Raw genomic sequence first — 72,089 nt, forward strand, 5'->3', positions numbered from 1 at the left:
TTGTATATCCCTTGCTGAAGCTGGAAATGGCACTGGTGTGCTGCTGAAAGGGCAGGTGCTACACATGGAGGTTATACCATCCTGGGAGCATGCTGGGGGCTTTGCTGAGTTGAGAATTGAGCATCACCTACCCTGGCAAGCAGGAGGATTGTGGGTTGGGGATGATGGGGCAGCAGAGGCAGGGACAAAAGCTCGATAGGGGTAGACTTTAACAGTCAATTTGGAAAACACTTGTGATATTGAGAGCGTATTCTGCTGGACTGGACATCTTACGAGAATGTTCCCTCATGCTCCTCTGGTTATTGGCCTGTGTTTTCAAGTGAATTTAGTGCTACACAGCTGGTCCTTTTAAAAGTCCCTCTTTTGCAGAAGGATGGTGATGCAAACTGTACCTTCTGGAGAAGCACACGTTAAAATGCCTCATCCTGGGAAGGATCGTGGTGACCACTCCTTCAGCTTTTAACTTCCCTGTTGAAACTGAGAATGGACAGTATGATTCAGACCCACGCTGACTGCATCACTTCATTTCCTTTAAGTCGTGAGACTACCACCAAAATGCAAGGAATGGTGGTCAGTGACTAGGATGAGAGGGTAAACCACAGGAAAAATTGTATTCCCTTGCTCTCCCTGCAGTGATGTGGCATTCAAGGAAGGGCTATTAAGGAACACCCTTAACAGGGTACAAGAACTTTGATGTAGGTTGTATTTGTAGCATAAATGCTTGATAACCAAAAGTATAGAAAAGCTCTAGGCCATGTTTGGGTAATTACATAATCAATTTTATGTTACACAAAAAATAATGTGTGAAAAAGTAAGATGTCTTTGGTTTAATTAGAAGACATAAGAATGGATTTCAGAATTCTGTCATTTTGAAGTCTTAATATTTATGTTAAATCAAATATTTTAATCCTTAACCAACAAAATAAAATAATGCAGATTGTTGCTAATGGTAATGACCTAAAAGACCCATTTTTATGATGTATCATATAGACTCACACAAAAAGTGTTTGATAAAGGGCAAGATCTCAGGATTGTAAACTGATCTGGGGCTGGAATAGTCCCCCCTGCTTACGAATGCCATTGTAATTGTGCATTTTTGCTTTAAATTCCCTTTGCTAGATGGCTAAAACTACAGGGTTTGAGTATGCAGCATGGGGAAATCAGGACTGGGGAACTACTGAAACCTGAATGCCTTCTGAATGCCTTTTCCGGGCTACATGTTAACTCACATTTTGATGTTATCTGTTAATAATGTGAAGAAAGCTGAATGGCCACAGGCCGCATGAAATGAAGTCAGGGGCTGTACATTCCCCAGGTGTATGCAAAGGAAATGACTGATAAAAATAATTTTTCTAGCTGACCTCCGGCTTACCTTTGTCTGACAAAGAATTTCTGACTAATTCCCCTCTAAAACTTTTTTTTCAGCTACAGCCTGTTCTGAGAATCTTGTGTGTCAAAAAATATGGACCCCATCTGAGCCCATTTATTGCTCACTTTAGATAAAGAATAAATGAAAGTTTGGTATATATAGATATACCTATAGGTATATATACCTATATTTATATATATAGAGGTATATATAAATATACCTATTTATATATAGGTATATAAATACAGTTCCTTAAAAGAAATTAAATTGCTGTATTGCTGTGAAAGGATAGAACAGCATCTGGCATTTGGATGACTCATTATTACAGAAACTATTTTGTCTTGTAAAACTGTATAGAGGTACTTTGGGACAGATTGTGAGGGGCTCTGGGGTGCTCACTTTTGCAGCAGCAAGTATTTGAATATTGAGCAGCCTAATGGCATTCAGAAACCCAAGCCTGCTGCTTAGGCTTAATGTGTGGGAGGAATCTGACCCCTAAGAAATAGATTCAGAAAGCTGGAAAGCTGAGTGAGAGAGTTTAGCTACTAAGACAGAGGGAAACTATGAGGAGGGACAGGACTTAAACCAGCATCCTTCAATGAGATTAGAAGCCCAATACTTGGCTGAAGGGCTTAAATGGATTAGGAGTCATGTTCACGTTCCTCTTTCCCATTGTTTTACAATTAAGAAAAATAGTAGTCCTGCTGCACTCTTGCTGTCCTTGATTATAACATAAAAGATTAAGTTTCAAAGCAGGACAAGGCTGCTTCTGTGTGCCAGCCTATTGCTTTGACCAACCAGACAAAGCCTAAAATCTGTTCCCTCTTTAGCCCAAGATGAAGGGAAGCCTGCATTCACTTTTAGGCTGTTTTGCTTGGGACTGTCTCCTGCCCCAAGAAGCTGTGACACTGCACAGAAGACCTCAATGTTCGATGAGCCAGAAAACAAGAGGTGCAAGCCTGGGTGTTCTGTTGATAAGCCACTCAGCTAAGCTGCAACCAGCTGGGTTCTGGTGGTCTTCCCCAAAAAGGAAGAACATTTCTTTTTCTGTGTTTTGCTTTGTTTCTGTGTTATACCTATTTACCCAAAGTTAGCCACTCTCCTGGCAGATACGAGATGTATTTCTACTCTTCCAAGATAATAAGGAACTTATTTTCCAACACTGTACAGGTTATGCACAAGAAGTTCCAAGGCTGAAATGTGTGTTATACCCAGTATCTGAAAGAAGGTGGAAACTGCTTGCCTTTAGGCAGGATCCTGGGTGGCACAGACCCCATTGGCCCCTCCTGTAGCTCCACAGATCTGAAGGTAAGTGGGATTTCAGGTACTCCTCTCTTTTCTGTGTTTCTACTGGGAGGGTTACACAAGCTTTCATGTCTGTTGACCTGCACACTGGCAGTATGCAATCTAGTCAAAATCAGCGTCTAATCATGGATTTCTTTTTTTTGTAAATCTCATTGTTTTTTAAATGCTTGATTTAGCTAGCTGAAGTAGGAAAAATACTGCAATTACTTAAATACAGGCTGATGGGAGCTGCAAATGCCTAGTGCCCCTCTGCCAAAATGATTTTTTCCTAAAATTAAGGGGAACACACAAGTCTGTTTCCATAGTTTATTAGTACAAACAATGCATACACAAGACTGTATATTGTTTGAAGACTGCAATAGATTTCTAATTTAACAACTCTGTAACAAAATTTAACTAAATTTGACATTTATGAAAATATAAATCTCTGATTGGATAGGTTTTCCAAACAATACAAAGTTTACATAAAAACATTCAATGTGATCTATTAGTTGCAAACAAGTTAGGAAAAATCATTCAAGTCACTTAATATACTATATTGGCTTGTACATTAAACATTCACACACTACATTAAGTTCTAGTTTAGCATTCATTTCTTGGAAATTTGTGGCATGGAGTTCTGATTTTAAAAATAAAATTGTTTTGTTCAAATAATTTGAAAATATTTTCACAAATGTGCCATCTTTAAGACATGAAAGGATGGAAAAGTCTTATTATTATTTCAGATGTTGTCCAGTGTTTGTTGTTGTTTTTTTTTAACTTGGGCAAAATGTATTTTTTTAAAGCCTTTGCAATTATTACACAATTTCTGCCTTGAAACTGGTAAAACTGTACAAAAGGCTCAGAACAGTTTTAAAGCAGGAAGTGAAGCTTGTATGTACGTGGAAATAAGAAAAACCCATTACAAATTGGACCTTTGGACAGTCTTTACATTTAGTGGAGTATTGCAGCACATATACAAGCAGTCCCAGAGTGTTTGGTCATCTGATCTGTATTTATCATGGGAAAGAAAAGAAATGATAGTAAGGCAAATGTTATCAACATTAATACATGGCATGTCTGAAAACTTTGTATTACGATTACTTTGGGGACATAGGAGAAGCTTTAGACTTAGTTAAAACAAAATGGATAGCAACCTTTGAACATAAAGCAATTCATGTGTTTAACTGCTCATCTGTAAGGCCCTTTTCTCTTTGTAAAAGTTTTCATTACGACCTGTTACTAATCCACACTGTGAATATGAAAAAATTCCCCAAACCAAAAATAAAACCCCAAACTATATTCCTTTTACGATCTAGGTTTTTATCATTTTTATCACAATACAGAAACCTGAAATCCCTGCATGCAATTAAAAAAAAAAATCTTTCAGTCCATTCATTGAAATGAACAAATACTTACCACATCACATGTTAACATGTTTGCAGCTGACTGGTGCCTACTCTTTTCAACCCAAAGATGAACCCCAATTTAAAAAAAAAAAAAAAAAGTTATTTTTTAAGTGATGATGGAATGTATCAAGTGTTCCAGGTTGGCAGGTGACATCTTGTCATTGCACCATCAAGCAGAAAAACACATTTTTGCAAGTGGGTATAAAGTTGGTTGTTAGCTATAGACCCATCTAGGCGACTTGGTATATAAAATAGTGGTCTGCCTCTTCTCGTCGAACATGTGGAACTTTAGATCTAATTAAAACAGTTTGTCAGTAAGATTACCTAACTTCTGCAATAGCATAACAATTTTGATAGTATTGCTAGAAATTTTTAATCAAGGCCCTGGTGAAATCCTGGACTGAACCTTGTATTCTGAAATTTAAAAAACCCTGCAGCCCATTTGCTTTATGTTTTCTTTTTTGTTTAAATAAATGTAAGAACATCTGCTGAGGAAAAACCAGCTGGTCTGCCCTCTGCTGTTTCTCTCTGTCTTCCAAAAATGCTCTGATTTTTATGTGAATTCAGAAGTCAAATCTACGCAAGTATACTATTATTCAGATAAGCTAGTCCAGATAGTTACTCAGTTGTCAGCAGCAAAACTGTGTCCTCTGCAATCTATGGCTGAGCACACTTTCTCATAGCAATAATTATGTTTTTTGGTTGGTGTTGCTTCACTCACCTCAGGCTCTACAACTGTAATGGGGCTATCCCTTGCAAATACTTCTGTTGATTCTCTCCAAATGCAGTCTGCAGTCACTTTGAAGCTATAATTATGACATTTTGGCCTAATCACTTGTGTTGTGTTATTGAAAATCTGGCGGCTGTTTGAAGTAGCAATTTTGATTTTCAGTGCAGCGTCAACTCGATCCACTACAGTGTAAGTACCTATACTTCCATCATCAAATCCAATAATAATATTTAAATGTCTTTGTGAGAGTGCGAGAAAAGTGGGAGTTTTATAAAGAGAACAGGCACCGATGTTTTTGCCATCTGCTAGCCTCATTACTATTAAACTAGAGACTGCACCATTGTCATCATCTTCTTCACCACGAAAACAAATGTACACAAGATAGCGGCCATCCCGAGACAGCCTCTGCCTCCAGATGACACCTGGAGTGTGAACCACACGAAGTTTTCCACTGTATAAATCCAGCACATTGATATTCTCATCACCACGAGTTATAATTCCTAGCTTCCCATTTGGGGATATTTCAAAGTCTTCCAAATTTTTTAAGAAATTGGTAGGCAATTGTACACGTCTGCAAATTACTTCCTCTGTTAGGCTCCAGATGTTTACGGTTTCAGTAGATGTTATAAATACTATAATATCTGGGCAGTCTGGTATTAGCTTAATATCCACAATGTTTGCGCCATCATCACAGCAAAACTTCTTCGTTATACTGCCTGTCCAGAGACTCACTGCCAGCACTTTATTCTTTGCCATTCCAACTACAAATGTATTTGCAGTTGTTATAAATGCATTCTGTAAGGCAACTAAAATATTGCAAACCCTATGTCCCGTAGCCAGTCGCCAGACTCTGGATGCATTTTGCTCACAGAGAGATACTACAAATTGATCATTATGAGTAATCATTAGCTCTGAGATTTTTTGTCCATTAATGCGGAAGATATTTTCACCACTAACAGTGTGCCAGACGTACTGGCTGCATTTATCATCTGATGTAACCATTATGTCTCCAGAAGAGGTCAGCACACAATTTTCAACAATACCTTCATGCTTGAACACAGCTTCTATAAACCCAGTGCTGAAGTTCCACTTATGGACAGAATCTGATCCATCCAACGTGTATATTAATTCACCTCTGGCTGGCAACACTAGTCTTTGGATAGGCTTGCCAGATTTGTCAATATTGGACATAGCAGTTATGATGTCTATATCCCAAACAGAAAGGACACCACTGGTGGATAAGGATAGCAGCATGTTATGATGATTTGATTTAATTAGCCTGACTATAGTTCCTGAGATTTCCTGTAAGCTTGCCATACACTGTCCTGTATCTCTTCTCCAGACAAAGATGGCTGAGGTATTTTCCATTGAAGCAATTATACAGTTGCCATTTTTCGAAAGCACGGCAGATATAAAGCGCTCATTGTGTTTAGCTCTAAACTTTTCAGCCACCTTCCACACACGAGTGTCAAGAAGTTCAATGCTGAGAGCCTTACAAATTAAAATTGCACTTTGGTCTTCAGAAAGCTCTACGCTGACAACTTCACTGTCTTCTCTCCTGCAGTCAAAGTCATCTGTAAGCTGGGGATTCGCAATTTCCTCTGTATTCCAAACAGAGAGGCTACCCTCACTGTCCACCATCACCATTTCTTGGGCTGTGTCCAGAATGAGAAGGAATTTCACAAATCCACCAGAAAATTCAGAGGTCACTGTGGCCAACTTCTCTCCACTGCCCAAGTGAAAAATGGTTGCGGTGTTCAAATACTGTCCGCAGAATGCATAAACTCCATCTGGAGAACACTGCACGCAGGTCACTTCATACCAGCAGTGGAAGTGATAGAGAGGCCAACCGTAGAGCAGATCTATTACAGTGACGTCTTTGCTGGCCTCCAGCCAAGCAAGTGCATGGTTGACTGATAACGTAAATCCATTTATAAAACTGGAGCCCCCTGCAATTCCGCAATGTTTTGACCCCTTAATTTCCACCTCAGACAGAAGACAGGAATTTATGTTATCATATATCAAGAGAGTATTTTTTGTTGTAGCCACTACAAGATACTTCTCATCGCTAGTAAGCTTCATCCCTAAGATAACAGACGGAGCTGTTGTAATCTGCCTTAGTAACTGGCGGGTCTCTACATCCCAAGTGCTGATGGAGCCATTTTCTAAAGCAGCGATAATTGTGCTGGGATTGAAAGTAGGCAAAATCTCAGTGACGTGCATGCAGCTGGATGACAGCGGCAGACGCTCAGGGCTGTAAGTTACATCCATGGAGGAATGCAAAGGGACTATAGAGCAGTATTTGGGCCCATCCTTGTCACATTCTAAGAGGAGATGTCTGAGTTTGGGCAATGAACTTACTACTGGGAGAAGCCTTTGCTGCAATTCAGCAGAGAGTGAACCTGGGTATTTTACTACTTTGAACTTTATACTGCGCAGGGTACTGGCCAGAAATTTCAGCTCTTTTTCTTGCGAGTAGGTGTAAGCCAATTCTATGTCAGAAAGTGCTTTATCAAATTGCCCTATTCTAATCATGGTGTACAGCCAGCTGAAGTTCATAATGACTCCGTACAGAAGATCATCTGTTCTTCCACACCTTGTCAAGTGATGAATAAGCTCTGTCATTTTTCTGTGATTGATAAAAAAAATATCAGGTTCTAATGGATTACACTGAAAGACCCATGGCTGATCAGGTGCCTGCCTGTCAAAAGCAATCTGATCCATGCAGTGCTTTTCTTCCTTGCTCAGGCCTCTACTGTCATGGTCAGGACAACCATTCAAATATTGGTCATTGCTGTAAAAAGGTTTCCTCCGTCCACCTGACCAAACACCAAGGAAATACTCTGCCATGACTGTGTGCATTTCACGCAAGTCTTCTTCATTGTGTAAGTACAGTTTCTGGGCAATTAGTTGCAAATGCCTATTTGCCCAAAGAAGCAGTGTTACATTTTTCACTTGACGCTCTATTAAGTACCCCTGTAAGCCCTCCTTAAGCCTTGCAATATATATATATGGAATTCTCAGTGGGTTACTTTCTCTGACACTCTCACTAAGTTCATACATAACACTGTTGTCAAGGGCTAAGATGTCTTCCAGTTCCATTTCACTCAGGCCAGATTTGGACATAGTGATGTAGCCAAGTGCTCTTGACAATAGTCTTGATCCACACGTGTTTTCCAGTGACCAAAATAACTGCTCTATGCTTTCGTGGACAGTGACACAGAGGGAGGACTCATCCACATCTTTGTGAGATCTCCAGTTCTTGACCTCTCTAAAGGTTAAGTTTACAAACATAGGCAGTGTGCACTTGGAGAATGCTTCATTGACGTAGATTTGTTGTCCTGATGTTACTTTTCTTTTAACTCGCAGCAGCTGATGTTTCAGTATTTGGCTACACATCTTTCTGTCTCTTGCAGTCAACTCAATGTAGTTGTCTTCTTCATGAATAAGGCACCTCAGTTTTTGTAGGATCCCATGCTTGTTTGGCAGTGTTGACAAAATTATCCGTACTGAACGGGGAAGATGAATGGGAAGCCACCAGAGCTTCCTACCATCATCACCATCTGTTAGTTGTTCTAGAGCATCGAATATTATCACCAGTGGCCTGTGGAATGAAGATTCATTCAAGAGATTGATGAACAAGTCCCGAAGATCATGAATCTTTTTTGGGTAACTTTGTACAAGGCAACGATAGTTAACTGCTAATTGTTCACAAATGCTTTGAAGTATATTCCTCAGATCTGTACTAGTTTCAGTGGATCCCAAAAATCTTACAACTACCACAGGGTCAGAATCTGGTCCCATCTCTTCTTGCAGCCAGGAATAGGCCTAGAATGTAGAGCACAATTTAGTTAATATCTAAATGAAGCACCGTAACAGCATTTATAAATAGTGACTACTTATATATAAATAAACATTTTAAAATGTTAGTGGTTGAATGGAAATATTTTCACTGGCAGAGTTAAAATGCTGTTTTGATTTATGTGCACTGGATGAAATATATATGTGCACTGCCGGAAATTTACACCATATGTTATCTTCATTTAACACAGGTAACAACCTAAAACACTAAGACCCATAAGTCTAAGGAGACACATGTAGAACGTAGTCCATAATCCCAGGGTACTCTTTGCAAAATCTGTGTCACATTTCTGAAAGTTAGTAGAGACATTCTCCTTTTAATAAACTTAGACACAATGTTTAACATTGATTCCCAGCTGAGAGCATGTCCTGATGATTTTGGAGGACAAGGATGAGAGTACAGAACTGCCCTTTACTAGCCGGTTACCTTAGTTCCTACACCATGGAAGTACACTCTGTCTTGGTGTGCATGTGACTCACACGCTGCCACAAGGGATAAAAAGCATCTCATTTGGTTTTATTTGGGTTTCTTTTTTTGGTTTTGTTTTTTTTTTTTTTTTCCTTTTAGCATACTCTAAAGAAGTGAGGAATGTTGCTTTAAATACTCTCAGTCTGTGCAGGCTAATACACTCACTTGTCTTGATTGCTAAGTCTTTTCATCTCACTTTAAGTTGTTACAGAATATTTAAAAAAAAAGTATAACTGAAGTCTCTAGCTTAACTTATATACTCGGATTCTGAAATGATATCTCCAGTGGTAAATCTCAGTTTCATGTAGGCAACTAATGTGAATCTATAGGAAGTCACATTTGGGAAAGATACGAGATTTTAAATATTACTGTACCCTCCTCCATTTCCTTCTGATACGGCTGTTTCCCAGCCCACTGTGCTAAATTCCCTGAGCACCCCACAGGGAACTCAATGTTGTGAATCCTAGCTGGAGAATTAGGCTTAAGAGATGCCAGCTCACTCTTTTTCTCCATCTGGTTCTGCCTTGCACAAAGTGTTTCACTCGTGTCCCTGTAGTAAGTACTAAGCTCAGTGACTTAAACAGCATATGTGAGATAAATAAATACATGTATTTTTACAGGTTATTAAAGACAGTTTTATAGCAAGTGTAGTTGTAGCAACCATATCAGCCTAATTCCACAGTAACTTCTGCTAATATAAGATGACGTGACTTGGAAAGACATGTTGTATTTGTGAATAAGACTAAAACCAGCATATGATGTTTAGACCGTTCCAGATTCTTAGGACCTCAGTGGAACAAGAGGGAAAGAGATATTTCTAAATTACATGATAATTCCAAAATATAGATACCTAACAGTTTTTTAAGTGCTCCAATAAACTATTTTTGTTTTGGCTATGCATGTGATACACACACATGATTATTGAAAGATAAGTCTTTTTCTGAATATGTGGATAATAATATGCAAAATACACTTTTGATTTTTATTTTATATGTTGAAGGCTGACATCAGATCTGTTGACAAAAGGAAGAATAGAAAGTAATTTGGCCCTTACACAGTAATGCTCCTAACATCACCATATTATGTAAGGTATTTATTTACCTTCTTCGCCACTTCAGCTAATAAAAGAGTCTTCCCTGTGCATGGTCCTCCATATATGATAAGAGGGTTAATGTGTCCTACTTTGCTAGGTAGAATGTACCTGTGAACTATGTTTAATGCCTCACATCTATATTCATAAAAAGTGGAGTATGTTTTACACAGGGATGAGTGTTGAAGAACTTCATCATACAGCAAGTCTGTCTCGGTGTCAAAATTCTGCTGCACTGTTGCTTGGATTATGTCAATCATGTCTTCGTAGAACTGTTTACCAAGTCCTTCAATATAATGGTTCTCCACTTCTTGGGAGTAACCCAATTTCATGTCACAGTGAGTGACGGACGTGTATACTCTCAGATTGGACGATGCGACAATGGTAGGAATGAATTCATCCCTGAGCTTTATCAGTTTCTCATGGGCTTCAGGATCTCGTAGAAACTTCCCAGCTGCATGTACCACATCCATGTATTTTCCCATCTCTGGAATTTTAACAAAACGCTCAATGTTGGCGATTTTCCTAATGTAGCAAACACACTTCTTTAGGAAAGCTGGTGTTTGTTTACCCAAGGCAAAATCGAGTTCATCTTCAATAGCTGAGGATGAAAAGAGAACACAAGAGACTGTTATCTTTTGTTTATAAACAGTTCAAGAACATCCCCCACCCCAAATGTGCAGACTCTTAAATGATTGCATCTTTTTTCTGTAAAAAACAGAAAAATCACTGAGTCCTTTCATATGGGCTTTGGTCTTAAGCAAGCTCAATGCACATTTTTTTCTCTTCAGTTATATGAAAAATGCCAACAAAATATATTTTCATGTTTGTGGAAAAATTGATTGAAAAGATAATACAGATATTGAATATATTGAAATAGTCTGATCTTTACCAGAGGAAAGATATCTCTTCGCTTGGCTGTGCTTCATTTTTCCTTTCTCATACAGCAATTTCACAGCAGTCTTAAAAATCTTCTTAATCTCTTCTGATATATCTTGCCATTTATTCTCATTCACAGAGTTTGAAGGAGATTCCATCTTTTAAAAATATCCATAGTTAAACAGTAGCTGTAATACATAAATCTACAACTTCAGAAAGTAAAAGCCTAATATTCAAGTTCATAAATACATGGAAACAGAGAAACACATGCATGAAAAACGAATAAATGAGAGTTCAACTCTTTATGCTGCAGGCAATCATAATTTATTCGATTTTAGAATTCTGAGTCAGCTACTTTTTTTTTCTGAATTTCTACTGTACGCAGCTAGTGCAATATTTTTCTATGAAGGTGATATTGGTCTTTTTCTTGGAAGAGGGTTTTGAAAACCAAACATGAAATAGTGACAATAAAGCAGTAGTAATACTGCTCCTTTAATAAGAAGTAATAATAATAATAATGATTTAGACTTGAATCTCAAACCTGAAAATTAGGTTCCTGGTACCTGTAATTAAGTACCTCGCATTAGCTACCATCATATTTGAAAAATATGAGATTATATCTGACATTATTTTAGTTCATCCATTGCTACAGTAACAGTAATCTTACTGTCATCAGAAAGGGACTCTAATATAAATTCACTAATCCTTTCAGATGATATTTTGCAGATGCCACGATGGAGGTTTCGCTAAGGCAGCTAGTAGTCACTGCTGCGTTACTTACTGCAAGTGAAGTGTTTAAGTGCTTTCCAGTTTTCCTGGAGGGTGTAATAGGAAAAAGAACAGCCTCCAGGATAAGCTCCCTAACAACTCCTTCTTGACATGTTCAGAGCTGTGTATCTTCTGTTACGTTCTTTAAGTTTACGAGATGTAACTATGTTAGCTTTAAGTTATGAACATCTTTTTGCTTACTCCTGTGTATCAGTAGCTGTATTCAAAGGGATACTGTGGGCATTAACAAAACAATGCAGAATGTTATGAAACTTGTATCCTCCTTTGCGATCAATACTTCAGAATTAGCCATATTATACTGTCTTCAACTCATTAAAACTGCTTTGTGTGTCAGTGGGTTTTGTGTTTTTGACCTTTTTCATGCAACAGAGAAAAAATTCTGCTAGATGGTAAGTGAATGTGGTACAATGATTTAATTTTCTTGTATAATACAGCAAGCATTCAAAATGTTAAGTTCATTTTTTCTACGCTGAAACCTGTCCCTGGTTATATAGGACGTGTAGGAGGGTAGAACTAAGCCCACGGTAATGCAGTTTTTATTCTCATCAATTAAAGACAAATGCATGATTTAAAAATAATTCAGTGTTCAAAAAACTTCTGTTAGAATACAACTAATAAGTTAAAAGTATGAGATCTGATTCTGGATAGCACTAAGCAGTTGTTTGCTGTTAAAGAGCTTTCTTGTGTGGGGATAGAAGGGAAGATGTGTATTTCTTCCCCAAATCCTTTTCATTGAAAGCTAGTGAAAGCACAGTACCAGGCAAGGACCAGAAGAGCCTGAGCACTCTCTATTCCAACATCAGGGAAGGGAAAAGAAGTCTGTATAACTGTCCCACTAGCTGCAGCAGTTCATGAATGACTGCAATCCATGTGTTCTAGCTGAATCAGGGAGTGCATCGAAACAGGAGTTGCAACCCATCATGTTCCTTGGTGTTTCACAGCTGTTCCCTTCACCGTGGTTGGGAATGGAGCATCATAGCATCAAGTTGCTCAGGCGTGCACAGGGCTGTAGAAGATAATTCAGAGACAGCAGGTGTCTGGTCCTGGTAACTGTCTGCCACTGTTAACTGACAGAGAATAATTTTGTAAGGAGATAACTGTGACTTACTGTGTTCTGGTAGCTCTTCAGCATTTCAGATTTTGGTCTGAGGTAATAGGCTGGTGGCACTGCGTTCTCATCCCTGCAGTACCACTCTTCTAAAATCCTTGTCTCTAGCTTGGCCTCTACAGCAGCATCCAGGATCATTTCAAATTCTGCTGACTCAACTTCCCCTGGTATTCGGATATTCCCATACTTCTCTCCCAGTAGGCCCTGTGTATTTGCAGGAAAAGTAGGAATTAAATTTTTCTTTCTAGTGATGTGAAAATCCTCCTCAGGATCTTAATGTCATAAAAATCTGTGAGATAGTAGTTTAAGAAGGGAAACAGATACAGCGTAAAATGAATTACAGTTAAGGGTACCGTATTGAGCTGCATCTTACTATGGTGACCTAGTAAAATTTCAAGTAGATTAATTGTCTTTCATAATATTAACTGGTAATAAAAATACAAAGGCATTCAAAAAAAGTAATTAACCCAGTATAGCACAGTATTGATTGATTGATTCCCATTAGTCACAGATGGGATTAATCTCACATGCAAAAGCAAAGGTGGAAATCCGTTTCTCTGGACTCAGAATAAGGATGCATCTCTGGACTCTTTACCTCTTGGCTTCATTCTTAGTTTCCACAGTAATGGAACCTAAGATTTTTATGTTGTGTTTGATGAAAATTCACATGATGTTATGTACAGCTCATACTCGTATTATTAAAGATGTGGCTTATACCAGCAATACCAAAGATCAACGTTGCAGAACCACAAGCTGCTTTGCTTGCTTATATTTCCTTGCTGCAAAAAATGTTATATGTCTTTTTTCCCCCAGTTGCTATGCATTCAATGAATAGTGGGGCAAGGGAAACCAGTTTTGACCAAGCATGAAGTAGGAATGGATCAAACCCCATTTTAGTCCTTAAATGCATTATTTTTCATAAAAAGGTAAAGGTTTGTGGAAGTCAGTTCTTAAACTGTGGCACCTTCAAAAATGAGGACTAAAATATTGGTTGTGATGCTCTAAATACACTTTTTTTGGATTTCTTTCTGTAGTTTGTTGTCCAAAAATAATAAATATACTATTGTAATGTCTTACAAATTCATAGAAGATAGAGTTGCAGGACATTATTGTATCATTTTAACAGATTTTATGCAATTTGTGATCATCAGATAAATTCTACATACAAATCTTCATCCACAGAAGTCAGTGAGAACTCTTACTTAACTTAAAATAAGATTTTTAAACTTCTTTCCTCATTTAAATGTATTCAGTGAAAATTTTGAGTTAATGAGGAGTACTTAATGTGGAGAGCAACCAAGAGTATCGGCATCTTGATTTGAATCAGAAGGATCTCTCAGTAAAGTAATGCTAATGCAAATACAGTTGTACCCTAAAAATGTAAATGACCTTATTTGTAAATAGTAAAAAATCTAAATATTCATTATTTTTAAACCACTCAGCATAATGAGAAGCTGTTTTAAACTCTTCCAGCTGTAACTAAACCCTAAAAATCAATAACTGACGATGATGACACCTGTTTCACTGATTATAAAAGCGTGAAGCCACAGACCACTTTTCTTAATCCAGTTGTGTTGGCAGAAGGGAATGAATGGTTCATCATGCTAGATGCTGTAGCCTCAGAGCAGAGACATCAGAGCAGTGCATGCAAATACTCCTAACCTCTTCTGAGGAAAACCACCTAGGTTAGCTCAGCCCACAGCCCACAGTGTGTAAATTAACCTGGCTGATTTTTGCCTGGAGCAGATTAGGAAGCACTCAAATTAACTACAGCGCTGGCTGTGATGGTGACTGGTTAGCATCCTCCAATAGAGGGGTAGTGACAAAGAGCTGGTGGACAGGAACAAGTCAGTGTCTGCCCACTGCTTAGGAGAAATGAAGGAATGTAGGAACTGTGACAGTTCATACAGTCCAGGTTCCAGCTTCTGACAAGTCCAAAGGAGAGGCATTAGGGAAAAGATGAGTTTGCCTGTCTGCCCACTCAGATCTCAGAGTAGCTTTATTCAGGGTGCACATCAAGAAGTCAGGAGAAAGGAAGAAATGCATTTAGCAACTAAAATTAAATAATAATAACTTTAATGAAATGGATCCAGTATTTTTATTACATGAATTTATTTTTTCTATGTGATCACTTGTAACTAGCATCTCCCCTCAGAGACAGAGCCATGTTGCTTCACATAGAGAAGTAACTGGGGATAATTTTTACTGTTCTGATCTGTTCATAGAGCCCTATAATTTTGGAATTCTGAGGCTGCAGAGGTTAAACAAAATATAACATTATTTTCCTTCTTTATTCAAGTGAGGTTAGTTACTCCTATCGTGCTGAATTGCAATCCTTTGCACATTCATATTGATGTAGAAATCTCATAAATTTCTCTCAGAGGAGCTTTGCCATGCAAATTTTGCAATTACTTTGTATAGCAATTATTAATTGAAATTCATTAGGCTACGCTTTCTCTGAATTTAAGTGCAGTGGATTCAATAGACAGTTGCCCAAGCAAAGATCAATAGCTGGGCCCTTCATTAACAATATTAAAATGTCAACATTAAAATGTCTGGTTTTAATGTACTGCATTTAATCAACTAAATTTGGCTTGGAAATATTCTGTGTACTTTTCTGCCTCTCTGGTGCAGTTTGTGCTGTTCTTTCTCCACTGTACTGTAGATAAATAACAAATGGCAGTACTTTAAAATGAAAAAGATGGATTCTTTTTTTCTTGTATCTTAACTGACATTGTAACAGACAAAATGTAAATAATCCTGTATTCGGGATCATCCTCTTGGTTACTTGAGCAAAATGCTATAGAAAGGAACTAGACGTGATGAGAATACTAGAATCATTGTGGATGATGGTATAACGAGCTTTTAAACAAAAGAGGCCTATGTAAATATTATTTGAAAGCCTTCACGTTTTTTTAAATCAAGTGTTAAGCACTACAGGACACAAATTTATCATGGTGCATGTTTGTGCTACAGAGGACATTGCTATTATTTTGCTAGAGGTCTAATATTAGTTGAGGGAAGAACAGACACACATAGAAGAAAAGTCACAGGTAGAAGAGTGTCCTCCATTTCATAGAATCATAGAATCACCAGGTTGGAAGAGACCCACCAGATCATCAAGTCCAACCATTCCTATCAATCACTAAACCATGCTCCTCAGCACCTCGTCCACTCGTGCTTTAAACACCTCCAGGGAAGGTGAATCAACCACCTCCCTGGGCAGCCTGTGCTAGTGCCCAATGACCCTTTCTGTGAAAAATTTTTTCCTCATGTTCAGCCTAAACCTCCCCTGGGGGAGCTTGAGGCCATTCCCTCTTGTCCTGTCCCCTGTCACTTGGGAGAAAAGGCCAGCACCCTCCTCTCCACAATCTCCTTTCAGGTAGTTATAGAGAGCAATGAGATCTCCCCTCAGCCTCCTCTTCCGTAAAACTTAATAATCACTAAAATAAGCCCTGTATCATTTTGCTTTGAGGTATTTCTCCTCTTCTTGTTTGGCTGTGGTTTGTGGAAAAGTTTTAAGGTTAATCTTAAAAGATAACACATGCATAGCGCTAGGAAGAAAAGGATTGGGGAAGTGTGGAGGAAAGAGAAGTCTGAGCAAATGTAAGTTACACTGCAAGGTGAAAACTGAGTCTAGCTTGTAATTTTTGACATCTAGTGTTTAGGAAAGCCTGAAGCTAACAGCTGTACCAAGAAAGGAACACATCAGTTGAACATTATGTAAGAATCTAAATGTGCTAAAACATTCAGTTTCACTACTTAAGAAATGGACCATGGCACAAAGGAAGCTGCAGAGGCCATGGCAACACCCCACTGCCACTTATTTTTTCCCTGAGAACTGGCCAGGGAAGAGCAGGCAGCACAGTGCTGACCAGCCTTCTGCAACTGCCCACCAGAAAACTAGCGTAGGGATTTTGGTGGAAGTCCTTCATACAAGCTGCACGAGTTGGCCAGGCTCAGAGCACACCTCTGAAATTTGCATTACGCTTACACGGCCAGCATGAATAAGGACTCCATGTTTTAGACAAAATGTAGGCATTTCTGCAATTAAAGCAAAGTTAAGGAGCAGTTGAACAGAGGTTCTGAGTACACCTGTGGCATCTACTTGGTGAACATGTGCACTTAGAAAGGCAATCAAATGAGTTAGTGTCTTTGATGTTCTAATACAGCAGAATGACAAGTAAGCAAAGAGAAATAGAAATATGAGCAGGATAGGAAATAAAAAGAACAGCACTGGAATGAAGGGAATTGATTACACAAATAGAACCAGCAAATCATAAATACTGTGCTGAGCAGGTTTACCATTTAAAGCGGGGCAATTCCAGGCACTGCACTGCAGCTGTATTCCTCTTAGCGCTTCAAGAGAAGTTTGCTGAGGTTCTGGTATTAGCACGCAAGTCTGTAACCATTTGAAAATTATCCTGGAAAAAAATTTATGTGGTAGAAAACTCTCCATGGAGTCATTCCTGTGCTTTCTGATAACTCCAGGCTACCCTTGATCTACAGCCCAGTTTGACTGATGATTTAACTGAGGTATTGAAACACAACCGCTTTTCACTTTTCTGGAGGACAAAAGTAACTGACACTTTTTTCTAAAAGGCTCTGATATCACACCCAATGCTTGAAGCAAGAGGCATGCTGAGTAAATGCAGCTATTTTCTACTGAAAGGCTGATGCTTGAATAACTTTACAGGTTCTTGAGGAACAGTTCTTTACCTAACGTGTTTTTCAGTAACAGTTGTGGCTAGTTTTTTTTTTTTAAAAAAAGGCCTATAAACAGACAATATGTCTTTGCTAGAATCTTAATAAACTATTTGTTTGCAAGGCTACATGACAGCCTTAGGATGGGTATATTGGCACATATAGCCTGTGAAAACTAAATCTTCCCATGCTTAGACACAAAGGTAAGGCTTGAAAGTACTTCCTTCTAGCTGGTACCAAGGAATAGCCACCTCCCCTCCAGTCTTTTGGTGCCATTATGGTTAAATTTATATCTGGCTTTATAAGTGTAGTCTATCAGGGTACCACAAAACACTCAAGCCTTTAGAGGTCTAAATGAGAAGCTCTGAATCGCACTTTTCCTCTTAGGGGCTTCAGTGTCTGACCTGCATTCATAGCAGAGACTCAAAGCAGCCTCTGGAGGTATCTGCCCCCTCTGCATATTCCCCATACAGTCAAGTAAACGCAAATTTCTTGATAGAAAAATGAAGCAACAGAACTGAAACAAATTATAATTCATGTTTCATGCATTTATGAAAAATATCATACCACTCTCCAGTAGTAACCTAAAACTTCAATTTGTAATAACAACACTGGAGCATTTTGATGATTATAGGAAGTTATTTTTAAAGGGAACAGTAATATCTACACTATGTTCAGTACCAAAAGACAGTTTTACATGCAGACCTGTAAATCAAAATCTCCCACCCGATGAGTCATTTTCCTTTAGCAGTAAAACAACAAATTAAAGATTCATTAGATTGAAGGTGATTGAGCTGTTTAAAGATACCAGGCTGGCAAATGTGTATGAAACCCTCAGCAACCATTTGTATCTATCAAAGCTATAGAATTAACACACAGCAAGCTCAGCAGGAGTCTTGTTAGCTTTCAGCCTGAGGCTGCAGTTACTCTTAAATGAAGATTAAAAACTTACTGTTTGGATCCAGATTACAAATATTTTTTGTCACTGACCTTGTTGGTGTGGTAAGATATTAAAATTATAGGGACAGTCACAATAATGACCAAAAAGAGGAAACTAACCAGAGCTGGATTTGATCTTGATATGATGGACTTATAGTGCATCTTATGTAATTAGATCAGACATGATCATTAAGATTGTTCATGAATCCTACTACCATAACTTATATTTAGTTTCAACTAAGATATTTAGAAGTAGTTTTAATATAAAACAAGTGGACAAGTAACAGGAAGTTATATTCATTACTGATTGATTATATTTATTTGTTGTTTTTTTTTTAAATGTTAACATCTGCAAACCAAGTCATTAGAAAAGTCAGATTTGTATGGTTTCATGATTCCAGATACTCATCAACCTAAGAACAATTTTTTTGCTGTTTAAAAAGCTTCAGATTAATTGAAAATACAGTTTTGCAGTAAGCGAATGATCTGATCCCACGATCTTTTGCTGGGCTTCACTCCTACCACTTTCAATTCTTGGCCTTTGTGAAGTTCCACATGTGACACTGCAGTGTGTCTACATGTCCTCTCTGCCTCTCCTCAGAGCAGGCCTGGACTGCCAACTTTTTGAAGAATAAGCATTTAAAAAATCATCTTTGAAGGAATTAAATCTAACCACAGTTAACTTTTTAACCTAAGAACCTCTGTGTGTCTAGATCTAAGCGCCTTTTAAGCAATTTGGTTTTGCACGATCCATGAGGGATTAGGAGGTATAATTATCCCCATTCGACACAGGATTTAGGTTCAGGGAATTAAACCCGGGCAGGGATTCAGAGATGTGACAGGTATGCAGTGGCTTGCTACAACTGGGTAGAGGAAGCTGTTGTTCCTAATTCTCGGCCCTATCCTTTGTACAGAAACTGTTCAGTTCTAAAGGAGAAAAGCCTTGCTCACTCAGGAATTAGGTCCCGAGTGACTCATATTTCAGCCTGCTAAATTAATGTAAGCTTGAACTGAGATAACTTATTCAAAGTAGAACAGATCCATTAGGAGAAGGTAAGTATTTCACATTAATGAAGATGCAGTGAATGCTTCATGCTCTGGGCTGAAAATTGCCTGAAGGCATCCAACATCAGCTCCCAGGTGCCACTGAGATCCACCAAGTGTTTCTTCACCAGCTGCTTGACTTGTAGGGACTTAAGTGCTCTTAAAAGGCCCTGAGAGGTGATGTTGTTCATCTGTTGCCAAGGGTTGGGAAATGCTGCTCCCACTGATGTCCTGGAGATATCCTTCTACCAATCTCAAGGGAACTGTAGATTGCAGTCTGGTAGAAACTCACACCGCACCTCACCAGCAGGCCTTGGGCAGAAAACCTTGAGAAGCAGCTTGTGCTAGTGGGTCATAATCTAAAGCAAGGCAGGTAATGAGGGAGCTCACTCGTGGAGCCAAAGGCCTGTTTTGAAATCTTTCCTGAACTGGAGAAAGACAAGTCTGTGGTCACCAGGTATGTACCTTACGCATCAAGCTTCTGGGGATCGATGATGGGGTAATGGTAGGGTGTCAAAGCTCCTCCTAGCGCAGCTTCCTCTCTGCATATGAAATCACATAACTTTGTATAAGCAACTCAATGTTAATTATAGCAGGAACATGAACCCTTTCTTTCCACAGTCTGCATGAGTGCCCTAACCAAGGGCTACAAAGTTAGTCCTTGGGATCCCTGTCTCTCCTCTGGTCACTTGCTCTTCGCTGCCTTCTGTGAATCCTGGGGTTAGAGACCTAACTCCTTGTTTCCTCATCCTGCTCTTCTAGGCTTTCCTCTTCTTGTAGTTAAATCCTTCTTATGAAATAAATAGGTGTTTTCCTCTTTAAAGCCATACATTTCAGTCAAATAGCCACTTTACTCAGCGAAATATGTTTACCATGATGTTAATAAATGTATCTATTAGCTGAAAAAAAGCATTGCTCAGTGATACATGAGATTGCTATAGACAAGAGAGACATAAAGAAAAACAGGTGAAAGACTGACATAACTTCAGTTTTAAAAGACCTCAAATTTCTTAGAAATGTTTTGTCTAAAAGGCATACTTATAATCAGATGCTAATACCGATCAATTTCTTTAAATTTATATATATGTATGTTTGAATGAAAGACAGAATCACTTCAGCATAACTACTAGAAATTGCTCCATTATTTTCAAACCTTACTTTTTTATATGTACACTGGCTACAATCTATGTCCTGTCTTTCATATTGAATTTGGACCTGCCTAGGAACAAAGGCAGGGAACATATGCAGAATCTGTAACACATATTTACCCTCTGCAGAAATGTGGGCTTAACTGAAATAACCAATAATACAAGCAAATCATGTCTTCAAAATCCAGAACAAACAATTACTATACCAATTTTTAAGGGGCTTTTATTTAATAACCTATTCAAAGAAATTTAGTAGAAATATAGGCCGCTTTGTTGCCTGTAGGTTGTAGCTCTATTGTTACAGTATCCAATAGAAAGGACTTATGCCATATGAGATGTTCAGCCACAGCCAGATATTTTGGGGAAAAAACCCAAAACAACGAAGGAACAAAATAACAGGATAAGCTGGAACCTTGTTTCTAAGAAATAAAGATGATCTGAATTGAAATTAAAAATTTAGTGCCAGAAAAAAAGGAAGAATAATGTCCTTTTAAAAAAAAAATATTTAAAGCAAAACCAGCTAATTATTCTCAAACTCAAAGCAAAAATGCTAATGGCTAAATGACAGTGAATCATCTGAACAGAAACCAGGAAAGTATATTTACTTAAATTTATTTTCAATGCACTAATAATTTCAGTAAGAAGAAAAACAAATATATGAATTAATTGAAAATCTTAATGGAGCACATATGTTAACTGCTTGTTAGGTGTAAACTCCACACCGTTAAGCTGAAGGGAACAGCTGAAACCAAGATGGAGAAAGCTGTAGTATGGCTTTTCATCTAAACCAAATTTAAGGAAGCTGGAGTTCCAAAATAGCTGGTGCCCAAGAGATGTCCTGAAAATAGCTGGTTTTACCCCTCCTTTTTCCTTCCAGCTGCAATGTGGAACTGTGTGAGAGCCCTCTGATACATACACAGAGAATACTCTGGTTCAACAGCTTTTCTTGCCTATTCATGGTAGTTATCAAAGGACAAAAGTTATGTTAAACTGGAATTATGTCTCCCCCCAAAAAACTTCCATTACAAATATAAAATATGAAAAAAGGCCAAAAAGGAACTTGTGATTTCTAGGATGCACAGGTCAAAGTGCCTTCAGAACAGCATTTTTCTTCTACTGCCAACAGCTGTAAGGCAGTGCAACTTAGCAGACAGAACATCAGAGCTGCTGCAGAGCTCTTAAATCTTCTTTCCACTTTTGCTTCATCTTGGTATGGAAACTGTTTACTTCCTGATGCTTTTGCCGCTGCCTCAGATTAGCTATCTATGAAATGAGGCTCATGATAGTTTACAAAACAAGCATTTCTATTTTAAGTGTTGACATGCAAAGGATCTCGTGGAATTATGTATCAGCAGTGATAGGACTGTTGCTTTACCTTTTTTGCCCTGTTTAGTTTCTAAGGGAAAAAATCATACCATAGAGCAGTATCAAACATTTTAATTTGATATTTCTCCCTACCTAGGTGATGATAATACTGTCCACACCTCAATACTGTAGTTGAAGATTATAGGTAAAAAGATTTAGTTTTAGAACTTTACTGACTGTACAAAACATAAAATAAGAAATACAATTTTTAATTGAATTTACTAAAGTGGATAGAAAACTGATGGCATATTAAAGACACTTCTGTGCTAAGAAACAGATATTTTTTTCCACCTGCCTGGATATGCGTTTATGTTCCTTGGTTAGAGAAATATTGCTGTGTGTTGTTTCACAGAGCCACGCTTTAATTCCACTCTTCCTTTTTTCCCTAGAGGCACTGCAGAAGTACACTGTGGGGGCTATATGCATTTCGGAAACTTGAGATGGGTATTGCTTTCAATTCCACGAAAACCAAAAAAGTTTTGTTCAACTACTTTGTAAGAAAACTGCCTGGAATTGAGACTGGAAGGATGAGGTGCAAGTGCTGAAGTTTTTGCTGTGAGTAACGTTCCTGACATAAGAAGTAAGAAGAAAATTATGGTAAAGTTACCTGATGCTTAACCTATCTCTCAGAAGATTAAAGAGAGCAGCCAAATCCAACTGTAAATGAATCAACCCCCTCAACTCTGAACTTCACCCACAGTGCAATATTTTTAAATGTCAAAGATTTTCCATAGTGGTAGGGAGATAATGAAATAATGATAAGTAGTTTCTCAGGACACAGTAGGTAGGAGCTAACAGCCCATCATGTAGAGTGAATGTCCTTCCTCAGAAGAACCTCATAACCTACTTCCCTGATACACTTTGCTTTGTCAGAACACTCCTTCTTCCTGACTGTGAAAGTATCAGTGTCTTCCACTACACTCCTTCTGTCTTCTACATGATTGTGAAGCACCAGTTTTGTTAATTTTGTTGCTTTCACTTCATTGTTTTTCATTGCTGGGTCTTTGATTTCCCTGAATGTGGGTACAGGTGAGAAAATCAGTCAAAAAGAATAAAATTAGGAAAAACAGAGGTAGGGTAGAGGAAGGACTGGAGAAGATTTTGCCTACCTTTACCTATGAATTTGATCTGCTCCCTCACTCTGATTTCTACTCAAAACAAATTTTATCATTTTCACTTTGCTCTTTATCTTCAAAACTGGGCAAGAGATTTCTTGACAGGCATGTACATTTTTTCCTGAGGAGGGATTTTTAGAACTGCAAAACCTACTCAAATCCTACTGCAAGCACATACACACACTCTTAATTGGAAACAGACCTTATATACTCATGCTTTTCTTTAACGTAATTAATCTATGTTTCTCAGTAACATATATAGCCACTATAAAGGTATTAGAGTGTGTTACTTAAAGAGTCTTATTAGAGGCAGAGATCACTCATGATATAACAGAATTTTTAACACCCCTCCCAATTTTAGGAGTCCTAAAGCTAGTTGTAACATGATACGACATTTCACCGCAAATTTCTTTTTGCTGTTTTTTTTCCCTTTTATTAGAGCTAAATAGATTTGCATCGTTGAGTCTACAAATGAAAACCTAATTTTGTAATTAAATGTCAAGAAAATTATTTCACAACTTGCATAGCATAGCAACACAGTCACTATGAGCCCGATATGACCCATGACTGTGTAGTGAAGCACCTAAAACACTGATAAGAAATGTGTTTTGTAGGGATATGAAATAAATGAAGGCTCAAGGTAAATTTTTAGTATAAGGTACATTAGGTCCAGCAGATTATAATGCCATCTCTCTATAGCACCCAGAATTTAAAATTTATCACAGTATGCAAAACTAGTAGCACAATGTAACATCAAATCTGCTTTTCAAGTACATATGGAATGGGCTATATTATTTTGACCAATTCCTGGATTTTGACGACTTTTATTGATGATTTTTGTATCCTTATGTGCCAATTGTAACAAAACACTCTTTTTTCCAAGCCAGCTGGCATTGGTTTTATAGCTTGTTATGTGGGACAGTTGGTGGCTGGTACTCTCTGAACATATACTTCATCAATTTTGTTTTTCAAGGATGAAAAGAAATTATTAGCTAATTCCTTACACAAGAAGAGTATAATTTTCTCTCCCCAACAATGCTGGCAGTATGATGGCCCAGCAAACTTAAGACTGATGCAGAAGTTTCAGTCCCTTCTGTATGTTCTTAAATTATTTACATGCATTCCCTACTTGTCACATGCTTGGAGGGAAAGAAGCAGTTTTTCTATTTATTAAATTGCTATAAATTTGAAGGAGGCCAGGAAGGACAGCAGCATAGTTGCACAATGAAAGGAACTCATTCCTATGAGAAGAAACTAATAATCTAAACTGTAATAACATTAAGGACAGAAAGCAAAAATGTGGAAGGGATCTTCACAGAAGCTGGACGGAAGGAAAAAGACTAAGGCAAGCACTGTGATGACAGAGATTAAAGCTTCCCTTGGCTTCACAAACCACATCCCTATGCACTTGACAAAGCTTATGAAGCAAAGCGTTACCTAAAGTATTCATGGTACCAATAATTGTTGCAGCCAATTCACATCACCAAATATTACCATGAGAATGGTAATCCTAGTAATTTATTTTATATTAAAAATATATCCAGCTTCTCCTAAAGCCACCTTCACATTTCAAAAGCTGTTGTCCTCCAAAACCTACCTATTATTAGTTTTCCATTTCTAATACAGATGACAAAAATCACCTTTATGAATCCTGTTAGCTTTCACTCGACATACTTCAAGAATGGAATAGACCAAAATAAAACCTTACCTATGTTAACTTTCCATTGGGATATCTTTATGCCTTTTCTAACACTGATCTTTAAAAGGTAACCAGACTTAAAATTAATGGTAAGTGTACAAGCGATAAACACTGCCAGCAGGTAATAGGTCAAGTCGTTAGCCAAATGTTTAAAAATTCTCTAGTAAATCTCCATGGAAATGAATGACATATAGAAAAGATCATCAGGTCTTAACACTTCTCTCAATAAAAAAACTGTTGTGCCTATGCCATGCAGTGGCATGACTGAGAGGCAGAACTTTGGCTCTGCAAAAATACGTGGCCAGGCAATAAGCACTTTTTCCAGCCATGAGTAGCATTACAATTCCAAATTATCTTTAAGTGGTCTAAAGCATTACAATAATTTCCATACTATGCAAAAAAGTTAACAAGAAAAGAACATGTAGTTTCCTCATGCTAATTACAGTTTCCATAGCATTCTAAGTAAGTACTCTTTGGTTCATTTTTTCAGGGTGGAATGGAATAAAAAATTACCGTGTGAGGTTTTCCAGTTATGAGAGAAAGCAGCATATGATGATTAGTTGCCACATTGCATGCTAACAAAACAGTATCTCCTAAAAAAGAAGCACCTTGCAGTGAAAACAAATATTTTAAGAGAAAAGAGGCAACACCTTGTAGATGCATACCAGTATTACTATGAACACTGATACTTCTAGCCAAATTTGACAGTAACCAGACTGAAATTTGAACTACTTACTTTGTGGGTAAATGTTTGTTTCTGGGTGTGTTATTGATAAACTAGAGAATCCCTGAAGTGAATCTTTGTATTTGAGAAAAGTTATATATGCTAGGTGCAAGCAACAGCATTAAGATCCATCTTTGAACTTAACAACTGCCTGCTAAATACTCTAAAGTGTGCTGTTTCTTTATGCAGAATTAGCATTGCAAGATTTAGGATTTCCAGCCCCTCTCACTTCTGTGCAATAGCTGATGTTGGCTTTCTGATCTACAGTTTCATTTGTAGAGCAGACCATCACATCTAGCTCATTACAATACCACCTCAGAAGATGGTTTGGTAAAGCTTTTCAGGGTCAAGGGAAAATAAATCTCGTAAATCTTATGCTGCCTATTTCCTCCTCTACAAGTTACATAAAAAGATGGAAATTTGAGTTCATGCTAATCTTGTTTTCGCTAATATGGTCATTTGTATTAAATATAATATTTAAACTTTCTGGAAGGCAGCACAAAAAAATCTATTTATGTCAAGAAATACAGTGCTTTAGCAGAAAATATGTCGTTTTCTTACCGTAGGCTGAAAATGCAAGCTATTTTAAGACCACATAAAAAATCATGCAGTTTCTGCGTTCCAGGGAAAAGCTGCCTGATGAATATTGTGGCTATTTTCAATGGGATATGTTTAAAAAATGGATAAGCATTTTTAGACCCTAGATTTTACATTTAGAGAATCAGAGATGATTCACAGGAAAATATATTCCCAGCACTAAAGCAGATCAAGGAACTCACTCACAATAGCTTCATCATATTATATCACCCTGTGCTTGATTCCACTCTGTGTGAACATGTGTTGTTCAGAGACAAACAACACAGAAAGAGATATATACCCTTTGCTTATTAGTCTGGAGGCTGTGAAAGAAGACCAAGGGTTTCTGAGGAGAAAGTTGTATGCTATGTCTTTAAAATTTAATCCCTTTATCTGTTTTGAAGGGTTTCAAAGAATATACAAAGCTCTACTTTGACATTCATGGAAAAATCTTTCCTGCTGGTAATCTAAAACAGGATTAGCTTCTGCAGACATATACTTTAATTCAGTTTAATGCCAACAAGTCCTATGGAGCCATTCCTGACATGTGTGACCCCAAATCCATTTAAGGTAGAGGGACTTCGCATTTGGATGCTTTTTGAATTAGATGTGGGGCAAGAAGAAAATTAATAATTTGGTATTTGTTTCTTGGAATATACTGGGAGAGGTGAGCTGTTGTGCCCTGTTTGGTTTCAGCTATTTCTCCTAATTCACTTAAAAACTATACATAGAGCTGCTTCCTTAAGGAAAATTAAACTCTGAAATGGACCAAGCTGCATGCTTTTCACAGCATAAATATAAACTGGCTGTTTATATTGTTTGACTGACTTTAGCCTCCCTAACTTAAAATGCATGTCAATTTTCCCAGAAGAGTAAAACCAAAATGTAGCTCAGGTGTTCCAGAACCTACATATATTTGGTTTTCACATTAGGAATAAACCCTAAAGTAACACCAGAACTGAAATGGGAGTTGAGGAGATTCAGCAGAGCTGGAATAATGGAATTTGGAATTTTGTCTGAGCTGGAATGCACTCAGAATTAACTATCAACTATTTGTACTAAGCAAAGAGAACCAAGTAGCAGTGAACTTCATGAAATGATTAAAGCATTTTACTGTAGAACCAGAAGGATCCAAAGATATAAAAAACACTTCACTTCTCAATTTACCGTATTTCATCTTCGATTTGAGGGTGATTTAAAGACATGTCAAGTACTGTACATTCCTAATATTCTTTTAAAATCCTACCGGAATCCCAATTTTATAATGTTAGGTCTTTTTTAATGGTTCATTAGTGCTGAAATTAACAACAAGAGAGGAATAATGTAAATTACAGTGGGTCTTCAGAGTAGGTAGAAAATTGTACTATTAGGTACTACTAGGTACTATTCTTTGGATCACCTAATATGAATGATGGGTGGAGAGAATCTCTTAGGTTTGTACAAAAACCTATCATTGAGCAAATCACTACAAGCAACAAACTATTTAATTTCCATTTCATTTCAGGGCCAGGTTGGATGGGGCCTTGAACTGCCTGATCTAGTGGGAGGTGTCCCTGCCCGTGGCAGGGGGGTTGGAATTAGATGAACTTTAAGGTCCCTTCCAACTCAAACTATTCTATGATTCTCTGATCTTACTGTTTTCCAGGATGTAGTCATGCAAGAACAGCAGTTCAGGCAGAGACTGTGTGGTGCTGCACAAATGGAAGAGAGCATCCATGTGTTATAGCTCGCCGGGTGTGTTCTAAGAGAAATGCAGAGAAGCCTGTCAGTTCTCTCATCTGTACTAAGGTGTAATCCACAGCAGGTTAGTACTGGAGTATTAGTTAGGGAACCCCAATAAAAGGGCAGTGAACTTATTCTGCAAATAATCCCAATAGACTAATGACGACCTAGATAGGTCAAGGCCTTAACTGATGTCAAGCACTGTGCTTGGGTTCCTAAATTAGCAGTCTAACTCCCTAGCGTGTCCTTGCTGTTAATGGAGAAATGGTCATCCAGAAGATGACTCGGATATTAGTGGAGGTACCTATCCTTTTTTTACTAGCCTTTTAAAAGCGTCAAGACTAGATCTGTAACAGACGAACCCTCTTCACGATCAGTACTAGCTGAGGGATGATTAAATAACCTTTACCATCACTCTACCATCCTGTTTGTATTGCCATCTCTTATGAATTTACTAGGAAACATAACCCAACAAAACGTAAAGGTTCCAGTGATCCACTGAATATGTTTTGTCTTTGGTATTGATATGCAATTCAGACTTTAAGTAGTTCGCAATTTAATAAATATACCTCATTTCAATTTCTCCATGTAGGTTCCAGAGACAATCAGTATGATTTCTACATAAAATTTCTATGGAAAATATTTTTCCCCACAGAAATAGTACTTTTCCCCTCATAAATAAATCTTGATAAATTATTCTATAGATGAAAAATAGCATAATATGTATTTCCCTACAGAAAAGGCCATGAGTTTTTAAATGATCGCATATAGTAAGCTCTGATTTTACACAGCAAAACCCCAGCCAAACAAAAACCATAACCTAACCAAAAACCAAACAACTCCCCTCTCTCTTAACTGGATCAAGTGTTGGTAGAGCTCAGGCAGCTGGTAAGAGGGGGACTGTACATTCCAAAAATGTCACAGGAAATCAATTAACCATTTTTTTCCAGAACTGCTTCCTCCTTTGAGTTTATGAATATGTGTTCATTCGCTTTTGTTGTTCCGTATCTGACTTCCAACTCAGGCACTGCATTTCATTTTCTCTCCATCCAACATCACAATGCAGGAAACAAAGTGCCACAAAGAAACACTTTCTAAAATCAATCTATACTTGCTAGTTAATTCTGAATAGTCTGATTTAATCCCGGATCTGTGTCTGAATTAAAAAGCAGTAACTGAAAAGTAGAAAAATACCCAGATGAGCGGAAGTGTCACATTTTATAGAACTTTCTCAAGAAATGGGAAGTTGCCCAAAGCCTGCAGTGCCAAACTCATTTTTTAATTATGTTACTATAAATTAGAACTAATTATGCTTGTTGGAGTAGAATCATCCTAAATTTGTATTGTAAATGAAATAACTACCATCCCACTAAGGTACAACAAAGAAGAGATTTCTGTAATTTTGCCAGTCTAGTTTTCAGGAGAGCTATTACTCTGGCCCATACTTGGAAAACCTGAAATAAATACTGAAGCTGTTGGCTCAATGCAACCTTTTTGCTAACTGTTTTGTTCTGGCTAATATTTATGATTTCACTTTAGTTCTTTCTTTCGTAACAATATCAGGCAGGCAGTTCTTAACAGCTTCAAAATTCTTTATGAACCACTGTAGAAGTGTTTCAGGCTCTCTTTTAGGCCTAATAAGAAAAACCAGTGAAGATGTATGTTCTTTCCCAGCTTTACTGGACTCCTGAAAAATCCTAAAAGCAAAGCTTGTTCTGACCACAGTAAAGAGATGGCAAGACTAGGAAAAAAACAAAGAATCAGAACTCCCTCAAATTGTCACTGACCTCTGGTCTTTTCACACTCTCATACAAGGCATCCTAAATTGTCCTGGGTTTATGACATGGAACAGCAAAACACAGATCAGAGAAGACAATTCCTGACTGCTGCTGTGCTTTTGTATGTAAGCCCTTCTAGGCCAGTCAATAATGCATGTAAGGAGTGCCAAGAGTTAATTAACGGTGGCCTCCTTAAACAAGCAGACCATACTTCTGTTGCGATAGCAGTACTATCACACCTTGTGGCTTCTAAACCCATCTTGCTGTGGGGACTGGTCATGAAAGATCCTTCTTTCCTCTCCACTAATACTTAATAATCACTGTTGAACTACAGTGCTGTGCAAGGAAACATTTGAATGCAGTACAGCAAATTTACAGTAAGAAATGTCAGATATTTTAGAAGTAAGAAAATAATACATTTGTTACTGAATCATGCATGTTAGGATAGCTAACATTATATTTTGTTGTAAAGTAAAACATTATCTTTATACCCACAACAAAACATGGACCTGCAGAACTTTTCAAGCAATCTTCTAAGAGCTTCATACGAGTCTTTTGCAGCTCAGGACTGTCCCATTCATCTGCTTCAACTCCCCAGTACAAGTCTATGACCTGGAAAATAGTATGCAATATTGTTACTTTATCATACGCCCTTTTTACCTATCAAATTAAAAATTTGCTTTGATAACACTTTGTGTACTGCTAAGCATTGTTCTGCAGTACAGTAAAAGGCAATGGGGTCTATATCCAGTCCTTAAACCAACTGGCAGGGTTTCCTTAGGTAAATGACAATTCAAGCCTCTTATTTTCCCTCCCAGATAGTCCCTCCTGGGACAGTCTTTGATTTCACATTCATATTTTTGAGCAGAGATTAGCATGACAAGATCTTGATTTGATGTCATCTTTTTTTTTTTTTTTTGCTACTGGATTGCGTATAATGGTTAGGTAAGAATAATGACAAAAGCATTGACAAAATCCTGGCTCCATGGAAATTAATGGGAGTTTTGCTGTGATTCACAGTCAAGACACCTTGTGTCACTTGTATTCACAGGATATAAACTCATCCTGTGCACATGGCTCAAAAGAAACAATATGTGCAGTTCTGTAATATCGTACTTCCTTTGCTAGCTGGTCTTTGTTACTTTGGAAGCAGAGATTGTATAGATATGCAGTGGCAGACAGCTTGCTGTTCAGCCTTTCATCTGTACCTACAGCCTCAGCTTTGTGATGGTAATCAGTTGCAAACAAACTCCTGGAAGAAACTGGAATATGGATGTTAAATTTACTTGAAGAAATTAAGTGATGAACTGTGATTTCACTAAATATTTTAACTAAAAGGCTGAATTCTTACTGTGGGAAATTAAATTTCAAACAATAAGGATCATATATATGCATTTATTTTGGAATAAAACATGGTACATTCTGCTACTCTCTCATTTAAGCTACTCTTGATTGTTAACATCATGTAACTTGAACAAAAAAGTCCAAATGGATAAAAAAAATTGTTTATTGTAATATTATTTGTACTGTGGAAGCACTCTGCTGTGACCCCAAGAAACAAAATCACAGAACTAGCTGTTGTCCAAACGGATCATAAAATCAGCCTGAAGACCTATTATAAGAACTAATAACATGTTGACGCAAAAGAAAAATTTACCAGTTTACAGCTGATTAATCTCCTTGGGAAATGTATCATAACAATAAATGTCACAGTTTAAGACCTTATCCTACAAAAATTTATGCCCATGTTTAATTTTACTACCCACCATCTTGTTGGTTGTTTCTGCCAGAAAAGTTTGGGACATGTGTCAGTGTTTGCTGGAGTAGGCATATTGTTGCCAAACACAAGAGGTAAGATACCTTCTGCCTGGCGATTAGTGAAATAGCCCAATGTATATAATGCATAGTAGCTCACACTGCCAAGAAAATACACTTAGAATTATTTTTCACAGAAACTCTGTTTAAAATTTTGCTAGAATATGCAGCTTCTGCTTTACAAAACTGCACCTCAAACAGCCTACGTTATTTCCCTCATTTGCACTGATTTTTCTCCGTCCTTTTCTCTTTTAGTCTCATCAGGAAAAGTGTTCCCTCCTTCCTCTCTCCCTTCTGTTATTTATCTATATGACTTCATTACTGACCTTCATATTGTATTCAGCTGTCTCATTACTTGAATGATGTATGACAAAGTATTCTAGTCATAAAATTTGAGGATCTTAGCATACAGACAAAAATATTTGAATTACGAGTTGAATGAATTTATTGTGCTGCTCAAGTTCATTTGAAACATAAAAGCAATTTCTATTTTAATTAACTGTTCAGAAATCACATTTACTCTGTAAATGCAGCTCAGCAGCTGCCTTCTGTGTGTTATAACATTACAATTATTTTTATTGGGTAACATCATTTTGGCACACAGTATCTTAATGTGTTATAATTTTGTCCTGCAAAAGGAAATATTTTAGCCATCAAACCTCTGAAGACACCAGGAATTTCAAAATGAGGGGCTTATTTTTTTTGCTATCTAAAATAAATGGGATTTAGAAAATTAAAGAAATGGAACAGGAAGATAACTGTGTCTATGTTGAAGTATGTTTTTACTGATACTTGGAAAAACTGTGTGACAAAACACCCACTTGAGCTTTCAGTAAAGCTGCCACGGTGAGATGACAACCAGTGCTCTGTGCAAGAAATACTTATACGTGGTGGACTGATACCAGCCTAGGTTCAGTGCCACACCAGTCATCTAACGAGATTTTTCATTCATAATTCAGTGTTTCCTTTTGCTTATTTTAGCTTTTGTCTTACCAATCTTACAGCTTCACACAATTTCCTAAGTAAATGAAATTACCTTATCTTTGTCACTTCTAGCTGCTTAACAAATGTGAAAAAAAAACTCATTCTCACAAAGTTCCACTTTCCTTCTAGCAAAAATCATATGCTGAAAATTATTTGAAACAGTTAATTGTTCCCCAGAGAAAAAGAGTATGCTGCTAATTAACTGTGGTTAGTTATCTTCCAAAAATTTTCTATGAAGACTATGTTCTTTTCTGCCCTCCCCTAAATAAATACTGTATTTCACGTACAAAACACCATGCACTCTGGAATTCTTTTTCTCAGCTTATTTGCTTTCTGTTTTCACCAATGCCTGGTTTTCAGAAATATTTTGTGTTTCAATGGAAAAGGAAGTCCATTGAGCAAACAAATTCATACAGTGATTGAGTATATTCAGTTCTGCTTCCACACACGTAGTGGTTATGTTCCCTAACAGCTCCTACCAAATTTAGGATGCCTGAGGGATCTCAAGCTTTGCAACAACTGAAACACTTGGTAGGGCAGCCAGATGACCTAGCAGAAGCTGTAGCAATGAGTGTATTCAAATGCATTTCATTTGGGTCATGATTTATCAGGAAGAGAGCATGTATAAGACACCCTATGTTACAGCACATTTGTGGTAGTCACATAAAAGGTATTTCGTCTTTGACTAGTAGATTATGTATCAGGATAAAATGTTGTATGTGCTGCTCTGTACAGGGAAATATAAATTTATCCCTGTGTCTGAAAAGTGTTCTTTTTTGATACCACTACACTAAAAACTGTAGTCTTGATTTTGCATGCTAACCTAAAAACCTCAATGTATCAAGAATGGAAAAGGCGAAAAAAAATGTTTTGATAAAGTCTACCTCAGAGCCTCCTCCAAAATGCTTTACTACTTTCCCTTGGTACTTTTTTTGTACAAGTTTTCCTACTTTTCTTCCACAGTAATGAAACAGCTTTCTAGCTGTTTTCAGAAATGTATCAGTGGAGCTGTCTCTTAGACCTCATATCACATAAGGATGCTCCTAGTTTTGAAACTATGTAATAAAATAATTTGCTTCCATGAATATCAACTAGAATAAACTTAATTATTCCTCCCCTAGTGACTACATTACAATCCATTTGAAGACAGATGCATTTCCTCTTACAAAGAATTCAGTGGACTATGATCTACTTGGAGGAGACATTTCCCACCTGTCACTGAGATGCCTCCTCAAAGATGACTGAGAAATAAAGAGTTTATATTTGTCATTATTATCACATGGTAGTAACAGGAGAAAATTGCTTTATTATTTTAATATCTTTTGCTCTTCCTTGCATGTACCACTGCAGCTGGGATTTCCCAATCAGCTGATGAGCTAGGACTTTCAGATGAAATTCTTTAACAGCCATAATCAAAAATCACTCTGGAGCTTACCACCATGCAGATTCAGCAATTCCACTGTGACTCAGGGAATCAAAACCAAATATCCTAATTTAAGAACTTGTTATTTTGATTAAAAACCAGCTGCATGAGCACCAAGAATAATACACTGGGAGAAACAGGATATTCCCTAAAAAGCATTAGCTGTTTCCAAGCAAACTATACTCTGGAGAGCTGAGTTTTTGGGGTCACTAAGACAGGAGAACTAATTGAGGCTTTAGAACCAGAATGAAGAGACTGAGAGCAGCCCAGTAGAGAAGGACCCGAGAGGTCTGGTGGATGTGAAGTTGGACATGAGCCAGCAATGTGCGCTTGCAGCCCAGGCAGCCAATCGTGTCCCGGGCTACATCAAAAGAAGTATTGCCAGCAGGTCAAAGTAGGTGATTCTGGCCCTGTAGTCTGCACTGGTGAGACTACACCTGAAATACTACATTCAGCTTTGGAGACCTCAGCACAGTAAAGACATGGACCTGTAGGACTGGGTCCAGAGGAGGGTCACCAAAAGGATCAAAGGCCGGGAACACCTCCCCTGTGAAGAGAGGCTGAGAGAGTTGGGGTTGTTCAGCCTGGAGAACACTTCGATGAGACCTAATTACAGCCTTTCAGTACTTAAAGGAGACTTGGGGGAAACTTTTAGCAAGGCCTGGAGCAACAGGACAAGGGGTAATGGTTTTAAACTACAAGAGGAGAGGTTTAGACTAGGAAGAAATTTTTTTTGCTCAGGGTGGTGAAACATTGGAACAGGTTGACCAGAGAGGTGGTGGATGCCTCATCCCTGTAACAGTCAAAGTCAGGTTGGATGGGGCTCTGAGCAACCTGATCAGGTTGAAGATATTCCTGCTTACTGCAGGGGAATTGGACTAGATGACCTTTAAAGGTCCCTTCGAATCCAAACCATTCTATGATTCCATGACAAACCCATAGTTAGAGATAACCATTATGTGAATATACAGATGGTGCTACCTCAATGATGATTACAAGAAATTAAAAATAGAAGTAGAACACATTAGTTCAGATGTAACATTATTTCCTCTTAATACTCTGAATAACTAAAATACAGGTGATTTCATAAAGTTTCTGATGTGAAAGTTGCCATCGTGTTCCCATACTGCCTTTACCACCAGTGCAAGGTTGCATTGTAAAGCAATGTTGTATTTTCATCTATTCAGAAAAATCTGTCTGTCAAACCATTTAAATACATCAATTCAGTACAATTAACAAATGAAATCCAATTTTTTCAATGTTCTATTTTACCAATGATATTGAAAAATGTCACCTGCCCTAAATAGTGTTAATTTCAACAAAAAGTAAGACAAGATTCAAAACAACAAAACCTACCTGAAATTCCAGCCCATAGTTTTCTCTGCAGAATTCTCTCAGCTTAGGATACACATGTTCTCTTAGGGCGCTCCTTTCTGCTATTGTATCTGTGTTGGAGAAAAGATGTTATTAACAATATTTATATGAACTCTGCTCTTTTAGTCAGAGACACAGATTTATCACATAAAGAAGAGAGAATCCCCACCACCCCTACCCCCCACTGAAAATCAAGTGCTGGGATTTAATCTCCAAACTCTGTGTGGAACATTAAGCTTCATACACAACTTAATATTGCAGCATATTGTAATACAGTGCAGCTGAATTAATTTTGTAATTGAGCAGTCAGAATTTCTTTATCAGTTTGACTTCTCTTTAATTTTCAGGAACTTGCATTTTATGAATTAGAAACACCATGGAACAAAGAGATACACCTAAGATGAAAGAGATCTCTATAATTAGAAATAAATCAATAACATGAATTAATGACATCGTGTCAAACATTATAACTTTCTTCACATCTTTCTATGACAAAGTGACTCGGCTGCTGGATGAGGGAAAGGCTGTGAATGTGGTCTTCCTGGACTTCAGTAAAGCCTTTGACACAGCTTCTCACAGCATTCTGCTTCAGAAACTGTCAGCCTCTGGCCTGGACAGGGGCACACTCTCCTGGGTGGAAAACTGGTTGGATGGCCGGGCCCAGAGAGTGGGGGGAAATGGTGTGAAATCCAGCTGGAGGCCAGTGACAAGTGGGGTTCCCCAGGGCTCAGGGCTGGGTCCAGCCCTGTTCAATGTCTTTATCAATGACCTGGATGAAGGCATCAAGTGCACCCTTAGCAAATTTGCAGACGACACTAAGCTGGGTGGAAGTGTCGATCTGCTGGAGGGTCGGGAGGCTCTGCAAAGGGATCTGAACAGGCTGGACCCCTGGGCTGAGTCCAATGGGATGAGGTTTAACAAGGCCAAGTGCCGGGTCCTGCACTTGGGGCACAACAACCCTGTGCAGTGCTACAGACTAGGAGAAGTCTGGCTGGAAAGCTGCTTGGAGGAGAGGGACCTGGGGGTGTTGGTTGACAACCGACTGAACATGAGCCAGCAGTGTGCCCAGGTGGCCAAGAAGGCCAATGGCATCTTGGCTTGTATCAGAAACGGTGTGACCAGCAGGTCCAGGGAGGTTATTCTCCCTCTGTACTCTGTACTGGTGAGACCGCTCCTCGAATCCTGTGTTCAGTTCTGGGCCCCTCACCACAAGAAGGATGTTGAGGCTCTGGAGTGAGTCCAGAGAAGAGCAACAAAGCTGGTGAAGGGGCTGGAGAACAGACCTTATGAGGAACAGCTGAGAGACCTGGGGTTGTTTAGCCTGGAGAAGAGGAGGCTGAGGGGAGACCTCATTGCTCTCTATAACTACCTGAAAGGAGGTTGGAGAGAGGAGGGTGCTGGCCTCTTCTCCCAAGTGACAGGGGACAGGACAAGAGGGAATGGCCTCAAGCTCCGCCAGGGGAGGTTTAGGCTGGACATTAGGAAAAAATTCTTCACAGAAAGTGTCATTGGGCACTGGAAGAGGCTGCCCAGGGAGGTGGTTGAGTCACCTTCCCTGGAGGTGTTTAAGGCACGGGTGGACGAGGTGCTAAGGGGCATGGTTTAGTGTTTGATAGGAATGGTTGGACTTGATGATCCGGTGGGTCTCTTCCAACCTGGTGATTCTATGATTATTTATGGTACCTTTTGGTCCAGCTGATTCCTGCTATCATACTAAATGCACAGTTCTGACATCACGTTATTCTTACCACGCAAAATGAAATGTGTTTTGATAATGAAGTACAGTATGGCAACAACACCAAAATTCTTATTAAGTTCTATCTGTCCAAATTAACCTGAACACATTTATATAAAACATATCACTCAGGAAACACACTGTCAAATGTAAAGCAAATTTGGTTAGTAATGAAATCTTGAACAGATAATAGATTTTATTGTCTTTCCCAGTAAGACGAAGATATGTGATGGATTTCTCTAGGTCTAGATTTTAACCAGTGCCGACTGAGTTAAGACACAGAGGGATGACACCATTGTCAAATTATTTTCAAAAATAGAACACAACTGTTATAAACCACTAGATCTGAGCTCTGTGTAATGAAAACCAAAGTGTTAACTTATAAATGATGGAGGACATATACTGCAGTTAAAGCAATATTTGAATAACGGCACTAAAACAAAACAATAGGTTAAAACTCATTTAACAATCACCATATTGTTGTGAACCAGAGATATGTATGCAAATCTAACAATGTTTTATTTATCAGAGGCACAGCTGTTACTTCTAAGTCACAGGTCTGTTCACAGAATCATGGTCACAGATTTATAATATTTGTTATTTTTACAATTCTAGCAGCATGTGGAATCTATAATTAATTACACCAAATTTGTAATATCCTTCTTAATATTTAAATATACTTTTGAAATATTACACAAATGTGTGGTGTAATCATCATTATTTTATAAACAAAAAGCAATCCAGAACACTTAGAGAGAATTATTTCTTGAGAAATCTTCATAAAGGTAAAAAGGCTATACCTCAAAGGCTCACAAGTACAGCCATGAGTTTAATCCAATTTAGCTGAATTACCACAGTTCTTCCTTCACAAACTTTTGATGTGGAAAAAAGTCAAAAGGCAGAGTAGTATTTTTCATAAAACATCCTCTTTAAGTGGAAAAATATTATGTATTTATGATTTCATGTTTTAAAATATACCAGCTATGCTAATGTATTCTGAAGACAATGGCCCAGAAGCATTAGTCAAGTCCTCTGTTTGACTGGGGACACGTTGTTCAAGGTGAGATGCAGAATCTATAGTGCACAGCTTTTATATAGCCCATTTGAACACTGCAAATAAGACAGACTGTGTCTGGACTACATTCCGAGGAGTGTGGCCTCCCTTCCTCTCTCCTGACTTCCCTCTTGGGACATTATTAACCTCCTCTCCCTGCCACCGAAGAGGCTGCTCCAAGAGTGCTGTGCTCAGCTCTGGGCACTCCAAATCGGGAGGATGGGGAGGAAACTGGAGAGGTTATTGATATGGTCGGAGGCCAAGAGCACATCGCCTACGAGGGGAGATGGAGGGGTCTGGGCTTGCTTAGTCTGGCAGAGTTTAAGTGGGACCTAACTGCAGCCTACAACAGCAAGCCAAGCTCTTTGTGTCAGTGCCAGGCAGTACAACAAAGGCAAAGACAACACATTTCAGACTGGACAGTAGGAGAAGCTCTGCTGTCCTTGGGGCTCTCCAAGACTTAACTTCTTGGGGCTCTCCAAGATTTAACTAGATAAGTTCATGTTTGGCCAAGCTACTGTTAGCAGCACTTCAAGAGGGAGGTAGGTTAGCCCAGGTGACCTCCTGAGTCCCCCTTGCAACCAGCAGTGATCCCGACTCTCAGAAGAACCAGCAGGTTCGGTTTAATCATCCAGGACCCTTGTAGAGCGCCTGGGAAGATATTTACTGCTGTGTGGGCCAGTAAGAGCAAAACTGTAAAGTAAAATAGCTGATACCAAGGGCCCAATGTCCATGCCATATGTATCTGAGGAGATTTTAACTTTGGATTGGGCTCAACCCCCGCAAAAAATGTAGAGTAATTAGGTGAGATCCTGAAATTATCTTCTTGTTTTTCATCCAAAAGGAACCCAGCACAACAAGACTGCTCTGCGAGTCAAAGTATATTAGATAGTGATGATCAGGGTATTCATTGCAGATATGTACTACAGATCTAGATGAATACAGACACATCTTACAAATATTTACGAATGGAGAACAAAACCCAAAGCCCGCAGCCCAGAGCTGCCTGAGTTAGAACATACGGAAGGGGGAGACATGAGTTGCTTCCTCCTTAGGATCCACAGTCATTAATTTTCTCTCATACTTTACTGCCTAACTCAACCTTTTCTTGCAGAATGTAGCACACAGCTAACAAGGCTAATTAGCCAGAGGGCTGCACTGTGCTGATCCAGCAGTATTGTTTAGCTGCAAAGCAACTCTTCTCAGTGATAGTTTGGAGTCACTGTACTGCATAGTGTTGCTCTGCCTTGTGATAAAATCTACCTGCATACTCTGCTTCATTTCAAATACTTAACTTTTTTTTTTTTTAACCTTCTCAGTACCTGAGACCCACAGATCAGGCAGCGACAGAAGACTATATATTTCATATTGTTTGCCTTAATACAGGTTAATTTTAGCATGCAAGGCTATGAAAACAAACAGCATCATATCTTCATGACTGAGCAGAATAACTGTTGAAAACCAACTCACTACTCACTTACTGAGCTAAAAAAAAAAAAGTTACCTGCCTCTCTAAATGGAAATGCATCATGACAACATCTTTGTTATTAAGGAAACAGCAATTCACAGTTACTGTTTGCAGTTACTTAAATGATCAATGTGACAGCAGATAGAACAGTCTTAACAGAGAACTAAAATAGGCTAAGTTGCAGGAACAAAAGGTAAAATTATTCGAAAAGGGCAGAAGTTGAGAGTAAACATGGTTAAACGATAAATGGGAAATATATTGTCTGAGATACACAACACATAAAACTGCATTCTGCTGCTTTCCATTTATGCCCATAGGATTCACACTGCAGAACCCCACTGGCTTTAGGTTTAGAACATGGGGCTGTTCCCTGCAGCGAAACTTGTACAGTCTTGTTCAGAAAATGAAATAACACACTGCAAGAGTAGTGCTACAATTGTAATACCTTATAAATGAAAGAGGTAAAATATTCCTTTGACTAGAACTGTGCTCTGAATGATACACTCTGCATACCTATCCCGTATTTTCATTCCTGCCTCCAAACTGAACCCACTTGGTTTATCTAATTGGAATTTGAGTCTGGTGCTTATATTAATAAATTTCAAAAATTCCTGTATTTCTAATAAGTTGTGAAACTTTAAGGAAACAGTTTAGTTAAGATGAACTGCAGTAATTTGTATGGATAGCAGATAAACTAGTTTAATTAAATAAAATTTAACCTGATTTAGAGTGACAGCAAATCTGTGAAGCTGGCAGATCCTAACAACAAAAATGTCATGCAGGCAAATTCCACCTTCCAAGCTGCTGCTGCAGATGAATGGATTAACTAAATAACATTCTTCCAGCAGCCAAAATGAGACAGTAGCTTTGAGATAATGTTTATACTCCTCCTAACATTAGTTCTCATGCAGTGAGATCCAAATGGGAGTCCACAATGAACTGTGGGAATGAAACTACAGCTGCAAAAACACAAGACAAGACTTAAAACCCAACCCTAAACTTGTCTCCAGTATTTAAATGAAACAAAAAAATGACACAGCAAGACAATGACTTGCTGAAGACAAATCTTTCATACAAGCGCTGACTTTCAAAGATGGTTCCCTCCTAAGCCAGTCCATAACCAAAGCATCCTCCCCACTCTGACACTTTGAACTGACTGAGAACGCTACTGCAGCTCTCAGTCTCCCTGCGCATCCCCAGTGTAATGCTGAGGACTGAAATGAATTAGCCACATATGCGCTTACAGCCTTTCTGCCAAGCAGAGACAATCACTGTTTAAACACGACTGTTTGTGTGAGGTGTGATTTCTGAAGGCTTGTAGCTCACTCAAATCACTGCCAGTTTCCATTAGCGTACTCCAAGGTGCTGATTCTCAGTGTGAACTATTTCCATGCCAAAGTCTGACCTTCAAACACAAGCTGTTCTGCTATTAAAGTAGCTTATTTTATTTTTAATAGGGAAAGTACATTTTACATTCTTGTGTTAGTACACAGATGATGTGTAATTACAAACAGTTACCAAACATTAATCTCTGGGACAAAATGTCATGGAAAACAGCCTAGCTGAAATAAAATTCAAAATATACATGCAAGTAAACAGAAAGAGTTAACACAGAAGTCTGATGGAAATTGCCCATACTCAAGCACCAGTTTTTCTGTCCTAAGACCAAACAGCTTCTCTTCTTGCTGCTGGTTGTATTGGTCTTAGTTCAGCCATCGTGATGAGAATGGCTGTTTCATGCACATCAGCTGCAGTCACGCAATGACTAACTCAACCAAACTCGACACAGCTGAATAAGTAGGTTGCTCAGCCCCACTCTGCTATCATCTATGGCACAGCAAGTACCAATGTGGGGACAGTCAGCCCTACCAGACCACCCTCAAAGGAGTAGTATGTTCAAGCTGACAGTCTGTTTGCAGAAACGTAACTCATGAGTAACCTTACAAACAATGCAAGTTAGGGCTCTCAAGCAGGGGAAAATCCTAAGCAGGGAGGGTGTTTGCACTGCCACTGTTTGACTAACACAGGAATGCTGCATTACCCAGCTTGCAGAAGCTGGCAGGAAAATTGTTGACTGACATAATAGGCTGAGGCAGGCAGCTGAAACTGGAAGAACCAAGGCAGAAAAAGAAGCGAAAAAACTGCCCTTGCAGCTGTTCAAAGCACCATGGAAATGAACATCACATGTGGCCACAGAACTGCCTACAGGTTTCATCTCCAGCCAGTCATACAGTAGAGAGCAGCTCCTTGTATACACAGAAGAAACAATTTCTGTATCACCACCCTGGTCTTGGTCTTCCTGCACATTGCAGTGGGACAGTACAGAAGCTTGCTGGGGGTCTTGATCTCACCTCTTTCACAGCCAGTACTTCTCTGCTAGCTTAGTCTCCTGCACAAATGCATGCAGATATGTTTATTAATACATAATGCTGGAGTCTTGTGTGACTACAGAAGCCCTGGGTGAGGTGAGAACTTATAATCTATTCCTGAATGCACATCCACTAAGACATCCAGTCATTTACTTTCTCTAAGTATTCTAAATGTTTAGATTTGATGGATGGGTAGGATAGTTTCTTGCCATAGGATTTATTTTTAATGCATGGCAATATTAAAAAATTTGGTTATTTTATAACCATTGTCTATTACCTGCAGTGAGAAGTTCTGCACTTAAATTATCTAAGCATATGATATAAATAAGGTTAAAAATTACTTAGCAGCAATACCAAGTAAGGAATTGGCTGCCAAACCTCTTCATGCTCGTATGTTCTTGTCACATAAGATTGTTCAGCTGAATTACTCCTTTTAAACTGTCTTTTTTACTAATAACACATAATAGCACTGTGTATTACCTTTGCTACTAAAAGCTTTGAATACCAGTAGGTAACAAATGTCCCTAAATATTATGGAAACCTTGTCTCTGAAAATAATATCATAATAATAAGTAATTTGCATTTCTATAGTGCCTTTCATCTAAGAATCTCAGAGCACTTTGTGAGCAATGAGTTTGAATCAGGTAGCTGGTAAGAGAGCGAAAAATGACTTCAGCTAACTTGCCTTCCTAGAAAGTTAACTCCATAGACTCTGTTGTCATTTTCTTCCCTCGGGGTTTCTGTGAGCAGAGAGCATTAGAATGGGCATCCAAAGCTACACAACACTCTTTTTAGGTAGAGTGGGAATAGGAACAGATTGGTCTGGGTCATTTCTTCCTTCCCCAAACAACACTGCCAACATTCACATCTCTACTGGCTTTCTAAGAAGGCAAATGAGAAACAGGACAGACTGACAGACATTGATCAATTAAACTAAACGTCATAACTGACTGTAGCCCACCAAATAAATTCTAACTAGCAAAATACCGCAGTATTACTGTGACATACACAGCTGCACAATGGGAGCTCGCTCATGAGAGACGCAGAAAGTGTGCTTGACTGCTGGACTAGGGACGACTTAGATCACAGTCCTTCAGCTCAGGAGTTAAGAGCTCTAGTCACCAGGCTTTTGTAATACAACACTGGTGGCATCTCCCTCTCCTCAGCCTTCTCAGTTCTTAAAAAAAATAAATACAACAGTGGGCTGACCATTTGAGCCACAAGGAATGGCTGCCTGCCATGAAAGTCAGAATAAATAATGAAAAATAACATTTATAATAGTAAGTAATCCTGGAATGTGTCTCTCGGTTGTTAAGAAATGACAGAATGTGGTCTACATCAGAACATTTAAACAAACATATTTTCAAACCAGAAGACCTAACTATCTGAGGCAGGATGCAAAATGTAGGGCATAATTATAGGCCTAAAACTTCTAGTTGCAGCAATTAGCTCTTCTTTTTTTAGCCCTAAATCAAACCATATCCAATTAAAAGTCAGGAGTAGTTTTAAACCTATTTCTCTGAAATGTTTCCTACTGTCCTGGAAGATGACACATTTACATCAACACATACAGACCATGAATTTTTTTAAAATTATGATGTTTAATAGCTGGCCACATTTCACAGTGACATCTTACTTATAAAATACCCTGCATCTTGACTGTTAATATGATTAACCACTGCCACCTATTGGCTTAGCAATGACACCCAGTTGTCAATTTATATACATACAAAAATAAGGCAACATGTAAAATCAAAGGGGTCAAGACCCATCTTAAAATACAGAATTTAGGAGAAATATAACTATGGAACCGACATGACAGAAGGGAGAAGTGGTTCCTATATCCAAATATCAAGATTAATATTTTCATTATTCACACTTTGTTTTGTTTCCAATTTCAAACAAATAATGGTTTCTGAGAGTTCTGAGTTTTATTATGTGCCAGTATGCTTACATGAAACAAATCTGGGGGTCTCATGCAAAGTTTAGTGAGGTTAATGGAAAGATCTGTTAATGGAAGCAGATTTTAAATGAATTTCTACATTCATGGCATATACTGAACCCCTGTACCTTTTGATGCCTTACTGACTTCCATAGAGTTTGGATGAAATCCTTCAATATATGAATGAATTAATAAACAAACAAAGAATACATACTCATTAAATCTAGTGGGTATGGTATGGTTGAGGACTCTGGAGCAGAATCTTATCTTATAATACAACCTAATAATTAACCTCCCATTACCCCTTGGGAGCACAGCACCATTACATGTAGATGCTCTTAAAGACGAGTTAGGTTGACCTGGAATCCTTTCCCAATCTCACAAATGGTCCCTAGATTGCAGTGTGGGTCCCTAGGCAACCTTGTATCCCTTGACTATGTTTTGTGGCAAACACTGCAGGGGGAGAATTTTGCATTCTGCAAACTATGCAAGTGGAAGAATTCAACAAAATCTAATTCTTTCATTTAATAAAGCAAACTAGGAAAAGCTCTTGAAAACATGACAATTTACAAACAATTATTGTCATATGATTAAATGATGTGACAGGAGAAGCTGAAAACACAGCACATTTAAAGACACCAAAATTAAGTCTGAAACTTATCTCTTCAGAACACCAAGGCTCATTACAACTAAGAACTGGAAAAGAGAAAAACCTGCAAAGACATGAGGAGGCTGGAGAACAAGTCTTATGAGGAGCAGCTGAGAGAGCTGGGGTTGTTTAGCCTTGAGAAGAGAAGGCTGAGGGGAGCCCTCATTGCTCTCTACAACTGCCTGAAAGGAGGTTGTAGAGAGGAAGGAGCTGGCCTCCTTCTTGCAAGTGACAGGGGACAGGACAAGAGGGAATGGGCTCAAGCTCCACCAGGGGAGGTTCAGGCTGGACATTAGGAAAAAATTTTTCACGGAAAGGTTCATTGGGCACTGGAATAGGCTGCCCAGGGAGGTGGTTGAGTCACTGTCCCTGGAGGTGTTTAAAAGACAGGTGGATGAGGTGCTGAGGAGCATGGTTGATAGGAATGGTTGGACTTGATGATCCTGTGGGTCTTTTCCAACCTAGTGATTCTGTGACATGAATTTGCAACTATAATCAAAATTAAGGTGAAAGGAAAACTTCTTGTGAAATCTAAAAGAGTGCTTTTGAGTGAGCTGTGCAAAAACGCATAACAGAAGGTAGAAAAAGGGCCAGTGCAGTAACAAAGATATGTGCAAAAATCCTACTTATTCAACTAGAGGTGCCAACTTCAGAAAATTATGGAATTACCTAGAAAGTAGAAAAAAAGCTTTGAAAACTTTGTTTTTACATTTTTTAACAGTTAAGTTTTGTGTACTACAGTAGTTTCACTATTTTTTTTTCTGACATCACTAGACAAAAGAAGAACAATCAGGGCATGTTACTGAAGCACTTCAGGTCATTAGGCAGGGGCAATCAATAAAGCAAGGGGATATCACAGGCATTTTGCCTCCTTACTGAACTGCAGATTCAAGTGCTGGAAGCAAAGGAAGTAGTATGTTGCAGGCTTTGAGAAGGCATAAAGCAAAGCTGAACCACAAAAAAAAAAGAGAAAGCAAGGATCATAAAAGCACACATGTATTTCACAATACAGGCTCATTAAATAAACCTCACCCTGAAGAAATTCCAATAAACACTCCTATGTGACTTTACATAGGAGTGTTGCAAGGCTATGGAAGACCTCTGCAAGTGCTGTTGGTTCTCTGGTAAAGTTGCCTTTCCCATATCTAAACATTCTATTTAAGTTCACAAGTCACAAAGTTCTAATTCAGGTCATATTCTGCCTTAAGTTTGGTGAACACAGCCATGGTTTAGGTCAGTACAGAGCTGAAGTCAGGCCGGCTGGAAACGGACGACTGCTGTATGGGCATCAAGTGAAAGTTATGAAGACTTCAACGCCAGAAAATGAAAAACCCGACACATGTGGATGTGGAGACATCCACAGAAGCGCGAGGTGCTGCTTGCTATCAGCGCAGTAAGTCTGCACCAATGAAGTAGGAGTTTTCTTTGCCACTGTCTGTTTTTCTTGATGCTAAATTGAGGAGACTATTAAATAACATTGCTGCACAACCAGAATAGTTTTTGGCTGCTGTAAAAACCGTTACCAAAGGTGGAGAAACTAAATGACAGTCCCAGCAAAGGAGAACAGCTGCAAGAGGGCATTAAGCCCAGAACAACAGGACTATGTGAGGGACGGTTGCCAGAAACTCAACCACGCCTTGCGTCAGTAGGAGAATCTCAACTGGTATCTTACAGGAGTAGTTCACATACCAAGAGACAACTTATACCTAGCTATAACCGCCCACTTACAGGCACTGTGGTACAACAGAAAACCGTTCCAGGAGGGGCCTGCACTAAAAGTAATTGATCATGACCAAATAATTCGCAGAATTGGCTCATTTTGATGAATTATGTAACGTCTGAGGGGAAAACAGTGGCTGACATGTAAAGGAACAGTGATTTATCTTACGTATGTTCTCCCTTACCATTTCCAGCTCTAATGATTCATCTAAGCATTATTTTTAGTGAAGATTATATAACTCAGTTGAAAAGGCTATTTTAAATAAACTCCACAATGTATTAGTTTTATTAACCGGTGGCTAAACTACAGATTATCTTCCAAATTAGTACTTTCAAGTGGCTTTAGCCATTTTCCTCAACTCTTTGCTCTTATTTTCACAATAATGATACCCAATGAATCATAATTACCTTTAAAGGAAGATAAAGATCTTCTACACTGCTAGACTCTCAATGGGAGTGCAGGAGACGGCTGAAAGGGAGGACTTGACTTCGTTTCCATTTCTTGCTCTGCCAGACACTATCAGTCTTTCTCAGTGCCTGTGAAGGCTTTGCCCCTTGGCCACAGAATATTTAAATATATGTGCAAGACATCTTTTACCTTCCACACCTACCGATGGTTAAACACAACTGAACCCACAAATGAGGATCTCATATCTTCTGTTTGAAATGATTCTGGATTTACATCATGACTATGAGGAGCTGACTGTGGTATTAACACTGGAACAACAGACCACCAACAGAATTGCTCATTAGAATTATATACTGTAATACATGGTTGATTATAGAAAGGATAAAATAGAACATTCATAATTAAAACAGGTGGAGTGTAAGGAGATCATTTGTATCTTCAGCTTTGTTTTCTAAAGAAACAAGGAATAAATGACAATCTGTGTCTTCTACATGTCTTCTGTTCTCTTCTGAAAAATATTTTTAACTCATTGCCTGACATTAAACAAAACTGACTGAATGATATTGATCTCAAATATAATGAATATTGTACATGAGAATAAATCACCAGGTAAATAAGAGAAGTCCTGTAAATGAGCCTCCTCCTTCCACTGATAAATCACTATGGGAAAAGCTGTAATGTGAGCTATTAGGCACTCCATAAATGCCTCATTTGCAGGAAATCTTAATCTGAAACAAGCAGGCTGCTGCAGGCCATGCATCCAGGCAAGATAATCTTTATGGGAGTTTATTGCTTTATATTACCTACCTTCTGTGTGGATGCATTGATTGGCTTTCTGATGTGGTGAAAGGATGAAGAGGCAGAAACTGGATTTGAGAAAGTTATGAATAATGACACATGCCAGTGAAAGTTAGTAAAAAACATTCTAAGCAAGGAAATTTTCAGGGACTTCTTTACCTTTAGTCATTTTTATTGACTAATGAGCTTATTTTGTGTCTGTGTATATTGCTGTAAGCACTACTGATAGTGCTACGGGAGACAGTACAGCCATATGCAGCATAGTCTGTTTTTTCCTGTGTGTTTTCTTTACTGGTTTGGAGACAGCTCATGAAGAGTTAGACGATCTTCTGCCACGAAAGAATGGCACAAGTACATCTGATCCTGCTTCAGGCAGAAGGATAGATCCAAAGGCCTCAAGAGGTCCCTTCCAGCCTGTGATCTGCACAATAACCAACTGACTAATGAAATAACTGCCTAAGGTCTCTTGGACCTTTGACCCAGCCACATACATCAGGTTTAAATGGTATGTCACTTAATTAAATGGCTCTCCTTCTGCTCACTATAGATTACTTAACTCTTTATAATCCCATATGGTAAATGACTTGCCTTTCAAAGTAAGTCACCATACAAAATTTGGTAGTATTTTGATATATCAAATTAGGGATCATATAAATAGGATTGCTTCAATAACTTGCTTCAACAACATTGCAGAATTCTATATCACATTTAAATGTAATTAAATAATAGTAAAACAAGACCATTATCAAATAATAATATGATTTCATAATTTTACTAGCATTTTCCAGTAACCACTCCTAAAAAGAGGATAAACACTTACTCACCACTGCTCTCAATATCCGAGCTATATGGAATTTTACAGGGTGCAAAATGAAGGAGAAAAATAAGCATTTTCTTCAGAACAAACAACTTTATCTTGCCAGAAAAGCACAGACTATGAATTTAGCCAACAGGACTACTATCAAGTAAGAAAATATTTTTTTCCTCTGATCTCCTTTTCTAGAATTTGCGGAGCCTTTATTAAACAGCAGTAGGTATGGAAAAGATAAAAATAGAGTCCCTCATTTTAAGAAAATCACTTATAAGGCAGTTATCCATGATTTATGTTGTGTTTGATTATGACAGTAAAGCAAGATCCTCTAGATGTATCATGCTGACATAGGTAGATGTGGAAAATAACACTTAGGGTCCTGCATGACACACTGGACTCCTTTATATTAGACTGCATACCTTAGATTATTGAACACTGTCATTTCCTTATTTATTTCTCAGTATGGCTCCGTTCTAATAACCTCACAGAAACAAGGATGTTCAGATAATGAACGCTTCACAGTTAACCTCTCTTTCTGTGTACAGATAGACAAAAATGGATCACTACAACGATGGATATAGATAAAACTACTGTTTTAAGAAGATCTGCTTTTATGTACCCCTATTCCACAGGTATTTAAACTTTTGTTTTTTCAGATCTCTTCTTTGGTTGAATACCTGAGGTCTTGTTCATACAAAACTCCCACTGAAATTAAAAGAATCAGTATTTCCCTGGGCAATAATCTATCTCAAGACCTGGAAAGGTTATTACAAGTACCAAGACTATTAAATAATTAGTTTAAGCAACTGCACAAAATCATGGAAGCAAAGAACCTCACAGGTTATTAAGCACAAAGACATAATCTTTATCATTTTGTCCCTGTTGTGATCTCTTATTCTTTCATCATGCATCTGAAGCTGCCAGGGTCACAGAAGTAGTGGGCTACTTTGTTTTAACTCATTAAGTCCAATCTTAATGCATTCACTTCTCATTCATCTTACATATAATAGCTGATGTGCATAACTATACAAATCTGGATAACTCCCCTCATCTCAAAGTATTAAAACCACATGGTTATATGATGGCTCTCAATCATTTAAAAGTAATCTTAATCTAATAAAATCCAGTCAGTGAGATCACTTGCAAATAAACATTGAGTTGCAAAGCCAGGCAGCGTCCCATATACTCTAATTTGCCAGTAGCTTCTTCCTACATTACATGGTCAGACATCAATTTTGTACAACACAAATAAACAATACTAACAGATAACATATATTGAAACCACTATGCTGAAAGGGGAGAATCTGCACAAGCTATTTATTTTAGCAATGATTTTTAACTTTGAACTTCTATATGCTTCTGAACGTCTATTTTGTACTTTCATGAAGTGCTGTAGCTTGTAAGAAGTGCAAATGCTCTTCAACAATATGAACACATCAAAGGGTCTAGGCTTCAGAAATTCTTGCCAATAGCAAATACTACAAATTGGGGAGCTCTCTGAAACAAAAGCTGTCCAGATAGGTGTCTTAGTCATTAATACTCATTTCATCTTAATGTTTTGTAAAATGTTACTAATGAGAGACTAAATAATTTTCCGAATAACGATGCTACGTATCATACATAGATTATAATAACTACATCTCACTATCTGATTCAGGTAACAGAGAGCTGGAAGCCAAAGCTGGGGATTTATAAAGCATAGGTGAGACTACAAAAGTAATGAGTTGCTAGTAGGGTGAAATGGACTCTATTAATAAACATTTTCAAATGTTTAATCATACCACAGAGGCATGTTACTAAAGACTGTAGCTGTGCCACCTCGAGTAAATGCTAAGAGCAGGTTGTACAAGAGTATTTGTCAGGCTCTGACAACTTGAAATCTGATCTGTTTAGCTATTTGATCAGTCCCAATAACTGGTACTTAGCAACAGCATGACTCTGGATTAAGTCCAGTGCGGCAGTCCTGCTATTGCTAGTCATTCCAGTTTCTGGCACCAAATGTATTTTGAACAGCCTGAAATATCTAGTCTGTAAAGAGGACTTTTTCCCCCTAGATCCAGATTCTGTACAAGAGTGACTGTAGCTGGTCAGGAATAAGGCATCTAGCACAGTGCCTTGTCTCCAACATGGGCAACAACAGATGCTTATAAGGGGAGTTTAAAGGCAGATCAAAGATAGAGGCAGGCATGTAACTATGGTGGAGATGGGGTGGCTTACCAGAGTTGCATGCAGTACATCTCCTCCTTGCCCAACACAGCAGGATGCACATAGTACTCTGCACTGACTCGGCACTCCCTCCGCCTTAGTTTGTTCAGCTACCTGTAATTCAGCCCTTCTGACTACAGATGTTGTAAATAAAAGCCTTCCTCCAATACAAAACCAAAATTACTAACGGTAGCACCAGGCCAGTGGAGTTATTTTACAGTTGCACTGGCAAAACCATGATTAAATTGGGTCCTCTCATTCCTTCTATTACCATTCTTCTTAAATTAAAATTACAGTAAAGAGATAAGGTGATAAGTAAGGAGATAAGGTGGCCAAGAAGGCCAATGGCATCTTGGCTTGGATCAGAAATGGCGTGACCAGCAGGTCCAGGGAGGTTATCCTCCCTCTGTACTCGGCACTGGTGAGACCGCTCCTCAAATACTGCGTTCAGTTCTGGGCCCCTCACCACAAGAAGGATGTTGAGGCTCTGGAGTGAGTCCAGAGAAGAGCAACAAAGCTGGTGAAGGGGCTGGAGAACAGACCTTATGAGGAACAGCTGAGAGAGCTGGGGTTGTTTAGCCTGGAGAAGAGGAGGCTGAGGGGAGACCTCATTGCTCTCTATAACTACCTGAAAGGAGGTTGGAGAGAGGAGGGTGCTGGCCTCTTCTCCCAAGTGACAGAGGACAGGACAAGAATGGCCTCAAGCTCCGCCAGGGGAGGTTTAGGCTGGACATTAGGAAAAAATTCTTCACAGAAAGTGTCATTGGGCACTGGAACAGGCTGCCCAGGGAGGTGGTTGAGTCACCTTCCCTGGAGGTGTTTAAGGCACGGGTGGACGAGGTGCTAAGGGGCATGGTTTAGTGTTTGATAGGAATGGTTGGACTTGATGATCCGGTGGGTCTCTTCCAACCTGGTTATTCTGATTCTATGATTCTATAACACTGTTGTCTTGAACAGCACTGTCTATATTAAATACTGCCAGATTTCTCTGTATTCCATACCATCTATGACTACATTATATTTATCACCTTTGATATATTAAACCCTTAAATTACTGCTAACTAAATGTTACAAATGTACTACTAGTGCAGCCTGAAAGGTTATCTTATCACAAAGCACTCTTTTAGCAGATGAAAATTCAAAGAAATTTCATTTGTTCCAGCTGAAAAAATTGCTGCTCAGGCACTGCCCTCACATCCTGAATTATAAAGTCCAGTAGCTCCTTGTTCTCAAGTTTTCTTTCTGTAATAAATATTTTTAAAATCCTCCAAACAAAACTTAAAGCCTAATATAGGATTTCATGCTTGGACTCAATGATCCTGTGGGTCTTTTCCAACCTGGCGATTCTGTGATTCTCCTGCGTGTTTTACACACCTGTGGACACATGCACACACCCAGTTAGCCATGTATGTAAGTTTCTTTGTTATGTTATTTCACAGCATGAGCTTAGATGATAGGGTGTCAAGTTACGTGCCCTTTGTACTACACCACCCTGTTCTTAACATGATTACACAAATCTCACCATAGAATATACATGATCTCCTTGAGACACAGCCTTGGAAATCCTCCTTCGTTTGCTGCACAACAGCATGTTGCTCACCTGAAAGGCCATCCCACTGCCCTTGGTCAGGCAGAAGAGATTCTCCTGTGTTGACGGAGGAAGGCACCGTAATGCTGCCTGCACAGCATCGCCTCCCATTCCAAGCCAGGTCTCACACCTTTTTGGCGGAACAATTCACAATAAGGACTTGATTCAATAACGCTGCTGTCCATCATCTAAACAAATTATTTGAGAAATTTAGTATCACATGGAATTTGCACAAGAGTTAAACTGTCCCTCACTGTACTTAGAAACTGTGTCAAGTGTACAGGGGCTGCAAGCTCCCCTTTGTCATCAAAAGGCACAAGAACGAGGCATGTGCCAGTGTCCTATACACATCTTGACAGCTCTGTACTTCCAGTTTAATAAAAAGATGCATGTTTACATACATATACATAAACTAGAATATATGGAATCAGTCTAGTAAGCAAACATATCTGAAGTAATAAAGCAATATGCACAAAGTTAGAAAGGAAGAAAATAAATCGGAAGTTCTGCTCTGTTTTAATATTACTTCTTCAATGCTAAGAAAAACAGTCATAGAAACTAGGATGTAGGTGCATACAACCCTGAATACTTACAAGTTTCCTTGTGAATGAAATCTAAAGTCCTCTGTAAAGCTTTTACTTTTACAATAGCATTTAACAAAACCTAGGCTGTTCTTCAGTAATGCTAGAATAACGACCTTGAGCGATGGTCTTTGAACATAAATACTTGGTTCTCACAAGTGGTCCTAACAGCAAGTTTGAAAACAGCCTCTGATAGTGTGGCTTGAGTTTTATACATCCATTTATATGACTTCTTACAGTTCATACTATTTTATATGATTTATGCAGATGTGTGCATGTGTTTGTAGACACACTATAGATCTACACACAAAAATATAGAAAAATGCAATTTAAATATTTCTTTTCAAGTTGAAAAAGAATGGTCATGTAGTTAAAAATTAAGTGTTTTTATTTAAGTTAAATACCTCATCCAGACTTTTGGAGCAGATAATTCCAGATGCCGCTTAGCAGCAAGGTGGGTTTTGGGTTATTTTTCTTATTACTAAATAACAAGTAAAAGGAGCAAACCCAACAAGTTAAATAAATAAAAACAACAACAAAACACTGACACCTCTTGATCTCAGCCTTGTTCCCAGAATGCACAGCCTACTTTTTGAGTACGAGAATGAAAAATTTTGTTGAAAATTAAACAGAAGTTCTCAATGCCTCCACTTGGTACATTAAGAGCAAATCCTTATCCCAGCCCCGAGGCTGTATTAGCAAAGAACTCACCAAAAGAACAGGTGGACATGAAAAGCAGTTCTTTGCACAGTTTATAAACAGTTTCTCCAGTTTATCTGTCCAGCAGAATAAACTTCAATCCAATTCAGCCTCCATTCTAGCCCAAACCAATAATTTCCTCTAACCGTAACAAAGGCTTGAAGATCTGCTCATCAAAAAAATCATCTCATACAGGTTCAGCTTGAGATCTACTGGCCCTGCCTTGGAAAAAAAGTTATAGCCCCCATGAGACTTGGTCGTACAGTCTCAAAAAGAGTCAGATCTTGCCTTCTGCTCAAACACATTAACAACAGAGTTGTTCTGCGGCACAACATGAAAGAGGGAAAACTTCACACAGAAGTAGAAATATTGAAAATGGCAGGCTTCTTTCTAACCTAATGAATCTGTGACCTCTGGGCCTCCTGAAATAAGACATATTTCAAATGCAAGGCCCATACCAAATCCAGGTACTTTGTTTCTCTTCCAAATTCTGAGACACTCCACTTTATGCTCAAAACTAATTAACTTCTTTTTCCAAAGTGTAGCTTGGTTTGTAGCTCTTGAACACTACAGTGATGTGCGTCATATAAAACCATAAATAGGTATAAAGTTAGGTAACCAAAACTAACACTTAGCATAAAAAGTAGTCCTGGAGTTATTTGTCTCCACATCTCCGCAACACCTTCCTTGCAATTTCGTACACTTGAACATCTGTGCTTTCCTTTAGCTAAGGAAAAAAATCCACCCAGATTATATAAAATTGTCTTTACAAAAAAAGATCTTCACTGAACTTATTCAAGTAGGGACACCATATGGTATTTTGGGGCTGGCCAAATTGGATCATAATTAGCTAAGTATTATTCTGAGTATTTTTCCACACTAGCATTTCCTCAATTATATTTTTTAAGGGGAACAACTTTTCAGGTAAAAATAATATTATACACCTGGAACATGCTAAAAACACAAGGTTAAACCTTCCTCTTTTCACATTTGACATTAACATGGTAATTAAAGCAACCATACGTAGACTGGGTATCGAACACTTGTACTTTATTAGAATCTAATCTTTTTAAAATTAAAACAATGTTCTGGATGATGCATGTAAATGGAAATACACTAAGTTGAAAAACTATATAATAACTCAAGGAAACTCAAACTCATTCCATAGCATAAGACAAAGAAATCTCACTCAGGCAATCTATGGGGAAGCTGGTGAAGTTCCATCTATACAAGTTAGCTTTATAATGTGCTTATACTATGAAGGCATTAGAGTGGTGGTAATAGCAGTAGCATCTTCTATTAGAATAAGATCTTAATTTAAAATCCTACTGGTATAGAAAGGACTTCATACTTCAGATCATGCCAAAACTAGTATCTGTAAGGATACTATTTTAATATGGAGTTGGTTTTATAGTTTTAAAAAATAGGTACTAGAGGCACAGAAACCACGAGGAACATAGCCTTTGTGTATTAAAGGGGGCTGTTAAAACAAAGCTCGTTCATGAGCTCATCACAATTCTTTCTGTTTGTAAAATAGAAATGTTATGACTTGCTAAAACATAGCCAAAAATATTAACTGCCAAGATCCAGTAAAAGCAATCCTGTGTTGGAACTCAGGAAGCATGCAAAGGTGCTGCACAGAGAGCAAGCAGCATGCAGCTGAAATAATGGATAGAAAAGACAGCATCCTTACCATGTGAAATGCTAAACAAAATCCTGTTCACATCTGAGATGAGGCTGGCTAACACCACCCACGTCAGGACACACCCAGCTGCTATATAAAGGTATCATCATCCTATCTTCAATGGAAACACCTGTGTGTAGGATTTCCCTTTATACAATATACCCTTTGTCAGTGCATTCAGCTGCCTGCTAAAATACAAATATGAAAGGCACATTCACAAGCCAAACTTACAGCGCTCAAAGGAAAAGCAGTATTGATGTTTTAACTAATTGAAGCAAGTAACAAGACTTAAAGTCAAGCTAGCAAAGGGCTAACTTCCCCACTTTCAGAAGAGTCAAAATTCAAAACGATCCAAGTTTTGACTATATGTTCCAACTCACAGGATATAATTTTCAAGACAAATTCCAAACTCTGCTTAAGTCATCAGTCAACCAGGGCTTGTTGCCTTAAATTGCCCTGTATTGCCACTTTATTTCTTGGAATAGCAGACTTTGTAAGTCAAATAATTTTCTGTTTGAAGTAGTGGTAAGACTCATTTGCATGTTGTGAATCTCCATAGGGCTGATGTCACAGCTCCATGTAACAGGACCATTGTATTTAATATGAACTGTATCTTAATAGCAGGCATCTACACTGGCAGTAGTGAGTAGCTAAGAAACTGTCATTAACTGATTGCTGTTAACAGTCCGCAGAACTCTACACATAACAGAGTAAAAGCACTTATTACAATCAGGCAAATATAACTTACTTTCCTTATCACTTAAGTTCTTGAGAAAATCAATGAATTATGTAAAGCAAAATCTTCAACCTCTCAGCCAAAATACATATTTAAAATGTCTGATTACTTACATCTACTGAAATGAGGAAACAGACTTACTTTATATTCAAATAATAAAGCAACTTACATGTTTCTACAGATCCAGTAATCTTCAGCTACATGAAGATTGATTAATTGATATCAACAATTTGAGCAAGACAATATTGTTAACTACTAGGGGAAAATACCATTTCACTTATCTACAAAATCTCCTCTAGAAATCAAAAGACTGTAAAATGAAGCAATTTTGCTCCTACCACCCATGCTCACTATCACCACTTGCTCTCTTTAGGGATTTAATAAATTTTATAAATCACCACTTTCCTAGTTGAATAATAAAAACATAGTATCTTTCAGTCATACTAAAGTATACTCATAAAGAACAGACCAAACACTGATTCACCAGAGTTCTCCAATATCCACCTATTAAACTGATGTAATTCAAGAAAACTACTTTTAGTTTGTACACTTCAAATCACAGATCAAGTTTTTTTGTGATTGTTAGTGGGATCAATCCCTAAGCTTCTCTGGCACCACAGTCCTGGTCCCTCTGGGGGTATCCTGTTCTGCTTCTGGGAGTTTGGGGACTCACTGCTCCTTTCAGGAATGCTCTGCATCCAGAAGAACAGACAGGAACCTATTGATGTACTGAAAATAAACAAGAAAGGCCTTAGTCATGTAAATATACATTGTTGTTTGGGGCTTAATTACGCTAAGTGGTTTACCAGGTAGGAAAAGTTTACCCCTATTTTCCGGAACTCTTGCAATATGAACTCTTCTAGGTGTTTTGCCAACAGCATTTCTACTTTTGAGTACTTTACTAGATGGTATCTGAATCCCATTGTAGTCTACTTTCTTACGGTTACACAGAGTTAGTAATATTTTGTGTCAGTGACACCACTGACTAAAAAATCACAGTTGTTTCTCATAATTTGAGAATATTCATTCGCAATGTTCATTAATTAAATGTTAAATGTTCATAATAAAAATCTGTGACCGCTCTGAAATTTCTGTCCTATACTATCATTGTTAAAAGCATGAGCAATCCTGCAGATAAAATTCCGGACAAGAGATGTGTCAATCATTTTGAACATCTGAGTCCACAAGGAAGCTCATATAAATAATCCTAAACCGACCCAATTATTTCCTTTCTCTTAGTGGTTTGTTGTTGTTTCTTTTTTTAAATCTGAAATTTTCAAATAACAATGCAAGGGTAAAATCCTGCAAATGGATAGATATGGCTTCAAATCCCAACTTTTAGAATTACTTTAGTGTTTTGCTTTTTTATTTTAGTAAATATCTAGGTAACATACCAAGCTATCCTAAACGCCATTCACATCAAATGCAGAGGTATCAGTAGCTCCACAGTTAAGGCAGTGCTGGCAGAAATCCATTTCTAATGAATAACAGATCTTCTAAAAAACCGCGTAGATTTTCTTTCGGAGCCAAATAAACATCCTATTTTTGATTATTGTTCTTTACATATCATTGGTTAGACTGCAACAATAAACAGCAAGCATTTTCGCAGCCTCTTTAAAGAACGGTATCTTTTTAATCAGGCAGGGATGTCGGATGTGAGAGCTGAGAGTTTCCTCCCGCGGAGAACTACTCAGAAGATCTGGAGATGTGGGAATTCTTCAAGGCAGGGCTGTGCATGCTTTTTTTTTTACCTCGCGAGTGCTGTTTCTCATACTTACGTCAGTATTGGTGCCAAAGCAATTTTCACTGCAAAACTCAAACTACTTTGTCATTTTAGGCATGATTTTCAGATGTCTGATGTTAGCATAAAAGGTGACGGCGTTGTTGAATTAGAAGCGCCGGGGGAAGGCGGTGGGGGGTGGTGTGACAGAAGTGTGAACAGAGCGGGCTCGTTTTCACAGGCAAGAAATGTCACAGGTGCGCAAACACTTAATTCATTATTTCCGCGCTTCAAGTGGGAACGCGCTTCAGCGACCGAAGCCCTACGAGTGGGAATGACACCTCCTGAACGCATGCAAATTCCTCGCATCAAAGGGCAATTTTAAAAAATAGAGGCTCTTAAGTAGCAGGATGCCCAATTAGCTCAGATACCAAGCGGGCGATCCCGACGTTACCGAGAGAAACGGGGGTTTCAGCGGGAGAGCCTGACCGGGACCCTCGGCCGGCGGAGGCGAGGAAATCAATCGGAATTATTATCACAGAATCATAGAATCACCAGGCTGGAAGAGACCCACCGGATCATCGAGTCCAACCGTTCCCATCAAACACTAAACCATGCCCCTCAGCACCTCGTCCACCCATGCCTTAAACACCTCCAGGGAAGGTGACTCAACCACCTCCCTGGGCAGCCTGTTCCAGCGCTCAATGACCCTTTCTGTGAAAAATTTTTTCCCTGACGTTTAGCCTAAACCTCCCCCCGCCCCAAGGAGGGTTCCCACAACACACAGACCCCCCGGAAAGCTTCCCCTCGCTCAGCCCGCGGTCCGAGCCCCCCGCAAAAAGGAGAGATACCCCCACCCCCCCCTCCCAAGCGCCTTTCGGGCGCGTCGCTCGCAGGCACCAAACTTCGGGCGCGGAGCGTCCCGGCGAGGCGGGGTCGTTACCTTCGGGGTTGGCGCTGATGAAGACGCGGACGCTCTTGCCGCCCGGCCCCAGGTGCGCGGGCAGCGCCGCCAGGTTGCCGGCGAACGCCGCCCGGCGCAGCGCCGCGTCCCGCGGGCCGGACAGCCGCCCGCCCGCCCACATGGCGCCGGCTCAGGGCCCGCGCGCCGCCGGCCCCGCGCCCATGCGGACCCCGGCGGCCTCTCCGGGGGCCGAGGCGGAGTCCTCTCCGGCGGGGCTGGCGGCGCCTCTTCTCTCCTCCGAGCGTCTCACAGCCCCGCGACCGGCTTTTTATAGGAAAACCGCTGCCGCCTCATCCTTTGGGCTCTGAACTCTTCTTGTGTTCCGCTCTGTAATCGCCCGCACGGGAGTCCCGCTCGCTCGGATACAAAAGAGATGCTCTCGCCGCTTTTTTCTTCCCCCCCCCACTTCCCTTTTCTTCTTTCTCTTTTGTTTTAATTAGTTATTTATTTATCAGAATAAATGCAAAGCCCCGTTTTGAAGACTGAAGGCGGAGGAAGGAAGCGGCGAGGCCGGCGGGACGCGGTCCCTGGGCGGCGGGGACACCCCGCCGGGCGGCGCCCGTCAATTATTGAGGAGCGCGGCGGGGTCGGGGGGCGGCGGCGGCGCCGAGCGAGCCGCGGGGCTTAGAAACCTCCCCGGGAGGGGCGGGCGGGCAGGGAGCCGGCGGCAGAGCCGAGGGGAGGGGCCGGGGCGGGGGGGAGCGCGGCGGCGAGCGGCTCGGTGGGTCTGCTGGCCGGGGGAAAACCTCCTGTGAGGAAGATTCCACGGAGGGGGGTTCCTGCGTGCTTAAAAGTCTTTAATGTGGGCGGTGTCTGTACAGACTGTAACTTACATAAAGCTGGTTTGCGTATTTATGCGTTAAATATATAAAATACTATGTATAACGTACAGGAAACAACCTCAATGTGTATTTATACTCAGTTCTGGAATCCTCAGCGTAAGAAGGATATGGAGCTGTTGGAGCGGGTGCAGAGGAGGCTGCAGGGATGCTCGGAGGGTTGGAACGTCTCCCGTAGGAGGGCAGGCTGAGAGTTGGGGTTGTTCAGCCTGGAGAAGAGAAGGCTCTGAGGAGATCTTATAGCGACCTTCCAGTACCTGAAGGGGCTACAATAAAGCTGGGGAGGGACTGTTCACAAAGGCTTGTAGTGATAGGACGAGGGGCAATGGGCATAAACTGGAGAGGGGCAAATTTACTTTAGAGATAAGGAGGAATTCCTTCACTATGAGGGTGGTGAGGTGCTGGCACAGGTTGCCCAGGGAAGCTGTGGCTGCCCTATCCCTGGAGGTGTTCGAGGCCAGGTTGGATGGGGCCTTGGGCAGCCTGATCTGGTGGGAGGTGTCCCTGCCCATGGCAGGGGGGTTGGAACTAGGCGATCTTTAAGGTCCCTTCCAACCTGAACTATTCTATGATTCTAATTTAAGACCTGGGGTGATCCTCCTCCACCCCACCTAACCCCCTTGTCCTTTCTGTACTTGCTGGCTTCCCCTCTCGCCCCGCAGCAGTCCCTGCCAGCCAACTTGCCTGCGGTGACAGGCAGTGCCGGCAACAGGGGAGGCTGAGACAGCTTTCAAGGAGGTGACACTGCTAAAGTAGGCAAAAGCAAACTGTGCAGCTCTGTTTCAGAAATGAAGGTGACAGCCAGATGGGTTCCTTAAGTGTTGCTGAGCAGATTTTTTTTTTTTTAAAATCCTGATTTCTTAAAATAAATACTCAAATTTGCATCCCATGTGTATTTGCATGTGAGTAATTTTGTTGCTGGTTGCTTGCTGTTGCTTTATTAGTTCTGCATCCCATCAATTTCCCGTTAATTTCAACCAAATGAAATAAGGAGGCAAACTTTAATGTGTTAATACTCAAAGAGACAGCATTCTTTTAAGTTCTGTGGACATAGCTGGGCAGGGGAGAGTGTGCTTATCTGCAGAGAGGAAAAATATGCAGCACACGTTTCAACCATTAATACTGAAATGTCAGCGTTGGGCAGAGAGGTTGTGCTGATGCATTGGCAACTGAATTCCTGGGAACTGTAAAATCTCTCTTTTAAGTCAAAATGTATATTCTTGTACGATTTGGTGGTATCCAGTAAGGAGAAAATCTCACTTGAAGCCTTCATGCATTTTTTTCCTTCTCTTCTCTGTGGTTTCTTTGATGCTCTGTTTAAGACAAGCCTGCAGCTTTGGTATAATTTGGTTAAAAAATCTGACAAGTCATGTAATTCCCTAGGAACTGAGGCTTCCTATACATCACTGCTTACAACACTGTTGGTCTTATCTACACTTCACTTACCCTTTGTATAGCCAGTGTGCTTAGACGTACCTTTTTCTGGCTTGTGTCATGAACAAGTAATTTCTCTGATACAGAACTGAAAAGCAGCTCCTTGAGGCTGGAGACAGCTAATGAACGCACAAAGGAAACGATTTATAGTATACTCTGAATTATGTCTTATGCACGTTGCTGGGACTACCTTTCAGCTGGGATATCTCCTTTGCTTCTCTAGCATAAAGTATCGAGCAGTTCTTAAATATGAATTTGCTTGTGGAAGCAGCACCTGGTAAGGCTGCAGAGACTCTCAGTACATATTGCTGTGGCCTTTGGGTTATCATCAATAAATTTCTCAGACAGTTTCTTGGGAAGATGGGGTTCATTGATCTACCCTGCCAGCCATAATGCAGTGCTTTTGTAAAACTCTTTTTTGGCAGTTGTCTTTACTAAGCTGAAAACTTGTGTTTGCATAATTTGAATTCCTTTGGAATTTAATCTTTGACAGCATTGACAACAGCATCAGCTTTTAGCTGGATATATTGTCTCACAAACCCAGGCTAGATGAAATGGGATCAGGCCTATCATTTCTAAGGTTCACCCTGTCTGTCTGTTGCCTGGACGTTACAGCTCTTGTGGCAGGAATAGTTGCATTGCATGTGAAGCAGCTAGTCTGTGCAGCTTGCAGGCTCAATGCCTGTGCAGTTCAGAACCTGTGCTGATCTATATTACTATTTTCATCTGCAAATTGGAGTGCCTTTATGTGTGACTCAGCTTCCTGTCACAGTAGTTGCCACCTCTGCAAAAGCTGAAGTGGACAGATGCATCAGAGTGGTAATCTCCTCAGCTGTCTGGCTTCAATCAGCTTGCATTTGGGGCTCAACATCCTCAGATTCAGTGCCTGGGAATATAAAATGCTGGGAATAAAGTACAATGAGGCTGAAGTGGAGAGGATAAAGAAATGATTACAGAGAAACTAATTTATTGCTTTACCTGAAACTTTATCAGTGTGAAAGCACCCTGGGTTAACTCAGTTTGGAGATTAGCTGGTGGCTTTTCTTAAATTGAAAAATAGGTTTTGTTAATTCAACAGAAAGAAAAAGAGTATCAAAGAATGTTATGTAAATACAGATCGTAAAGTGGGTACTGCTGTGTTCATTATAAAAGAGACATCGAAACAATCCTATTTCAAATTGAAAAACAGATTTTATAAATTTTTCATTTACCAAGATGTACTACTTTAGAAGTGATATTTTAGAATCAATGTCTGTATTTGCACCCCTGAGTAGTTACGTGGAAGCCACCTAAGCAGAGGTTCTCATTCTGTAGAAAAGATTGTGGAGCGTTGCCTTAATGCGTGATCCCCAAATGTCACACTGACTGCACTTAGATTGTTAGTGTTTGTCATTAAAGTTAATGCAAGAAGTATCCTTGTGCTAAACGTGAGTAAAAAGAGACTTGTAGTTCTGCAAATGACTTAATATAAACATGGCTAGTAGGTTGATCCTGAAAAAATGGATCAGTAAAGTAGCAAGGAATCTTTACTCGTATGCATTCATTATGCATATTTCCCTTTTACCTGAGTGTTTCTTGGTTATCATTGTGGCCTCACGTGCTCCAAGTTCAGATATATTTAAATGAAGTTACAGAATACGTAACTTGGTAAAACACATGAGTAAATCCAAGTTTCTCCTCATGGCCTGATCCTGCTGTACTTCAGACAGGGCAATGCTTTGCTTCTTGAGCAGTCCCCCAGGAAATGGTAACACATTGGAGGTATGAAGTATAGCTCAGTAATCCTTAACCAAATCCATGAAGATCAATAAAAGAAATTCACCAAGCTCTTTGGCTTACACCCAGCCTAAACATGTTGCAGTTTATGGACATCTTTGTGAAGCATGCCATTCTAAGTTCAGGCTTGTATAAAAATGAGCAGTAATAGTCTGAAGAGCATGCGAAGTAACTCCAGTGATATGCTATAGCTAGTGTTGTGATACAAACGGCACTGTGAGAAGCAAATTTATTCTGTCTGCAAGCTAAATTTATGTTCTTGTTCCTGTGTGTTTTAATACTTTGATATACGTTGTGGGGTGTGCAACAGTGCTCGGTAGTGGTCTAATTTCAGTCTCACTGCAATCAGTGGAGACGTGCTCAGTAATTTTGTTGAAGCGAAGGCATACCTGTAGTTAGCACTTTTGGAAGTCCTGTGCCAAGTATATGATGGGGTCATAAAAGCCGAGGGGATTTTTTTTATATCTTTCAAGAGAAGTGTTTCACCCTGTGTGAAAATGCAGCCATTGAAGTATGAGCTAGGTACTTTTTATAACCCATCAATTCTCCTCAGATGTTTAGAGCCTGGTTCTGCCAGGGGCTGCACATTCATCCTCCCTATTGTCTTCTTTGCAAAACAGGAGCTATTTGCAAGCATTGGGCAGGCAAAATTTTAAGATCAGGTCAAAAAATCAAAGTTTAAGGGTCAGCAATTTGACCAACATCTCCCCTTTCATGTAGGACCTAAAAGACTCCTGCATGGAGTTACATCTTCTGATTGAATACTAACTTAAACCTGAGTGGGTTTTTTTGCAGCTCCCTAGCAAGCTGGCCCAGTTTTAGGAGCAGGAGTAGCAGGCAGTTGCCTAGAGCGACAGACGGAATGAGGCAATAAAATCACATTTTAAGCAAGAAAAGAGACCTTGTGACTTTGTGCCTGTTCCTGCCTCTTTAATGAGTATTTGGTGCATCCCCTAGGCATCATTCTCCCCAAGCTGCTGAGGTGCTGGATCGGAAAGTGGCTACAGTCCTGTTGTTTGAACATCCATTTGTTCTTGTCTCTGCTTCAGCTTGCTGCAGCTGAAAGTGAGAGGAGAAATGTTCTGTGGTCCTTCTCGGCTCCTTTTTCTTGACAGTGCTGTTTTACTTTTGCCGGGGTGGTTGGAATGGCAGGAGAGCAGGGACAGATGTGCTGAAACTAGAGAGCTTGCAGAATTCATGTTTCACTGAAAAAAATCCAAACCCTGTTGTTATTATTTTTGCAAATTAGGAATGACAGGCTGCCTAGACTTACTGAGTTTATATTTATGTCAAGAAACTGATTACAAGAAATAAGAGATGTCTTAGCACATCTTACACAGGTATTAGGTTCTTGTGAGGACCTTTTACAGCCATTTCAGGGCACTACTTGATGTAGACTTCTATTTTCCACCCAGTTTTCAGTGATCAATATATTTTGTTTACTTCCTTGCTCCCTCCACCCCCTTCACTGCTTGTGCTCAGACACCTCTAGGGTTTTGGGATGAATCTTTTCCATGCTGCGGATAGGTTGCTGTATCAGGCTTTGCCAACAGATAGACTTGACGTTAGCCTTCAGCCTCACTGATGACATGGTTACAAGCTGTAACAAAGAACCTTGCAGAAGTGATGGTCTTTTTGCTCTTCTACTCTCCAGAGGAGCTGCTTGGAGCGGCAGAGTTTTGTGAGCGGACTGTGTGGTCTGAGAGGTGACACTGTATTCATCTGCATTAGGTTCACAGGTTTATTGTGTTAGTCAAAGGTGAACACTGAAAGCATTCATCTTCACCACACATCAAGATCCTCGATAGCAAGTTAGGAAATTTATATGGATTACAAAAAGACAATCTGGTTATCATAAGTATTAAGAATTTGAAAGTGTATAGTATTTCATTAGCCTTTGCAACTTCAGTCAATCACTGTGTCACATCAAGAGGAGATTTATAGAAGGCAGGTTATCACATGTTCTTACACCTTCTTTGAAACACCAATATTACTACATCCTAAAGCAGATACTAACCTTTGATATTATAAAACAAGGACAATTCATGTTTCTGTGATTTTTATTCCAGAAATACATTTTTCCTGTGGGTGAGCCTGTAATGAAATTCTAGTAACTTTTACATGTTCTGTGCACAGTTTAATACTACAAAGTTTTCTTTTTCCCTTTTGCTGTTTTGATTTTAAATACACAGTAATAGAATATGAGTTAAGCCTTCAAACCACATCACCTTCACAAGCACTAGGGAGAGGACTTTAACCTGGAATAAGATTTCTGAGGCATAAGAACATTCCTGGTTTTCAGTAGCTGCCAAGCAATGCAATTATGTATCTGTACAATATACAGATTAATTTATGTTTCAAGGAAAACAGGGAAGATAATACCTCCAAGCTGGTTCGGTTTGTACCTTTGTAAGCACAGCGGTACTTAATTCTCACCTCCAAATCCCAGTCTTGTTTGCCAGCTGGCATTGGCCTGAGTAATTCTACTTTATCCTAAAGACACTGCACTAGCAGGAAACTGCCTTAACCCCTGAAATGACGATCTAGAAATGGAAGACATCTGAATGGGTTATTTTTATTTTTTTTCCCTTCTTTTTGAGCTTCTGTAGAAATTTTCTGTTTTCTTTGAAACTTAGCAAGGCAAACATAGCCTCTTCTCTTAAAATGTTTTAAGTGGCTACATCACGTCTTTATTTTTATCTCGTGTCACACTTGACTGAAACGTTCTTTGCAGCTAAAACGACATGATGAAGGTATGGAAATTATTTTTGCCTTAGTTTTTACTGGAAGCTTAAAAGAAATCTGTTTCTTCACACAGACTTAGTGTTCTCTTGCACACATACATAGGTGTAGGCTTCCCAAGGGTAGACGTGTACACACATGTGCACTCTAAAAAGACGCACAAGAATGTACGGATTGCTAAAGTCACACATGGAATACACAACAGTAAGATTTCCAAGTTAGTAATTCAAATTTGCCCGTATAAATTTAAATTTTACTCTGTTGCTAATATACATTATAGTACTCTGTTTTACCCTTCCTTGACATAACTTGGATGTTCACTTAATGAACAATATTCAGCTGTTGGGTAATGTGCATTTGGTGGCTTTATTGTGGCTCACTATTCAGACCCTGTTAGAAGACAGAAGCAGACTTTTTTGTCTTGACTTCATGTGATTTTCCAAGGTACTAAGTATATAAGCACTTCTAAAATCTGAACAACACTCAGGCCAAAGAAACTTTCATTATTGAAGCATACTTGTTCCTCTGAAGCACAGGAAAATTAACACTTAAAGTATCTGTTAATTTAGGATGTTCCCTCTATTTTTTTCAGTATAACTGGCACTAGATAGTAAGTACAAGACGTGGTTTTTATCGGCTTTAGTTGTAGCTGAGAGCATTCAGTGCTTTTTGTGTTTTAACCTTCAGACTTCTAAGTCAGATGCCCAGAAAATGAAGAACCTATAATTAATTACCATCCCTGAAAAATTTAAATTACTTAATTATCATGCTAGGGGATCTGTGGTGGAAGCCAGGGTAGTAAGTAATTCCCTCCCCCCGGAGCAACATTCACTTTCTCAGCCATGAAATGATCTTTTCTTTTCCTTGCCTCCTTACTGCACCTACTAACCTCAGCTAAAAATAGATTGGCAGTCTGCTTTGTCTTATGGTCCTGCATCATCCTTAAAGGATGTCCATAGTTACAACAAAACAGGCAAAATACGCTCTCATGTGTTTTTAACTTATTCACTAAGCTGTAATTTCCCTCCTCAGCCCACTACCACAGTTTTCCAACATGCTTAGTCTGGTTCCCTAGGGCTTTCCACTTCTTCGTCCCATTCAGCTTGTTTTACCTAGTCCTTTTATCCTTTCCCCAGATTCTTGTCTGATGTGTCCATCTTGTTCCATTGCCCACCAACTGTATTTTCCCTCTTTTAGCTACTGGTCCTAGTCTCCCATTACACTCTTCATCCAATCTCTGTCTCTCTTATTCTTTTTTCCATCTTGTCCTCATCTCTTTGGCCAGACACTCACTCTTAGTTCTTCTGTCCCTGTTCTTTCTATGGATCCTGACTTTGCATGGCTTTTTGGATCTTCTGCTCTACCCAGTTCCCCATCTGACTTTATTCCCCTCCCGCCTTCCCCTCTGCCTGCACTGCTTCTTCCCATTCCTGGGCGCAGTGGGATGACGCCTACCCATGCTGCTTCCTGACAGACACTAGGACAATAAAAAGGAGCTTTAGTCTTTAAAATGTATATGCTGGTAATGGTGACGTGTGTGGTAAAGTTCCATATGGTGAGAACATTTGAGCTGGACCTAAAGTCTTCTGGGTCTAGAAGTTTCTTACAGTAGCAAAGAAGATACATGTTGCACTCCCTCTGAAGAAATACAATCCAAATATGAACCAGAAAGTGAAGGTGGAGGAGGGACAGAAGGCTGAATTGTTTCTCTGTGAGTCTGTCCAACTCACAGAGTTGGTCCAACTCACAGAGTTTTGTGCTGCTGCTTTTGCATAGATTGTTATGGCAAGTAATCTTGGAATCGTATTTGAAACCGCAACTGGGGGAAGGCTGAGCCTAGTGAGCGTGTTCATACCTGCAGCAGAGTTAAGAGAAGTTCATCTGCTGTGCAGAGTTTTATGAATGTTTTCTCCTTTCAAGTGAACTGCACCTACAGCACATGTGGTGAGTTTTAAACCCATTAGTCAATATATTCATGCTGCAAGATTGCTGACGAGTAAAGCCTAACAATGTGATTGTATGTGTGTGTATTTTTTTTTTTTTGCGCACAATGCGTGGAAAATAAAATCACTACTCTCTGATGTATTTGTGCTAATAGAAAATAAAGCCATTTACATTCTGTTACTAATGTGATTTTATGGGATTTATTGACATGGCAAATTTATTTTAGATATACGAAGGCCTGGGGGAGTGGGGTTATAATAGCAACATTAATTTGTCATCTTAGTACTAAAAAAGAAAAAAAAGCCCAAACTTCCTAAGCTTTGTTTTACCTGCAGGGCTTCTGGAAAAGCAGCTGTCACTTTTTTTAGTCTTATTTAGTGTATGCCATCATTCTTCATCTGGCTCTTGAATTGATACTGCAGCTGTGTTGAGGGAAAAGGAAACTCTCCACCTGCTCCAAGTCCAGAGCAAAATACTTAATCTTGGAGACAAGCACTGAGAGCAAAATGGAGTTTCTCTGCATGAACCTGGTTGTTCTGCCACAGAAGCGATGGCAGAGGATTTCTGTCTCTAGTCTACTGTTGCTAATACTGATTTCTGTAAGCTGATGGAGCATGGCTTACCTAATAAGCTTACCAAATGCCATCATAGACATGTTTTGCAACTGTTGCTGTGCCACAGATGTACGGTGCTGTGCTCTGAAGTGTTATGAAGGCCCTTAGGCAGCCTAAATGTGAAAACATGCGCTGAAGAATCATGAAGACAACTATCATCATCCAAGGGTGAATTTTAATTTGAAATAATCTTTATCCCAAAATAAAATCTGTCACTTGGGTCATTGCTTCTGTGAAGTAAAGTGAGTAAAGGGTTTGTTGTTTGTTTTTTTTTACAGAAGTGAGAATAGTTTAGGTCTGTTCTTGGTGGTTAATCACATTTGGTAAGCCATTTAAATAATTTCAGTAAGTTGTAAGTCTCTTCTATGAGTTACGCATTGCTTGTTGTAAAGAATGGCATCAAAGTCTGCCCTTTCATCAACATAGGTAATCTATAAATCAGCAGATCCAGAAAATCTCAGAGCTTCCAGCTATAGTCGTATTGAAGGTCACTGTCAGGGTGAGATCATGTACCAGCCCTTTTCTTGTGAAGAAAATCCGCGTGTTTGGGCTAGACGGGAGCAGCAGGAGGCACCAGACAGACAAGTGCGCTTACTCCGGGCACCAGCCTCTGCCTCTCTCTTTGCCAAGTGTTCTGCAAGCAGCTAAGTGTGCTGAACACGTCACTTAATATTTCCTCTTGGCCAAGCTGCCTGATGGGTGCAGTCACTCCTTTTTTGGTTTTCCTGTGTAGGAGAATTGACAGCTAGTCTTCCAAGAGACCTGTTTTCTCTTTGTCTGGATGCCAGCTGGAGCCAATTGGATGGCTTGATATCTTTAATAAAAATGACTCTCTAAGTAAAAGCTTTGCTTTAAGGTGTTGAACTACCCACAAACACCCTAAAAATAGTAAATTCGCTCTTGTTCAGAAATAGACCTGTGCTCCCACTAGGAGTGCATGAATTTGCTTTATTGGCTGTTTGGGAGGCCTGGAGATGCTAAGTGGCTGTTCAGGCGTGTTTGGGGAACAGAACCCCAAACTCTTGAGTCTCAGTTGAAGTGACTGAAACTCAAGTTCAGTTCTTACTCTTTTTCTGTTAAAAAAAGAGAATGAAAGGAGCTGGGAACATTTGTCACTTTGCAAAATTCATTTGTTCATGAAAGCACATAAAAAGCATGCAAGCTGAGAAAAAGTGCCTTCCTCTGAGGATGTGAGTGCTCCTGTTGATTTCAGTAGGAGACAGAGCACAGCTAGAGCTGGGATGAAGCCTTCTGCTTCCCACCAGGCTGAATCTTGCTTGTGCACACACAGTTAAGCAAATTGCTAAATCTCTGTCAGGAAGACTGTTCCCTGCAGGCCAGGTGGGCTGGGACTATTGGCTATTTTAGCTGTCTGCTGTTACTGCTCGCATGATCTGCTTCAAGCAGTCATTGAGCATATTCACCCTACAGACTCTCGTGCCTACAGTAATGTGGCTTTTTAGTGTTGTACAAAGTGTGCAGGCTTCAGCTTGTCACTGGGTGTTGTAAAATGTGTTATGATATGTGATAAGACGTGTAACTATGTAAAGTGGATTTCCTTTTAGGTTTTCTTTGCCCAAATCGATGTTATATATTCTCTTCAACTCATTGAGAGAATTGTCTACTGAATCAAGGAGACTTGGATTTAACTCCCAGGCCTGTAAATGACTAAGCAAGTCAATTAGGGATAGTTCTACTCACAAATTTAAGTATGTAAATCCAAGTGATCGGGATCATACTTTGGCTGCTGCTGAATCCTTAGTTCCATAATTGCTAAGTTAGGTCACTCAGCTTTATGGCTTCTGAGAGACTCTTTTCTCAGAAAATAATTCTTCCCATGGATGTTCAGGAGACAAGGAGTGAAAGCTGGGACTGAGGACTGGATGGCTTTAGCAGTAAGTTTGTATACATGATTTCTTCATTTGTAAGCTGTGAGGTAGCTTAGATACAAGCTGTTCCTCATCTCACAGGGATGCTCGAAGCATTAAGGATCATGAGGAAAACATAAGCATGAGACCCTCCAGGTGCGGATATCCTTACAGATTTTAGTGGTTGTGATCCCTAAAAAGGAAAAATGTGATTTTAAAAATTGAAATAATCTAACTTACCAACTCAGTTTGGCCAGGACAGTGGACTTAAATCTATACTTTGGATTGCTTTTGGTACTCTGGTAACGCAAATGCATGAGATATCATTTAGCTTTTCACCTGGAAAACAGCATTTTGATCCACATCGTGTGCTAAATTCATCCTGTGGTATTGAATCAGGGAGAACAGATACACGTTACAAGTTACCATGGCACCTCCTCGGCGTTTTGCACTTCATGGTTCCCTTGAGGAGCAGTATCTGTTATGTGAATTTTTCTCGACACCGCTTTCTGGGACAGTGTGTTTGTATTAAGTGTTCCTTTTTCTATTTTTATGTTTTCAGGTATAATGCCAAAACAGAGCTTTTCAGATCAAACACTTTTCTTTGAAGACACAAACTTCACGTGTTAAATGTTATGAGCTCAAACCAGGTGCTGAGGCTATTTGCACTGCTGGGTCTGCCCACTTCTGCAGTGCTGTTTGGCGAATAATGTGGTCTAGTCTGGTGGTATTTTGGGAAGCTAGCAGCACAGAGGCTTCTTGACATAGGGGTGGCTTGTATTTAGGAAAGAATTAAAGTTTCATTCTTCATATTAAGGGTGTCCCAGAGGTTGCTTGCTGCTCTCCAGAGGAGATGGACAGCTGAGCTGTTCAGAAGATAAAAGCTTACTGCCAAATAATCCGTTGAGCAAATAACTGGCTGAGCTTTCAGAGTGCAATGATACCATGACTGTTCAGATAAAGCAGCACTGAAAATGTCTGACAGTGGTAAAGTCTCACAGACTGTAACCTCACAAGCTTATTACTCACAAACTTAATTAGGCATCACAGTGAAATGCATAAAGCTATTTTCTTCTGTAATCTTAAGGGCTTTTGTGGCAATTTGCAATAATATAGAATAGGTAGCACCTTACAGCTGTTACATTTCAGAGTCTTGTTGTGTTTTCAGGAGGCCACTAAGGTGGGTGATGAATATCTTTTTTTTTACTAGTAAAAATTTGATTTTATATATATACCAGGTAAACACGACTAAATTTAGTTAACTGTAGTTTTCCTAAGTATGAATTAATTTGCTATCATACCTGTGCTATAATTTAACTAATAACTTAATGGATACTTACATTAACATGTTTTTGGTCCCATCTGCCATGCTTCGCCTTGCAAATGAACATCTTTGTTATAGTTAACGAATTAGTGGATGCTAAAGAACAGAATTGCATTTTCTTCTGTGGCACGGATTGATTTTGAAAGCCAGAAGTGACAACAATGGAAGGGCAGACACTGCTAAGTGAAAGGGAAGCGCATCCATATTCACTTTGGGTTGAAGTGCACTTTTGAGATGTCTCTCCCAGGTGCTCTTCTGGGTTTTGGTTGGCATCAGACAGTAATCTTGTAGTGCATCAACTGGATTCTTTTCAGGTGATGCTAAATTGAAAGACAAGCAGTGACATTCAGTTCATTGGCCCAGACTGTAGATAATCTGAAGTAAAATATCAAAACCTAAAATGTTCTTGGTGTCAAAACCTCTGCATCAGCAGTTTTACTTGGTAATGCAGACCTAGCTAAAAGGTAGCGCAAACAAGAGTCCTTTTCTCTTGATAATTTCTAGAAAATGGGGACCAGAAAAATATACCTCATCTGTAGAAAGGCAAACCTCAGGGTTTGCATTTTATTCAGTAGTCAGAAAAGAAATTGCTTTCTTGTGTATTATTACTGATTATTTAAATTGCAGCATTTGAATTCCTGTGCAATTTAAATATCAGAAATTGGGATGCCAGGAAATATTTCCATCTCCTGCTCCAGTTTCTTTCTACTGCTAGATAATCAGTTTTGATGGAAATGTGGCCCATGTGTTGTCTCCTTTATAGTTAGCACCTTTGACTTATTTAATTTTAGTTTCCTCCGTTCCACTATTCTTAAAAAAATAAAATCACTTGTAATGAGACTTAAATAAAGATGCTTCAAATCAGCCCAGCCATGTGTATTGTCTGCTTACAGATGTGATAAACATACTAAGTGAGGAGAACTACATGATACACCAGCATAAACTTGTATACACACACTGGGCTGATCCAAACTGAATAACATTCCAGTTGTTGCCAATACATGTAAAGCCATGAATGC

The 72,089-nt window shown here is 39.2% G+C and overlaps 1 protein-coding gene across 3 annotated transcripts; it reads right to left on the reverse strand.

Annotated features, from left to right (window-relative positions):
• Window positions 1-2,966: 2,966 nt before the first annotated feature.
• On the reverse strand, window positions 2,967-58,651 carry NWD2 (NACHT and WD repeat domain containing 2). 3 transcript variants are annotated; one of them, XM_069856166.1, is made up of 8 exons: window positions 58,509-58,651; window positions 35,381-35,469; window positions 30,298-30,414; window positions 12,989-13,192; window positions 11,105-11,249; window positions 10,224-10,813; window positions 4,784-8,620; window positions 2,967-3,663 (listed from the first exon to the last, which is right to left on the reverse strand). In XM_069856166.1, the coding sequence occupies exons 1-8, from the start codon at window positions 58,648-58,650 to the stop codon at window positions 3,655-3,657; spliced, it is 5,133 nt and encodes a 1,710-aa protein (XP_069712267.1). In that variant the 5' UTR covers window position 58,651; the 3' UTR covers window positions 2,967-3,654. The 3 variants fall into 3 exon arrangements, with proteins under 3 accessions (XP_069712267.1, XP_069712266.1, XP_069712268.1); XM_069856165.1 differs by lacking the exon at window positions 2,967-3,663 and having other exon boundaries at window positions 4,603-8,620; XM_069856167.1 differs by lacking the exons at window positions 2,967-3,663; window positions 35,381-35,469; window positions 58,509-58,651 and having other exon boundaries at window positions 4,603-8,620; window positions 30,312-30,403.
• Between the last annotated feature and the right edge of the window lie 13,438 nt (window positions 58,652-72,089).

This window comes from Phaenicophaeus curvirostris, chromosome 4 (assembly GCF_032191515.1).
Source record: "Phaenicophaeus curvirostris isolate KB17595 chromosome 4, BPBGC_Pcur_1.0, whole genome shotgun sequence".
In the NCBI taxonomy this organism is placed as follows: domain Eukaryota; kingdom Metazoa; phylum Chordata; class Aves; order Cuculiformes; family Cuculidae; genus Phaenicophaeus; species Phaenicophaeus curvirostris.

Excerpts from the sequence above, each read along its gene's own strand:
- NWD2 (XM_069856165.1), bottom strand. The coding sequence starts at position 58,650 with ATGTGGGCGGGCGGGCGGCTGTCCGGCCCGCGGGACGCGGCGCTGCGC. Across the intron at positions 10,814-11,104 it reads GAAGAGATATCTTTCCTCTG|CTATTGAAGATGAACTCGAT; the intron begins GTAAAGATCAGA and ends TTTCATCCTCAG. Across the intron at positions 8,621-10,223 it reads TAGCTGAAGTGGCGAAGAAG|GCCTATTCCTGGCTGCAAGA; the intron begins GTAAATAAATAC and ends TCTACATTCTAG.